General features: G+C 47.4%; 50 non-coding genes across 50 annotated transcripts; 23 read left to right on the plus strand and 27 right to left on the minus strand.

Annotated features, from left to right (window-relative positions):
* Positions 1 to 2,788: 2,788 nt before the first annotated feature.
* Positions 2,789 to 2,860, minus strand: TRNAV-AAC (transfer RNA valine (anticodon AAC)). Its single transcript has one exon. It is a non-coding gene; the product is annotated as a tRNA-Val (tRNA).
* Positions 2,861 to 3,259: 399 nt separating this feature from the next.
* On the plus strand, positions 3,260 to 3,346 carry TRNAY-GUA (transfer RNA tyrosine (anticodon GUA)). Its single transcript is given in 2 exon segments — positions 3,260 to 3,296; positions 3,311 to 3,346. It is a non-coding gene; the product is annotated as a tRNA-Tyr (tRNA).
* A 242-nt stretch (positions 3,347 to 3,588) lies between these two features.
* Positions 3,589 to 3,662, minus strand: TRNAN-GUU (transfer RNA asparagine (anticodon GUU)). Its single transcript has one exon. It is a non-coding gene; the product is annotated as a tRNA-Asn (tRNA).
* Positions 3,663 to 4,268: 606 nt separating this feature from the next.
* On the minus strand, positions 4,269 to 4,341 carry TRNAV-CAC (transfer RNA valine (anticodon CAC)). Its single transcript has one exon. It is a non-coding gene; the product is annotated as a tRNA-Val (tRNA).
* Positions 4,342 to 4,462: 121 nt separating this feature from the next.
* On the minus strand, positions 4,463 to 4,535 carry TRNAV-AAC (transfer RNA valine (anticodon AAC)). The gene has a single exon. It is a non-coding gene; the product is annotated as a tRNA-Val (tRNA).
* A 241-nt stretch (positions 4,536 to 4,776) lies between these two features.
* Positions 4,777 to 4,849, plus strand: TRNAA-AGC (transfer RNA alanine (anticodon AGC)). Its single transcript has one exon. It is a non-coding gene; the product is annotated as a tRNA-Ala (tRNA).
* Positions 4,850 to 4,931: 82 nt separating this feature from the next.
* TRNAY-GUA (transfer RNA tyrosine (anticodon GUA)) lies at positions 4,932 to 5,018 on the plus strand. The gene is given in 2 exon segments: positions 4,932 to 4,968; positions 4,983 to 5,018. It is a non-coding gene; the product is annotated as a tRNA-Tyr (tRNA).
* A 246-nt stretch (positions 5,019 to 5,264) lies between these two features.
* TRNAN-GUU (transfer RNA asparagine (anticodon GUU)) lies at positions 5,265 to 5,338 on the minus strand. Its single transcript has one exon. It is a non-coding gene; the product is annotated as a tRNA-Asn (tRNA).
* Positions 5,339 to 5,946: 608 nt separating this feature from the next.
* TRNAV-CAC (transfer RNA valine (anticodon CAC)) lies at positions 5,947 to 6,019 on the minus strand. The gene has a single exon. It is a non-coding gene; the product is annotated as a tRNA-Val (tRNA).
* Positions 6,020 to 6,140: 121 nt separating this feature from the next.
* TRNAV-AAC (transfer RNA valine (anticodon AAC)) lies at positions 6,141 to 6,213 on the minus strand. The gene has a single exon. It is a non-coding gene; the product is annotated as a tRNA-Val (tRNA).
* Positions 6,214 to 6,457: 244 nt separating this feature from the next.
* Positions 6,458 to 6,530, plus strand: TRNAA-AGC (transfer RNA alanine (anticodon AGC)). Its single transcript has one exon. It is a non-coding gene; the product is annotated as a tRNA-Ala (tRNA).
* An 82-nt stretch (positions 6,531 to 6,612) lies between these two features.
* TRNAY-GUA (transfer RNA tyrosine (anticodon GUA)) lies at positions 6,613 to 6,699 on the plus strand. The gene is given in 2 exon segments: positions 6,613 to 6,649; positions 6,664 to 6,699. It is a non-coding gene; the product is annotated as a tRNA-Tyr (tRNA).
* A 246-nt stretch (positions 6,700 to 6,945) lies between these two features.
* TRNAN-GUU (transfer RNA asparagine (anticodon GUU)) lies at positions 6,946 to 7,019 on the minus strand. The gene has a single exon. It is a non-coding gene; the product is annotated as a tRNA-Asn (tRNA).
* A 192-nt stretch (positions 7,020 to 7,211) lies between these two features.
* On the plus strand, positions 7,212 to 7,283 carry TRNAM-CAU (transfer RNA methionine (anticodon CAU)). The gene has a single exon. It is a non-coding gene; the product is annotated as a tRNA-Met (tRNA).
* A 345-nt stretch (positions 7,284 to 7,628) lies between these two features.
* Positions 7,629 to 7,701, minus strand: TRNAV-CAC (transfer RNA valine (anticodon CAC)). Its single transcript has one exon. It is a non-coding gene; the product is annotated as a tRNA-Val (tRNA).
* Positions 7,702 to 7,822: 121 nt separating this feature from the next.
* Positions 7,823 to 7,895, minus strand: TRNAV-AAC (transfer RNA valine (anticodon AAC)). The gene has a single exon. It is a non-coding gene; the product is annotated as a tRNA-Val (tRNA).
* Positions 7,896 to 8,137: 242 nt separating this feature from the next.
* Positions 8,138 to 8,210, plus strand: TRNAA-AGC (transfer RNA alanine (anticodon AGC)). The gene has a single exon. It is a non-coding gene; the product is annotated as a tRNA-Ala (tRNA).
* Positions 8,211 to 8,292: 82 nt separating this feature from the next.
* On the plus strand, positions 8,293 to 8,379 carry TRNAY-GUA (transfer RNA tyrosine (anticodon GUA)). The gene is given in 2 exon segments: positions 8,293 to 8,329; positions 8,344 to 8,379. It is a non-coding gene; the product is annotated as a tRNA-Tyr (tRNA).
* Positions 8,380 to 8,624: 245 nt separating this feature from the next.
* On the minus strand, positions 8,625 to 8,698 carry TRNAN-GUU (transfer RNA asparagine (anticodon GUU)). Its single transcript has one exon. It is a non-coding gene; the product is annotated as a tRNA-Asn (tRNA).
* Positions 8,699 to 8,890: 192 nt separating this feature from the next.
* TRNAM-CAU (transfer RNA methionine (anticodon CAU)) lies at positions 8,891 to 8,962 on the plus strand. Its single transcript has one exon. It is a non-coding gene; the product is annotated as a tRNA-Met (tRNA).
* Positions 8,963 to 9,307: 345 nt separating this feature from the next.
* Positions 9,308 to 9,380, minus strand: TRNAV-CAC (transfer RNA valine (anticodon CAC)). The gene has a single exon. It is a non-coding gene; the product is annotated as a tRNA-Val (tRNA).
* Positions 9,381 to 9,501: 121 nt separating this feature from the next.
* TRNAV-AAC (transfer RNA valine (anticodon AAC)) lies at positions 9,502 to 9,574 on the minus strand. The gene has a single exon. It is a non-coding gene; the product is annotated as a tRNA-Val (tRNA).
* Positions 9,575 to 9,970: 396 nt separating this feature from the next.
* On the plus strand, positions 9,971 to 10,057 carry TRNAY-GUA (transfer RNA tyrosine (anticodon GUA)). The gene is given in 2 exon segments: positions 9,971 to 10,007; positions 10,022 to 10,057. It is a non-coding gene; the product is annotated as a tRNA-Tyr (tRNA).
* Positions 10,058 to 10,302: 245 nt separating this feature from the next.
* On the minus strand, positions 10,303 to 10,376 carry TRNAN-GUU (transfer RNA asparagine (anticodon GUU)). Its single transcript has one exon. It is a non-coding gene; the product is annotated as a tRNA-Asn (tRNA).
* A 191-nt stretch (positions 10,377 to 10,567) lies between these two features.
* TRNAM-CAU (transfer RNA methionine (anticodon CAU)) lies at positions 10,568 to 10,639 on the plus strand. Its single transcript has one exon. It is a non-coding gene; the product is annotated as a tRNA-Met (tRNA).
* Positions 10,640 to 10,984: 345 nt separating this feature from the next.
* TRNAV-CAC (transfer RNA valine (anticodon CAC)) lies at positions 10,985 to 11,057 on the minus strand. The gene has a single exon. It is a non-coding gene; the product is annotated as a tRNA-Val (tRNA).
* Positions 11,058 to 11,178: 121 nt separating this feature from the next.
* TRNAV-AAC (transfer RNA valine (anticodon AAC)) lies at positions 11,179 to 11,251 on the minus strand. The gene has a single exon. It is a non-coding gene; the product is annotated as a tRNA-Val (tRNA).
* A 242-nt stretch (positions 11,252 to 11,493) lies between these two features.
* TRNAA-AGC (transfer RNA alanine (anticodon AGC)) lies at positions 11,494 to 11,566 on the plus strand. Its single transcript has one exon. It is a non-coding gene; the product is annotated as a tRNA-Ala (tRNA).
* Positions 11,567 to 11,648: 82 nt separating this feature from the next.
* On the plus strand, positions 11,649 to 11,735 carry TRNAY-GUA (transfer RNA tyrosine (anticodon GUA)). The gene is given in 2 exon segments: positions 11,649 to 11,685; positions 11,700 to 11,735. It is a non-coding gene; the product is annotated as a tRNA-Tyr (tRNA).
* A 246-nt stretch (positions 11,736 to 11,981) lies between these two features.
* TRNAN-GUU (transfer RNA asparagine (anticodon GUU)) lies at positions 11,982 to 12,055 on the minus strand. Its single transcript has one exon. It is a non-coding gene; the product is annotated as a tRNA-Asn (tRNA).
* Positions 12,056 to 12,246: 191 nt separating this feature from the next.
* Positions 12,247 to 12,318, plus strand: TRNAM-CAU (transfer RNA methionine (anticodon CAU)). Its single transcript has one exon. It is a non-coding gene; the product is annotated as a tRNA-Met (tRNA).
* A 345-nt stretch (positions 12,319 to 12,663) lies between these two features.
* Positions 12,664 to 12,736, minus strand: TRNAV-CAC (transfer RNA valine (anticodon CAC)). Its single transcript has one exon. It is a non-coding gene; the product is annotated as a tRNA-Val (tRNA).
* Positions 12,737 to 12,857: 121 nt separating this feature from the next.
* Positions 12,858 to 12,930, minus strand: TRNAV-AAC (transfer RNA valine (anticodon AAC)). Its single transcript has one exon. It is a non-coding gene; the product is annotated as a tRNA-Val (tRNA).
* A 242-nt stretch (positions 12,931 to 13,172) lies between these two features.
* TRNAA-AGC (transfer RNA alanine (anticodon AGC)) lies at positions 13,173 to 13,245 on the plus strand. Its single transcript has one exon. It is a non-coding gene; the product is annotated as a tRNA-Ala (tRNA).
* An 82-nt stretch (positions 13,246 to 13,327) lies between these two features.
* TRNAY-GUA (transfer RNA tyrosine (anticodon GUA)) lies at positions 13,328 to 13,414 on the plus strand. The gene is given in 2 exon segments: positions 13,328 to 13,364; positions 13,379 to 13,414. It is a non-coding gene; the product is annotated as a tRNA-Tyr (tRNA).
* A 245-nt stretch (positions 13,415 to 13,659) lies between these two features.
* TRNAN-GUU (transfer RNA asparagine (anticodon GUU)) lies at positions 13,660 to 13,733 on the minus strand. Its single transcript has one exon. It is a non-coding gene; the product is annotated as a tRNA-Asn (tRNA).
* Positions 13,734 to 13,924: 191 nt separating this feature from the next.
* TRNAM-CAU (transfer RNA methionine (anticodon CAU)) lies at positions 13,925 to 13,996 on the plus strand. The gene has a single exon. It is a non-coding gene; the product is annotated as a tRNA-Met (tRNA).
* Positions 13,997 to 14,341: 345 nt separating this feature from the next.
* TRNAV-CAC (transfer RNA valine (anticodon CAC)) lies at positions 14,342 to 14,414 on the minus strand. The gene has a single exon. It is a non-coding gene; the product is annotated as a tRNA-Val (tRNA).
* Positions 14,415 to 14,535: 121 nt separating this feature from the next.
* Positions 14,536 to 14,608, minus strand: TRNAV-AAC (transfer RNA valine (anticodon AAC)). The gene has a single exon. It is a non-coding gene; the product is annotated as a tRNA-Val (tRNA).
* A 241-nt stretch (positions 14,609 to 14,849) lies between these two features.
* TRNAA-AGC (transfer RNA alanine (anticodon AGC)) lies at positions 14,850 to 14,922 on the plus strand. Its single transcript has one exon. It is a non-coding gene; the product is annotated as a tRNA-Ala (tRNA).
* An 82-nt stretch (positions 14,923 to 15,004) lies between these two features.
* TRNAY-GUA (transfer RNA tyrosine (anticodon GUA)) lies at positions 15,005 to 15,091 on the plus strand. The gene is given in 2 exon segments: positions 15,005 to 15,041; positions 15,056 to 15,091. It is a non-coding gene; the product is annotated as a tRNA-Tyr (tRNA).
* Positions 15,092 to 15,336: 245 nt separating this feature from the next.
* TRNAN-GUU (transfer RNA asparagine (anticodon GUU)) lies at positions 15,337 to 15,410 on the minus strand. The gene has a single exon. It is a non-coding gene; the product is annotated as a tRNA-Asn (tRNA).
* Positions 15,411 to 15,601: 191 nt separating this feature from the next.
* Positions 15,602 to 15,673, plus strand: TRNAM-CAU (transfer RNA methionine (anticodon CAU)). Its single transcript has one exon. It is a non-coding gene; the product is annotated as a tRNA-Met (tRNA).
* A 345-nt stretch (positions 15,674 to 16,018) lies between these two features.
* On the minus strand, positions 16,019 to 16,091 carry TRNAV-CAC (transfer RNA valine (anticodon CAC)). Its single transcript has one exon. It is a non-coding gene; the product is annotated as a tRNA-Val (tRNA).
* Positions 16,092 to 16,212: 121 nt separating this feature from the next.
* Positions 16,213 to 16,285, minus strand: TRNAV-AAC (transfer RNA valine (anticodon AAC)). Its single transcript has one exon. It is a non-coding gene; the product is annotated as a tRNA-Val (tRNA).
* A 241-nt stretch (positions 16,286 to 16,526) lies between these two features.
* Positions 16,527 to 16,599, plus strand: TRNAA-AGC (transfer RNA alanine (anticodon AGC)). Its single transcript has one exon. It is a non-coding gene; the product is annotated as a tRNA-Ala (tRNA).
* Positions 16,600 to 16,681: 82 nt separating this feature from the next.
* TRNAY-GUA (transfer RNA tyrosine (anticodon GUA)) lies at positions 16,682 to 16,768 on the plus strand. The gene is given in 2 exon segments: positions 16,682 to 16,718; positions 16,733 to 16,768. It is a non-coding gene; the product is annotated as a tRNA-Tyr (tRNA).
* Positions 16,769 to 17,013: 245 nt separating this feature from the next.
* On the minus strand, positions 17,014 to 17,087 carry TRNAN-GUU (transfer RNA asparagine (anticodon GUU)). Its single transcript has one exon. It is a non-coding gene; the product is annotated as a tRNA-Asn (tRNA).
* A 191-nt stretch (positions 17,088 to 17,278) lies between these two features.
* On the plus strand, positions 17,279 to 17,350 carry TRNAM-CAU (transfer RNA methionine (anticodon CAU)). Its single transcript has one exon. It is a non-coding gene; the product is annotated as a tRNA-Met (tRNA).
* A 345-nt stretch (positions 17,351 to 17,695) lies between these two features.
* On the minus strand, positions 17,696 to 17,766 carry TRNAV-CAC (transfer RNA valine (anticodon CAC)). Its single transcript has one exon. It is a non-coding gene; the product is annotated as a tRNA-Val (tRNA).
* Positions 17,767 to 64,368: the final 46,602 nt, after the last annotated feature.

Genomic DNA, 64,368 nt, shown 5'->3' on the forward strand with positions numbered 1-64,368 from the left:
ATTCCGGCTCGAAGGACCTTTTTCTTTGGGGGGAGGGAGGCGGGTGCATCCTTTCGTGTTGGACCTTTCGAGCAGCGAAACACACATTCTGGCTGCGCTCTTCCTCTACTACCTTAAAACACCCTTTTAAAGAGCTGTGCTCCCAGTCTGAGGCAATTTAAAAACGACAACCACATCCAAGCTCTCAGTTGGAGTGCAGCTCAGGCCTGCCAAAGGAGGGCCTTTCGCTGTGCCCTGGAAAGCCAAAGAAAATTAGGCCATCGTCCCTGGGTGGACTCGACCCACCAACCTTTCGTTAACAGCGAACACGCTAACCGATTGCGCCACAGAGACACCGTTGCTGCACGCAATTGCTGCAAAGCCCCAGCCAGGTCACATGACCTTTGACTCAATAATATCGAAAAAGGAAAACAGCCTCAAGGGGGGCCCTGCCCTTTAACCAATGGCTATACTTGCTGGCGCATGGTAGCCTAGAGGCCACCGATTTTCGGCTTCTCTTCCCCGCCTTCCTAACCTCCTGAGCAGCAGCAGAGTGGCGCAGCGGAAGCGTGCTGGGCCCCTACCCAGAGGATCGATGGATCGAAACATCCTCTTCTAAGAGCTCCTTTTCCAAACCCCGCAAGTACAATTCCCCAGAATTTCTGCGTAAAATCTAGGAGAGTGGGGGCCGATTCATCAGCCGCCTCTTGCTCGTTGCCAAACACCTGTCTTCAATATCTCCAACAAGACCAACTGGACAAGTATGTGGCTGTGTCTAAAAAGCCTTGTTGCAAGCAAATATCACCGCTTGCGCAAAGAAGGTTTTGTGTTGCACTAGTGGGGGTAGCCAAAAATTTCTTCCAGAGCACCATGCTTCTGCCCGGTTTCGAAGCCGGAGTTTCACGTGTTGGTGCTTTTGGGCTACGTAGTGGGGTAGCCAAATGCGCAAAAAGAAACTGTGTTTCTGCCCGGTTCGAACCGGGGACCTTTCGCGTGTGAGGCGAACGTGATAACCGCTACACTAAAACCTGCCTGTTGAGACAGTGCACCCGCTATGGCGCCAGCCGCCAGTATTCAAACCGAGCGGAGGAAACTGGGGCTTCGAAGTAAAAAGGTTTGTCCCTGGATCAAAAGGGTACCCAAAACCAATGTTTCTTCGGCCGGTTTCGAACCGGGGCCCTTTCGCGTTTAGGCGAACGGTGATGACCACTACACTACAGAAACTCGGCGGAAGGCCAACGCAGCTTTCCTCGCAAGCGAACAACACCAGTTTTGAAAAAAGGAAGGACTACTTTCACCTGGGACCATCCCAGGCGGCCCCAAGTCCTTCATCTTCCCAATAGGTTCGTCTACTTGTGGCGATTGGGATGCACACTTAAAAAACAAAACCAAAAAAAAAACAAAAAAACTTGTATTTTAAGTCACACGGGGTGGGATGATGGCCAAGTGAACGGACGTGAGAGGGGATTAGCTCAAATGGTAAGCGCTCGCTTAGCATGCGAGAGGTAGCGGGATCGATGCCCGCATCCTCCATAACCTTTTGACTTTTTCAATGCCTTTTCTCAATCCCACTCTTTTGACAAGCCCTAGGAGGGATCGCGCAAAGGCCGGCCAAGCCTTCGTTGCTCAGCTGGTATAGCGGAGACTGTAGTAAAAACATTAGCAATCCTTAGGTCGCTGGTTCGATTCCGGCTCGAAGGACCTTTTTCTTTGGGGGGAGGAGGCGGTGCATCCTTTCGTGTTGGACCTTTCTAGCAGCTGAAACACACATTCTGGCTGGCTGCGCTCTTCCTCTACTAAACTTAAACACCCCTTTTAAGAAGCTGTGCTCCCAGTCTGAGGTTTAAAACAGACACCACATCCAAGCTCTCAGTTGGATGCAGCTCAGGCCTGCCAAAGGAGGGCCTTTCGCTGTGCCCTGAAAGCCCAAGAAATGAGGCCATCGTCCTGGGTGGACTCGAACCACCAACCTTTCGTTAACAGCCGAACACGCTAACCGATTGCGCCAGATACACCGTTGCTGCCGCCAATTGCTCAAAGCCCCAGCCAGGTCACATGACCTTTGACTCAATAATATCGAAAAAGGAAAACAGCCTCAAGGGGGGCCCTGGCCTTTAACAAATGCTATACTTGCTGGCGCATGGTATCCAGAGGCCACCTATTTCGCTTCTCTTCCCCGCCTTCCTACCTCCTGAGCAACAGCAGAGTGGCGCAGCGGAAAGCGTGCTGGGCCCATAACCCAGGTCGATGGATCGAACCATCCTCTGCTAAGAGCTCACTTTTACAAACCCCGCAATACAATTCCCCAGAAGTTTCTGCTTAAATCTAGGAGAGTGGGGGCCGATTCATCAGCCGCCTCTTGCTCGTTGCCAAACACCTGTCTTCAATATCTCCCACAAGACAAACTGACAAGTATGTGGCTGTTTCCTAAAAGCCTTGTTCAAGCAATATCACCTGCTTGCGCAAAGAAGGTTTTTGTGTTGCACTAGTGGGGAGCCAAAAATTCTTTCCAGAAGCACCATGCTTCTGCCCGGTTTCGAAGTCCGGAATATTTCACGTGTTGGTGCTTTTGGCTACGTAGTGGGGTAGCCAAAAGCTGCAAAGAACTGTGTTTCTGCCCGGTTTTCGAACCGGGGACCTTTCGCGGTGTGAGGCGAACGTGATAACCGCTACACTACAACGCGGTTGCCTGAGTGTTTAAAACAGGCACCGCTATGGCGAGCCAGCGCCAGTATCAAACCGCGCGGAGGAAAACTGGGGCTTCGACAGTAAAAAGGTTTGTCCCTGGATCAAAAGGGTACCCAAACCAAGTTTCTGCCCGGTTTCGAACCGGGGACCTTTCGCGTGTTAGGCGAACGTGTGACCACTACACTACAGAAACTCGGCGGAGGCCAACGCAGCTTTCCTCGCAAGCGAACACACAAGTTTGAAAAAAGGAAGGAAACGTACTTAAACTGGGGACCATCCAGGCTCCCCAAGTCCTGTCAGCTTCCCAATAGTTTCTACTTGTGGCGATTGGGATCACACTTAAAAAAACAAAACAAAAAAAAAAACAAAAAAAAACTGGCTTATTATAAGTCCAGCGTGTGGTGGGATGATGGCCAAAAGTGAACGGACTGAGAGGGGGATTAAGCTCAAATGGTAAAGAGCGCTCGCTTAGCATGCCGAGAGGTAGCGGGATCGATGCCCGCATCCTCCATAACCTTTTGACTTTTTCAAATGCCTTTTCTCATGCCACTCTTTGACAAGCCTAGGAGGTAGGCGAGCAAAGCCGGCCAAGCCTTCGATAGCTCAGCTGGTAGAGCGGAGGACTGTAGTAAAAACATTAGCAATCCTTAGGTCGCTGGTTCGATTCCGGCTCGAAGGACCTTTTTCTTTGGGGGAGGGAGGCGGGTGCATCCTTTCGTGTTGGACTTTCGAGCAGCTGAAACACACATTCTGGCTGCGCTCTTCCTCTACTACCTTAAAACACCCTTTTAAGAGAGCTGTGCTCCCAGTCTGAGGAATTAAAACAGACACCACATCCAAGCTCTCAGTTGGGAGTGCAGCTCAGGCCTGCCAAAGGAGGGCCTTTCGCTGTGCCCTGAAAGCCAAAGAAAATTAGGCCATCGTCCCTGGGTGGACTCGAACCACCAACCTTTCGGTTAACAGCCGAACACGCTAACCGATTGCGCCACAGAGACACCGTTGCTGCACGCAATTGCTCAAAGCCCCAGCCAGGTCACATGACCTTTGACTCAATAATATCGAAAAAGGAAACAGCCTCAAGGGGGGCCCTGGCCTTTAACAAATGGCTATACCTTGCTGGCGCATGGTAGCCAGAGGCCACCTATTTCGGCTTCTCTTCCCCGCCTTCCTAACCTCCTGAGCAGCAGCAGAGTGGCGCAGCGGAAGCGTGCTGGGCCCATAACCCAGAGGTCGATGGATCGAAACCATCCTCTGCTAAGAGCTCACTTTTACAAACCCCGCAAGTACAATTCCCCAGAAGTTTCTGCTTAAATCTAGGAGAGTGGGGGCCGATTCATCAGCCGCCTCTTGCTCGTTGCCAAACACCTGTCTTCAATATCTCCAACAAGACAAACTGGACAAGTATGTGGCTGTGTCTAAAAAGCCTTGTTGCAAGCAAATATCACCTGCTTGCGCAAAGAAGGTTTTGTGTTGCACTAGTGGGGTAGCCAAAAATTTCTTCCAGAAGCACCATGCTTCTGCCCGGTTTCGAAGCCGGAATATTTCACGTGTTGGTGCTTTTGGCTACGTAGTGGGGTAGCCAAAAGGCTGCAAAAGAACTGTGTTTCTGCCCGGTTTCGAACCGGGGACCTTTCGCGTGTGAGGCGAACGTGATAACCGCTACACTACAGAAACCAGCCTGTTGACACAGCAACCGCTATGGCGAGCCAGCCGCCAGTATTCAAACCGAGCGGAGGAAAACTGGGGCTTCGAAGTAAAAAGGTTTGTCCCTGGATCAAAAGGGTACCCAAACCAATGTTTCTGCCCGGTTTCGAACCGGGGACCTTTCGCGTGTTAGGCGAACGTGATGACCACTACACTACAGAAACTCGGCGGAGGCCAACGCAGCTTTCCTCGCAAGCGAACAACACAAGTTTGAAAAAAGGAAGGAACGTACTTTAAACTGGGGACCATCCCAGGCTGCCCCAAGTCCTGTCAGCTTCCCAATAGTTTCTTACTTGTGGCGATTGGGATGCACACTTAAAAAACAAAACAAAAAAAAACAAAAAAAAAACTGGTTATTTAAGTCACAGCGTGGTGGGATGATGGCCAAAGTGAACGGACGTGAGAGGGGGATTAGCTCAAATGGTAGAGCGCTCGCTTAGCATGCGAGAGGTAGCGGGATCGATGCCCGCATCCTCCATAACCTTTTGACTTTTTCAAATGCCTTTTCTCATGCCACTCTTTGACAAGCCTAGGAGGTAGGCGAGCAAAGGCCGGCCAAGCCTTCGATAGCTCAGCTGGTAGAGCGGAGGACTGTAGTAAAAACATTAGCAATCCTTAGGTCGCTGGTTCGATTCCGGCTCGAAGGACCTTTTTCTTTGGGGGGAGGGAGGCGGGTGCATCCTTTCGTGTTGGACCTTTCGAGCAGCTGAAACACACATTCTGGCTGCGCTCTTCCTCTACTACCTTAAAACACCCTTTTAAGAGAGCTGTGCTCCCAGTCTGAGGAATTTAAAACAGACACCACATCCAAGCTCTCAGTTGGGAGTGCAGCTCAGGGCCTGCCAAAGGAGGGCCTTTCGCTGTGCCCTGAAAGCCAAAGAAAATTAGGCCATCGTCCCTGGGTGGACTCGAACCACCAACCTTTCGGTTAACAGCCGAACACGCTAACCGATTGCGCCACAGAGACACCGTTGCTGCACGCAATTGCTCAAAGCCCCAGCCAGGTCACATGACCTTTGACTCAATAATATCGAAAAAGGAAAACAGCCTCAAGGGGGGGCCCTGGCCTTTAACAAATGGCTATACTTGCTGGCGCATGGTAGCCAGAGGCCACCTATTTCGGCTTCTCTTCCCCGCCTTCCTAACCTCCTGAGCAGCAGCAGAGTGGCGCAGCGGAAGCGTGCTGGGCCCATAACCCAGAGGTCGATGGATCGAAACCATCCTCTGCTAAGAGCTCACTTTTACAAACCCCGCAAGTACAATTCCCCAGAAGTTTCTGCTTAAAATCTAGGAGAGTGGGGGCCGATTCATCAGCCGCCTCTTGCTCGTTGCCAAACACCTGTCTTCAATATCTCCAACAAGACAAACTGGACAAGTATGTGGCTGTGTCTAAAAAGCCTTGTTGCAAGCAAATATCACCTGCTTGCGCAAAGAAGGTTTTGTGTTGCACTAGTGGGGTAGCCAAAAATTTCTTCCAGAAGCACCATGCTTCTGCCCGGTTTCGAAGCCGGAATATTTCACGTGTTGGTGCTTTTGGCTACGTAGTGGGGTAGCCAAAAGGCTGCAAAAGAACTGTGTTTCTGCCCGGTTTCGAACCGGGGACCTTTCGCGTGTGAGGCGAACGTGATAACCGCTACACTACAGAAACCTGCCTGTTGAGACAGGCACCGCTATGGCGAGCCAGCCGCCAGTATTCAAACCGAGCGGAGGAAAACTGGGGCTTCGAAGTAAAAAGGTTTGTCCCTGGATCAAAAGGGTACCCAAACCAATGTTTCTGCCCGGTTTCGAACCGGGGACCTTTCGCGTGTTAGGCGAACGTGATGACCACTACACTACAGAAACTCGGCGGAGGCCAACGCAGCTTTCCTCGCAAGCGAACAACACAAGTTTGAAAAAAAGGAAGGAACGTACTTTAAACTGGGGACCATCCCAGGCTGCCCCAAGTCCTGTCAGCTTCCCAATAGTTTCTTACTTGTGGCGATTGGGATGCACACTTAAAAAAACAAAACAAAAAAAAAACAAAAAAAAAACTGGTTATTTAAGTCACAGCGTGGTGGGATGATGGCCAAAGTGAACGGACGTGAGAGGGGGATTAGCTCAAATGGTAGAGCGCTCGCTTAGCATGCGAGAGGTAGCGGGATCGATGCCCGCATCCTCCATAACCTTTTGACTTTTTCAAATGCCTTTTCTCATGCCACTCTTTGACAAGCCTAGGAGGTAGGCGAGCAAAGGCCGGCCAAGCCTTCGATAGCTCAGCTGGTAGAGCGGAGGACTGTAGTAAAAACATTAGCAATCCTTAGGTCGCTGGTTCGATTCCGGCTCGAAGGACCTTTTTCTTTGGGGGGAGGGAGGCGGGTGCATCCTTTCGTGTTGGACCTTTCGAGCAGCTGAAACACACATTCTGGCTGCGCTCTTCCTCTACTACCTTAAAAACACCCTTTTAAGAGAGCTGTGCTCCCAGTCTGAGGAATTTAAAACAGACACCACATCCAAGCTCTCAGTTGGGAGTGCAGCTCAGGCCTGCCAAAGGAGGGCCTTTCGCTGTGCCCTGAAAGCCAAAGAAAATTAGGCCATCGTCCCTGGGTGGACTCGAACCACCAACCTTTCGGTTAACAGCCGAACACGCTAACCGATTGCGCCACAGAGACACCGTTGCTGCACGCAATTGCTCAAAGCCCCAGCCAGGTCACATGACCTTTGACTCAATAATATCGAAAAAGGAAAACAGCCTCAAGGGGGGGGCCCTGGCCTTTAACAAATGGCTATACTTGCTGGCGCATGGTAGCCAGAGGCCACCTATTTCGGCTTCTCTTCCCCGCCTTCCTAACCTCCTGAGCAGCAGCAGAGTGGCGCAGCGGAAGCGTGCTGGGCCCATAACCCAGAGGTCGATGGATCGAAACCATCCTCTGCTAAGAGCTCACTTTTACAAACCCCGCAAGTACAATTCCCCAGAAGTTTCTGCTTAAAATCTAGGAGAGTGGGGGCCGATTCATCAGCCGCCTCTTGCTCGTTGCCAAACACCTGTCTTCAATATCTCCAACAAGACAAACTGGACAAGTATGTGGCTGTGTCTAAAAAGCCTTGTTGCAAGCAAATATCACCTGCTTGCGCAAAGAAGGTTTTGTGTTGCACTAGTGGGGTAGCCAAAAATTTCTTCCAGAAGCACCATGCTTCTGCCCGGTTTCGAAGCCGGAATATTTCACGTGTTGGTGCTTTTGGCTACGTAGTGGGGTAGCCAAAAGGCTGCAAAAGAACTGTGTTTCTGCCCGGTTTCGAACCGGGGACCTTTCGCGTGTGAGGCGAACGTGATAACCGCTACACTACAGAAACCTGCCTGTTGAGACAGGCACCGCTATGGCGAGCCAGCCGCCAGTATTCAAACCGAGCGGAGGAAAACTGGGGCTTCGAAGTAAAAAGGTTTGTCCCTGGATCAAAAGGGTACCCAAACCAATGTTTCTGCCCGGTTTCGAACCGGGGACCTTTCGCGTGTTAGGCGAACGTGATGACCACTACACTACAGAAACTCGGCGGAGGCCAACGCAGCTTTCCTCGCAAGCGAACAACACAAGTTTGAAAAAAGGAAGGAACGTACTTTAAACTGGGGACCATCCCAGGCTGCCCCAAGTCCTGTCAGCTTCCCAATAGTTTCTTACTTGTGGCGATTGGGATGCACACTTAAAAAAACAAAACAAAAAAAAAACAAAAAAAAACTGGTTATTTAAGTCACAGCGTGGTGGGATGATGGCCAAAGTGAACGGACGTGAGAGGGGGATTAGCTCAAATGGTAGAGCGCTCGCTTAGCATGCGAGAGGTAGCGGGATCGATGCCCGCATCCTCCATAACCTTTTGACTTTTTCAAATGCCTTTTCTCATGCCACTCTTTGACAAGCCTAGGAGGTAGGCGAGCAAAGGCCGGCCAAGCCTTCGATAGCTCAGCTGGTAGAGCGGAGGACTGTAGTAAAAACATTAGCAATCCTTAGGTCGCTGGTTCGATTCCGGCTCGAAGGACCTTTTTCTTTGGGGGGAGGGAGGCGGGTGCATCCTTTCGTGTTGGACCTTTCGAGCAGCTGAAACACACATTCTGGCTGCGCTCTTCCTCTACTACCTTAAAACACCCTTTTAAGAGAGCTGTGCTCCCAGTCTGAGGAATTTAAAACAGACACCACATCCAAGCTCTCAGTTGGGAGTGCAGCTCAGGCCTGCCAAAGGAGGGCCTTTCGCTGTGCCCTGAAAGCCAAAGAAAATTAGGCCATCGTCCCTGGGTGGACTCGAACCACCAACCTTTCGGTTAACAGCCGAACACGCTAACCGATTGCGCCACAGAGACACCGTTGCTGCACGCAATTGCTCAAAGCCCCAGCCAGGTCACATGACCTTTGACTCAATAATATCGAAAAAGGAAAACAGCCTCAAGGGGGGGGCCCTGGCCTTTAACAAATGGCTATACTTGCTGGCGCATGGTAGCCAGAGGCCACCTATTTCGGCTTCTCTTCCCCGCCTTCCTAACCTCCTGAGCAGCAGCAGAGTGGCGCAGCGGAAGCGTGCTGGGCCCATAACCCAGAGGTCGATGGATCGAAACCATCCTCTGCTAAGAGCTCACTTTTACAAACCCCGCAAGTACAATTCCCCAGAAGTTTCTGCTTAAAATCTAGGAGAGTGGGGGCCGATTCATCAGCCGCCTCTTGCTCGTTGCCAAACACCTGTCTTCAATATCTCCAACAAGACAAACTGGACAAGTATGTGGCTGTGTCTAAAAAGCCTTGTTGCAAGCAAATATCACCTGCTTGCGCAAAGAAGGTTTTGTGTTGCACTAGTGGGGTAGCCAAAAATTTCTTCCAGAAGCACCATGCTTCTGCCCGGTTTCGAAGCCGGAATATTTCACGTGTTGGTGCTTTTGGCTACGTAGTGGGGTAGCCAAAAGGCTGCAAAAGAACTGTGTTTCTGCCCGGTTTCGAACCGGGGACCTTTCGCGTGTGAGGCGAACGTGATAACCGCTACACTACAGAAACCTGCCTGTTGAGACAGGCACCGCTATGGCGAGCCAGCCGCCAGTATTCAAACCGAGCGGAGGAAAACTGGGGCTTCGAAGTAAAAAGGTTTGTCCCTGGATCAAAAGGGTACCCAAACCAATGTTTCTGCCCGGTTTCGAACCGGGGACCTTTCGCGTGTTAGGCGAACGTGATGACCACTACACTACAGAAACTCGGCGGAGGCCAACGCAGCTTTCCTCGCAAGCGAACAACACAAGTTTGAAAAAAGGAAGGAACGTACTTTAAACTGGGGACCATCCCAGGCTGCCCCAAGTCCTGTCAGCTTCCCAATAGTTTCTTACTTGTGGCGATTGGGATGCACACTTAAAAAAACAAAACAAAAAAAAACAAAAAAAAAACTGGTTATTTAAGTCACAGCGTGGTGGGATGATGGCCAAAGTGAACGGACGTGAGAGGGGATTAGCTCAAATGGTAGAGCGCTCGCTTAGCATGCGAGAGGTAGCGGGATCGATGCCCGCATCCTCCATAACCTTTTGACTTTTTCAAATGCCTTTTCTCATGCCACTCTTTGACAAGCCTAGGAGGTAGGCGAGCAAAGGCCGGCCAAGCCTTCGATAGCTCAGCTGGTAGAGCGGAGGACTGTAGTAAAAACATTAGCAATCCTTAGGTCGCTGGTTCGATTCCGGCTCGAAGGACCTTTTTCTTTGGGGGGAGGGAGGCGGGTGCATCCTTTCGTGTTGGACCTTTCGAGCAGCTGAAACACACATTCTGGCTGCGCTCTTCCTCTACTACCTTAAAACACCCTTTTAAGAGAGCTGTGCTCCCAGTCTGAGGAATTTAAAACAGACACCACATCCAAGCTCTCAGTTGGGAGTGCAGCTCAGGCCTGCCAAAGGAGGGCCTTTCGCTGTGCCCTGAAAGCCAAAGAAAATTAGGCCATCGTCCCTGGGTGGACTCGAACCACCAACCTTTCGGTTAACAGCCGAACACGCTAACCGATTGCGCCACAGAGACACCGTTGCTGCACGCAATTGCTCAAAGCCCCAGCCAGGTCACATGACCTTTGACTCAATAATATCGAAAAAGGAAAACAGCCTCAAGGGGGGGCCCTGGCCTTTAACAAATGGCTATACTTGCTGGCGCATGGTAGCCAGAGGCCACCTATTTCGGCTTCTCTTCCCCGCCTTCCTAACCTCCTGAGCAGCAGCAGAGTGGCGCAGCGGAAGCGTGCTGGGCCCATAACCCAGAGGTCGATGGATCGAAACCATCCTCTGCTAAGAGCTCACTTTTACAAACCCCGCAAGTACAATTCCCCAGAAGTTTCTGCTTAAAATCTAGGAGAGTGGGGGCCGATTCATCAGCCGCCTCTTGCTCGTTGCCAAACACCTGTCTTCAATATCTCCAACAAGACAAACTGGACAAGTATGTGGCTGTGTCTAAAAAGCCTTGTTGCAAGCAAATATCACCTGCTTGCGCAAAGAAGGTTTTGTGTTGCACTAGTGGGGTAGCCAAAAATTTCTTCCAGAAGCACCATGCTTCTGCCCGGTTTCGAAGCCGGAATATTTCACGTGTTGGTGCTTTTGGCTACGTAGTGGGGTAGCCAAAAGGCTGCAAAAGAACTGTGTTTCTGCCCGGTTTCGAACCGGGGACCTTTCGCGTGTGAGGCGAACGTGATAACCGCTACACTACAGAAACCTGCCTGTTGAGACAGGCACCGCTATGGCGAGCCAGCCGCCAGTATTCAAACCGAGCGGAGGAAAACTGGGGCTTCGAAGTAAAAAGGTTTGTCCCTGGATCAAAAGGGTACCCAAACCAATGTTTCTGCCCGGTTTCGAACCGGGGACCTTTCGCGTGTTAGGCGAACGTGATGACCACTACACTACAGAAACTCGGCGGAGGCCAACGCAGCTTTCCTCGCAAGCGAACAACACAAGTTTGAAAAAAGGAAGGAACGTACTTTAAACTGGGGACCATCCCAGGCTGCCCCAAGTCCTGTCAGCTTCCCAATAGTTTCTTACTTGTGGCGATTGGGATGCACACTTAAAAAAACAAAACAAAAAAAAAACAAAAAAAAACTGGTTATTTAAGTCACAGCGTGGTGGGATGATGGCCAAAGTGAACGGACGTGAGAGGGGGATTAGCTCAAATGGTAGAGCGCTCGCTTAGCATGCGAGAGGTAGCGGGATCGATGCCCGCATCCTCCATAACCTTTTGACTTTTTCAAATGCCTTTTCTCATGCCACTCTTTGACAAGCCTAGGAGGTAGGCGAGCAAAGGCCGGCCAAGCCTTCGATAGCTCAGCTGGTAGAGCGGAGGACTGTAGTAAAAACATTAGCAATCCTTAGGTCGCTGGTTCGATTCCGGCTCGAAGGACCTTTTTCTTTGGGGGGAGGGAGGGCGGGTGCATCCTTTCGTGTTGGACCTTTCGAGCAGCTGAAACACACATTCTGGCTGCGCTCTTCCTCTACTACCTTAAAACACCCTTTTAAGAGAGCTGTGCTCCCAGTCTGAGGAATTTAAAACAGACACCACATCCAAGCTCTCAGTTGGGAGTGCAGCTCAGGCCTGCCAAAGGAGGGCCTTTCGCTGTGCCCTGAAAGCCAAAGAAAATTAGGCCATCGTCCCTGGGTGGACTCGAACCACCAACCTTTCGGTTAACAGCCGAACACGCTAACCGATTGCGCCACAGAGACACCGTTGCTGCACGCAATTGCTCAAAGCCCCAGCCAGGTCACATGACCTTTGACTCAATAATATCGAAAAAGGAAAACAGCCTCAAGGGGGGGCCCTGGCCTTTAACAAATGGCTATACTTGCTGGCGCATGGTAGCCAGAGGCCACCTATTTCGGCTTCTCTTCCCCGCCTTCCTAACCTCCTGAGCAGCAGCAGAGTGGCGCAGCGGAAGCGTGCTGGGCCCATAACCCAGAGGTCGATGGATCGAAACCATCCTCTGCTAAGAGCTCACTTTTACAAACCCCGCAAGTACAATTCCCCAGAAGTTTCTGCTTAAAATCTAGGAGAGTGGGGGCCGATTCATCAGCCGCCTCTTGCTCGTTGCCAAACACCTGTCTTCAATATCTCCAACAAGACAAACTGGACAAGTATGTGGCTGTGTCTAAAAAGCCTTGTTGCAAGCAAATATCACCTGCTTGCGCAAAGAAGGTTTTGTGTTGCACTAGTGGGGTAGCCAAAAATTTCTTCCAGAAGCACCATGCTTCTGCCCGGTTTCGAAGCCGGAATATTTCACGTGTTGGTGCTTTTGGCTACGTAGTGGGGTAGCCAAAAGGCTGCAAAAGAACTGTGTTTCTGCCCGGTTTCGAACCGGGGACCTTTCGCGTGTGAGGCGAACGTGATAACCGCTACACTACAGAAACCTGCCTGTTGAGACAGGCACCGCTATGGCGAGCCAGCCGCCAGTATTCAAACCGAGCGGAGGAAAACTGGGGCTTCGAAGTAAAAAGGTTTGTCCCTGGATCAAAAGGGTACCCAAACCAATGTTTCTGCCCGGTTTCGAACCGGGGACCTTTCGCGTGTTAGGCGAACGTGATGACCACTACACTACAGAAACTCGGCGGAGGCCAACGCAGCTTTCCTCGCAAGCGAACAACACAAGTTTGAAAAAAGGAAGGAACGTACTTTAAACTGGGGACCATCCCAGGCTGCCCCAAGTCCTGTCAGCTTCCCAATAGTTTCTTACTTGTGGCGATTGGGATGCACACTTAAAAAAACAAAACAAAAAAAAAACAAAAAAAAACTGGTTATTTAAGTCACAGCGTGGTGGGATGATGGCCAAAGTGAACGGACGTGAGAGGGGGATTAGCTCAAATGGTAGAGCGCTCGCTTAGCATGCGAGAGGTAGCGGGATCGATGCCCGCATCCTCCATAACCTTTTGACTTTTTCAAATGCCTTTTCTCATGCCACTCTTTGACAAGCCTAGGAGGTAGGCGAGCAAAGGCCGGCCAAGCCTTCGATAGCTCAGCTGGTAGAGCGGAGGACTGTAGTAAAAACATTAGCAATCCTTAGGTCGCTGGTTCGATTCCGGCTCGAAGGACCTTTTTCTTTGGGGGGAGGGAGGCGGGTGCATCCTTTCGTGTTGGACCTTTCGAGCAGCTGAAACACACATTCTGGCTGCGCTCTTCCTCTACTACCTTAAAACACCCTTTTAAGAGAGCTGTGCTCCCAGTCTGAGGAATTTAAAACAGACACCACATCCAAGCTCTCAGTTGGGAGTGCAGCTCAGGCCTGCCAAAGGAGGGCCTTTCGCTGTGCCCTGAAAGCCAAAGAAAATTAGGCCATCGTCCCTGGGTGGACTCGAACCACCAACCTTTCGGTTAACAGCCGAACACGCTAACCGATTGCGCCACAGAGACACCGTTGCTGCACGCAATTGCTCAAAGCCCCAGCCAGGTCACATGACCTTTGACTCAATAATATCGAAAAAGGAAAACAGCCTCAAGGGGGGGCCCTGGCCTTTAACAAATGGCTATACTTGCTGGCGCATGGTAGCCAGAGGCCACCTATTTCGGCTTCTCTTCCCCGCCTTCCTAACCTCCTGAGCAGCAGCAGAGTGGCGCAGCGGAAGCGTGCTGGGCCCATAACCCAGAGGTCGATGGATCGAAACCATCCTCTGCTAAGAGCTCACTTTTACAAACCCCGCAAGTACAATTCCCCAGAAGTTTCTGCTTAAAATCTAGGAGAGTGGGGGCCGATTCATCAGCCGCCTCTTGCTCGTTGCCAAACACCTGTCTTCAATATCTCCAACAAGACAAACTGGACAAGTATGTGGCTGTGTCTAAAAAGCCTTGTTGCAAGCAAATATCACCTGCTTGCGCAAAGAAGGTTTTGTGTTGCACTAGTGGGGTAGCCAAAAATTTCTTCCAGAAGCACCATGCTTCTGCCCGGTTTCGAAGCCGGAATATTTCACGTGTTGGTGCTTTTGGCTACGTAGTGGGGTAGCCAAAAGGCTGCAAAAGAACTGTGTTTCTGCCCGGTTTCGAACCGGGGACCTTTCGCGTGTGAGGCGAACGTGATAACCGCTACACTACAGAAACCTGCCTGTTGAGACAGGCACCGCTATGGCGAGCCAGCCGCCAGTATTCAAACCGAGCGGAGGAAAACTGGGGCTTCGAAGTAAAAAGGTTTGTCCCTGGATCAAAAGGGTACCCAAACCAATGTTTCTGCCCGGTTTCGAACCGGGGACCTTTCGCGTGTTAGGCGAACGTGATGACCACTACACTACAGAAACTCGGCGGAGGCCAACGCAGCTTTCCTCGCAAGCGAACAACACAAGTTTGAAAAAAGGAAGGAACGTACTTTAAACTGGGGACCATCCCAGGCTGCCCCAAGTCCTGTCAGCTTCCCAATAGTTTCTTACTTGTGGCGATTGGGATGCACACTTAAAAAAACAAAACAAAAAAAAACAAAAAAAAACTGGTTATTTAAGTCACAGCGTGGTGGGATGATGGCCAAAGTGAACGGACGTGAGAGGGGGATTAGCTCAAATGGTAGAGCGCTCGCTTAGCATGCGAGAGGTAGCGGGATCGATGCCCGCATCCTCCATAACCTTTTGACTTTTTCAAATGCCTTTTCTCATGCCACTCTTTGACAAGCCTAGGAGGTAGGCGAGCAAAGGCCGGCCAAGCCTTCGATAGCTCAGCTGGTAGAGCGGAGGACTGTAGTAAAAACATTAGCAATCCTTAGGTCGCTGGTTCGATTCCGGCTCGAAGGACCTTTTTCTTTGGGGGGAGGGAGGCGGGTGCATCCTTTCGTGTTGGACCTTTCGAGCAGCTGAAACACACATTCTGGCTGCGCTCTTCCTCTACTACCTTAAAACACCCTTTTAAGAGAGCTGTGCTCCCAGTCTGAGGAATTTAAAACAGACACCACATCCAAGCTCTCAGTTGGGAGTGCAGCTCAGGCCTGCCAAAGGAGGGCCTTTCGCTGTGCCCTGAAAGCCAAAGAAAATTAGGCCATCGTCCCTGGGTGGACTCGAACCACCAACCTTTCGGTTAACAGCCGAACACGCTAACCGATTGCGCCACAGAGACACCGTTGCTGCACGCAATTGCTCAAAGCCCCAGCCAGGTCACATGACCTTTGACTCAATAATATCGAAAAAGGAAAACAGCCTCAAGGGGGGGCCCTGGCCTTTAACAAATGGCTATACTTGCTGGCGCATGGTAGCCAGAGGCCACCTATTTCGGCTTCTCTTCCCCGCCTTCCTAACCTCCTGAGCAGCAGCAGAGTGGCGCAGCGGAAGCGTGCTGGGCCCATAACCCAGAGGTCGATGGATCGAAACCATCCTCTGCTAAGAGCTCACTTTTACAAACCCCGCAAGTACAATTCCCCAGAAGTTTCTGCTTAAAATCTAGGAGAGTGGGGGCCGATTCATCAGCCGCCTCTTGCTCGTTGCCAAACACCTGTCTTCAATATCTCCAACAAGACAAACTGGACAAGTATGTGGCTGTGTCTAAAAAGCCTTGTTGCAAGCAAATATCACCTGCTTGCGCAAAGAAGGTTTTGTGTTGCACTAGTGGGGTAGCCAAAAATTTCTTCCAGAAGCACCATGCTTCTGCCCGGTTTCGAAGCCGGAATATTTCACGTGTTGGTGCTTTTGGCTACGTAGTGGGGTAGCCAAAAGGCTGCAAAAGAACTGTGTTTCTGCCCGGTTTCGAACCGGGGACCTTTCGCGTGTGAGGCGAACGTGATAACCGCTACACTACAGAAACCTGCCTGTTGAGACAGGCACCGCTATGGCGAGCCAGCCGCCAGTATTCAAACCGAGCGGAGGAAAACTGGGGCTTCGAAGTAAAAAGGTTTGTCCCTGGATCAAAAGGGTACCCAAACCAATGTTTCTGCCCGGTTTCGAACCGGGGACCTTTCGCGTGTTAGGCGAACGTGATGACCACTACACTACAGAAACTCGGCGGAGGCCAACGCAGCTTTCCTCGCAAGCGAACAACACAAGTTTGAAAAAAGGAAGGAACGTACTTTAAACTGGGGACCATCCCAGGCTGCCCCAAGTCCTGTCAGCTTCCCAATAGTTTCTTACTTGTGGCGATTGGGATGCACACTTAAAAAAACAAAACAAAAAAAAACAAAAAAAAACTGGTTATTTAAGTCACAGCGTGGTGGGATGATGGCCAAAGTGAACGGACGTGAGAGGGGGATTAGCTCAAATGGTAGAGCGCTCGCTTAGCATGCGAGAGGTAGCGGGATCGATGCCCGCATCCTCCATAACCTTTTGACTTTTTCAAATGCCTTTTCTCATGCCACTCTTTGACAAGCCTAGGAGGTAGGCGAGCAAAGGCCGGCCAAGCCTTCGATAGCTCAGCTGGTAGAGCGGAGGACTGTAGTAAAAACATTAGCAATCCTTAGGTCGCTGGTTCGATTCCGGCTCGAAGGACCTTTTTCTTTGGGGGGAGGGAGGCGGGTGCATCCTTTCGTGTTGGACCTTTCGAGCAGCTGAAACACACATTCTGGCTGCGCTCTTCCTCTACTACCTTAAAACACCCTTTTAAGAGAGCTGTGCTCCCAGTCTGAGGAATTTAAAACAGACACCACATCCAAGCTCTCAGTTGGGAGTGCAGCTCAGGCCTGCCAAAGGAGGGCCTTTCGCTGTGCCCTGAAAGCCAAAGAAAATTAGGCCATCGTCCCTGGGTGGACTCGAACCACCAACCTTTCGGTTAACAGCCGAACACGCTAACCGATTGCGCCACAGAGACACCGTTGCTGCACGCAATTGCTCAAAGCCCCAGCCAGGTCACATGACCTTTGACTCAATAATATCGAAAAAGGAAAACAGCCTCAAGGGGGGGCCCTGGCCTTTAACAAATGGCTATACTTGCTGGCGCATGGTAGCCAGAGGCCACCTATTTCGGCTTCTCTTCCCCGCCTTCCTAACCTCCTGAGCAGCAGCAGAGTGGCGCAGCGGAAGCGTGCTGGGCCCATAACCCAGAGGTCGATGGATCGAAACCATCCTCTGCTAAGAGCTCACTTTTACAAACCCCGCAAGTACAATTCCCCAGAAGTTTCTGCTTAAAATCTAGGAGAGTGGGGGCCGATTCATCAGCCGCCTCTTGCTCGTTGCCAAACACCTGTCTTCAATATCTCCAACAAGACAAACTGGACAAGTATGTGGCTGTGTCTAAAAAGCCTTGTTGCAAGCAAATATCACCTGCTTGCGCAAAGAAGGTTTTGTGTTGCACTAGTGGGGTAGCCAAAAATTTCTTCCAGAAGCACCATGCTTCTGCCCGGTTTCGAAGCCGGAATATTTCACGTGTTGGTGCTTTTGGCTACGTAGTGGGGTAGCCAAAAGGCTGCAAAAGAACTGTGTTTCTGCCCGGTTTCGAACCGGGGACCTTTCGCGTGTGAGGCGAACGTGATAACCGCTACACTACAGACTGGAGGGGGCCACATTTTTATATAAAATTATTCATCACCTTTACTTGAAAAAAAAAAAAAAAAAAAAAAAAAGATCTATAGAAAAGTAATTAGCCACTTAAAGCACATTCTATTGCTGACTACATAACACAAAAGGCTGATATGACTGTGTAAGTCTATAAATCAGAAGCTTCTTATATAAGAGACCGCAGCACTGCACTGTCTGGGCTTGATAACTAAATAGCACAAACAAAATTTACTGGCTTAAAGAAAAGATTAAAGCATCCATTTTTTAGTTCCCTTTTTAAACCACAGATAGAAACAATTCTTGGTACACTGCTGACATCTAGTGGCCATTTGAAATAACTATGCTTTAATGCTTTGTACTTTTATTTTTGCTACACAAGTCTTTGAACTCATCTTTTTACTAATGTCTCTTTTCCAGTGTTTACGCATTTAAAATTTCCTCTGTGAGTGACTCTCCTTGCCAGCTGTCACCATAGGCAGTTAACTAAGCCATTGTTTTACTCTTCTTTGTACACAGGCATGGGAAAAAAGTCAAAATAGCATCTCTAGCTCCAGCGAAATGTAAAATTAAACAATCTATACAATACATAGACTGTAGTTGAATAGATGACCCTGATATGGAAAATTTACCCGATCACATGTCGTCTGCCATTGACTACGAAAGTGCACCGATTTTCAAATCTTTCTTAACGAAAGTAGTAGCACAAATAGTCACACAAACAAAGTCTTCAGGGTTAAGGGAGCTTCTAGACATTAAATCTGGAATCTCACACTTGGGGCACAAAGTAGAGCAAATAAAGTCTTCTCAGATCTCACTAAATACCCACACTAATTCCCTAAGATTGTAACTTTTGCAACATAAACAGTATCTTAACTCTTTATACTCTGTCTTTTAAGACAAAGAATATAGAAGTCAAAGGAAGAATCTAAGACTCCAAGGTCTCCACAAAATATATCTCATGAAGACCTCCCTTCTGCTCTGAAATCAGTGGCACTATCCAACATTCAAAAAAAATGTATTTTGCTCCTTCTACTAACCAGGGAGGGATTGCTGACTGGATCCTTCAAAACTCCAGCTTCACATCAGGCGATAGTTAATCCCAGAAGCAGCAATCAACAGAAGGGTCAACCCAGAGTAGTGCCATCACTATTCCATGGCAAGGTCAGGATGTTTCCTCTGCCCCATTTCCTGTGGTGTCTCAGACCCAATTATGCTTTACAGCAGTGCTTCTCAATTCCAGTCCACAAGCCTCCCCAACAGGTCATGTTTTGAGGATTTCCTTAGTATTTCACAGGTGATATAATTATAGTCAGTGCATCAGGTATTATCACAGGTGTTCTTTGTATGGGAAATCCTAAAAACATGACCTGTTGGTGAGGCCTGAGGACTGGAATTCAGAAGCACTGTTTTACAGGGCAGTTAGCAAAAGAGCTCCTGGTGAGCCTAGCACTCCCCCTAGACTATCAGCCCCTGTACTAAGTAGATCTTTTGGCGCAATGTCCTGACAGTTAGGAATTGGAAGCCAGTGTTGAGACTGCAGGAGTTCAGAGGCCACAAAGAAGTCAAAAGAGCAGTATAGTCTCGTACTGCATATCTATGGAGGATGACAGCGTAGGAGAGGAAATGCTTGTCCCAGACTATAATGATGAGGTCACAGACCCCATGTGGAATCTCGATGCACTGATATTATCCTCAACATCATCATCAGATGAGTCTTTGTTTTTGTCACTGACCAACTGTTAGTTCCCAACTACAGCCCAAGGGTCCTGAGGAAAAAGTGGTAGAAACATAAAAACATAGAAGGTTGTCGGCAGAACAGTGTCAGCCAGTAGAGGTCAGCAAGGCCCAGGCACTCAACGGATACCCCAAGGCACAAGCAGCACTCCTCATCAGGATACCAGTGTACCTGCTTCGAAGAACCGTCCACTGAGATCAGCGGTCTGGTAGTTCTTCCTTGTTGGGGACAGAAAAGACAATTCAGCCATTTGCAGCATTTGTAACCTTAACCCTTTGAGGACCAGGCCCAAAATGACCCAGTGGACCGCGCAAATTTTGATCTTAGTGTTTTCGTTTTACCCTCCTCCCCTTCTAAGAGCTCCAGCACTTTCAGTTTTCTATCTACAAGCCATGTAAGTGCTTGTTTTTTACAGGAATAGTTGTACTTTGTAATGGCGTCATTCATTTTACCATAACATGTATGATGGAATTCCAAAATTATTATTTATGAAGATATAAATAGGTGAAATCGTAAAAAAGAATGCAATATGGTAACGTTTGGGGGGGCTCCTGTGTCTACGTAATACACTATATGGTAAAAGCGACATGATACCATTACTCTATAGGTCAGTCCGAACACAACCATATGCAGGTTTACGCAGATTCTGTAATGTTATATATTTTTTTTAAATGAAATCCTTTTTTTTGGCAATTAATTATAAATAAAATAGCCCTATTGTGATGCTTATAACGGTTTTATTTTTTCACCTACGGGGCTGTATGTGGTGTCATTTTTTCCGCCATGATCTCTAGTTTTTATAAATACCATATTTGTGAAGATCGGACGTTTTGCTAATTTTTTTTTTTTTTATATATATAATGTAACATTAAATCGGTAATCCGCGCACTTTTTTCCCTCTTTTCGTGTACGCCGTTTACCGTTCGCAATGACGCTTGTTATATTTTAATATATCGGACAATTACGCACACTACGGTATATTATATGTTTATTTATTTTATGTCGCTCTATTAGTTATGTGTATTTGGATGCTGCACAGCTGAAGAAAGTACCCCTCTAAAACCTGTTTCTAAAGTGATGCTACACAACACTATGCAGTGCTTAACCCCTTTAAGAGAGGGCAAGTCAGAGACAACCTCAACCCACGCCGTGGACAAGGAGAGTAATAGAGCAGGACAATATCCACAGAAACTAGGAACTCATCTGGATAGAGCAAAGTTGTGATAAGCCTAGGGACTCTATCTTGCAGCGCGTGTGTCAGCAGAGAACTCTCAGCATTCCGCTTATCCCAGGTAACAAGGTCTGGGGCCTGTGTCACCCTCTAGGAAGGTTCAGCTGAGTCTAGTGGGCATAAGGTGGTGTGAAGACTAATCAAAGGTCAATACACAGGCACAGGTGTTCTCTTCTTCTTCTTCTTCGTATTCTACCTCATCCTCCAACATTCCAGCAGAGCACAGTTCTACTTGGGTTGGGACTCTCACAATATCCTCCTCTCTGCTACTCTGCTTCTTTGTATCACTCAGCACACTACTTAGTCGGCACGAATGTATCCTACACTGCATTCCTACTAGAGATTCAGTTGCTGTATTGTCAAGTATTTGGAACTATTGTCAGTGTATCTTCAGTGTATCTTCTGAGTAAAACAAGCTTAAGTTCAAGAGACTCTGCGATCTTTTGACTTTTACCAACACAATGCATTACCTAACCTTGGGACACTTCCCCTTTCTGTGGGTGGCAGTTCCGATAGTCCGGGAGGGTCACTACACCACTCTGACCATCCGTGACCACACTAACCCAAGGGAGCCCGTAGCAACCTAAAAGCAGGCGTGCCATAACACCTGTGTGCCTACTTGGCACTGGTGCCACAAAGTACCACTCCAAAGTCCGGCTGTATCTCTGCCGACCACGTCTGGCGTGGTGTCACACTTTCCCATCTGGCAAGTGACTGGCCGCTCCTCAGATGTAACATCACCCCGGGGGTACACCACAGCAGCATTATTTCTACAACCCCCCGATGACACAGAAGGTAAACCTGGCTAAGCTTATTGCCTTGCAGTCTCTCCCATTCAAGTGCTCCCAGGCGGTTCTTCACCTGCGCAGCCTGGGTGAAAGAAGCCACACTGGCAACAAAGTGCTTTTGGTCACAGAGGACAACATTTTAATATTGTGACCCATCAGAATTTTCAGGTGGCCGACGCATGTATAGTGGCACTGCAGTCTTCTTAAGCCATTATGGCACTCTGTTTTCTTATTGTTGAAAAAGGTACTCCCACTTCCTCCCCCCTGGGGGCCTGATGTGGTATTATTACACTTACTTCTGGTTAATATCTCTATACCAGATGCAACAATTCTTGTTCATACCCTTAGGGTCCTATTCCACGGGCCGAGGAGGGCCCGATTAACGATGTAAACCATTGTTTACTGGGCCTATTCCACGGCCCGATGATCGTTGAGCGAGGGCTGCAAGGACATTGTTACCGATGTCCTTGCAGCCCTTGCAGCATCATACATTACCTGTCCAGGCTTCTTCTCCGCGCTGTCTTCATCCCCTGTCTTCAGAATGGCCGGTCAGCTGACAGGCCACACTCAGCCAATCACAGGCCGCGGCGGTACCGGCCTGTGATTGGCTGAGCGCTCCGTCAGCTGACCGGCCATTCTGAAGATAGAGTGCGCGGGACCCGGGGAGGAAGACAGAGCGGAGAAGAAGCCTGACATATAAAACTCGGCGTCGGCAGTGCTCACTTCAGACGCATACTGTGAGAGATCAGGGACAGAGCTGCTGCTGGTCAGGGAGAGAGCCAGTGTAGGATATAGCGTTCCAGTAGGCAGGGTATATACTAGCAATACAAACAAACAGCCCTTTTTTTTAGGGCTTAAAAGCTTTTATTAATACTATTACTACAGACTGCTGGCTGGCAGTTGCAGTGCTGCTACCCCAATTTAACCAGCACACTGTGGTGACCGGCTGCTGGCAGAAAGAGGGCATAAGGTGTTGCATATACACCCCTAAGAAGTGCTCAGTGTACTCCTTTTCGATTTTGGGGCTGGTGGTCCTGGTGTACTACACTGTATTGCTGGGATTTGTAGTGCATCCTGCACAGAACTTCACTACTCATTGTATTGGGGTGACAGAAAGTGTGTACAGTTGGAGCCCATACCAGATAGCACCCCCTAAACTAGTGTGTACTAAACTGTATTGCTGGGATTTATAGTGCATCCTGCATAGAAATTCACTGCTCATTGTATTGGGGTGACAGAAAGTGTGTACAGTTGGTGCCCATACCAGATAGCACCCCCTAAACTAGTGTGTACTAAACTGTATTGCTGGGATTTATAGTGCATCCTGCATAGAACTTCACTGCTCATTGTATTGGGGTGACAGAAAGTGTGTACAGTTGGTGCCCATACCAGATAGCACCCCCTAAACTAGTGTGTACTACACCAGTGTTTCTCAACCTTTTTAAGCCAAGTACCCCCATGTGATGAGATGCTCCAGCCGAGTACCCCCAAGGATGGGATTGACTATAAACTTTGCCATAACAATGCTGAGATCACACTGCGGCCATAGGCTCTATATAAAGTCTCTGTCAGCAACTGATCAGATCTCCCATAAAAATGTGATTAATCTGTAGGACCCAGTAATAATGCCCCCTTCCCCAATAATAAATCCTCCTTTCCTAGTAATAATGCCCCCCCTCCCGTAGTCAGTAATAATGCCACCTTCCTCACAATAATAAATCCTTCTCCTGTAACCATTATTAGTGCCCCCTTCCCAACAATAATAGTAATAGTGCCCAGGGCCGGCCTTAGGGTAGATGGCGCCCTGTGCGAAACTTTCTTTTTGCGCCCCCCTGCCCCTGTTGATACCCCCTAATGGTGACATAGACTAAATCTCACAGCCGCCCATCCCTCCAGACAACCCCCCACAACAAAACCACAAACGTGACAGAAGGCTGTAGTATTTAGATACAATATACTAAATCCTACTACAACAAGCTCCACCCCTAAACCCCAGCCCCCCCCAAACCACCCGACCCCCGATAGAAGTACCATCTATGTATGTATCTACCAATCATCTACCCCCCCCCCCCCCCCCCCCCGTTCTATATGTGACCTTTTAATCACTTTTTGAATTTTTCTCTGAGATGTGACTTCACTAAAAAACAGCAAATTTGGACTTGGCCTATTTGGCAATTACACTGTTTACCGTGCTGGGGGCAGTAGTTATGTAGTGTTTAGCTGTTGGGTATATGCTGGGGGCAGTAGTTATGCACTGTTTAGCTGTTGGGGTATGCTGGGGGCAGTAGTTATGTACTGTTTAGCTGTTGGGGTATGCTGGGGGCAGTAGTTATGTACTGTTTAGCTGTTGGGGTATGCTGGGGGCAGTAGTTATGCACTGTTTAGCTGTTGGGTATGCTGGGGGCAGTAGTTATGTACTGTTTAGCTGTTGGGTATGCTGGGGGCAGTAGTTATGTAGTGTTTAGCTGTTGGGTATGCTGGGGGCAGTAGTTATGCACTGTTTAGCTGTTGGGGTATGCTGGGGGCAGTAGTTATGTAGTGTTTAGCTGTTGGGTATGCTGGGGGCAGTAGTTATGTAGTGTTTAGCTGTTGGGTATGCTGGGGGCAGTAGTTATGTAGTGTTTAGCTGTTGGGTATGCTGGGGGTAGTAGTTATGCACTGTTTAGCTGTTGGGGTATGCTGGGGGCAGTAGTTATGCACTGTTTAGCTGTTGGTGTATGCTGGGGCAGTAGTTATGTACTGTTCAGCTGTTGGGTATGCTGGGGGAAGTAGTTATGCACTGTTTAGCTGTTGGTGTATGCTGGGGGCAGTAGTTATGTACTGTTTAGCTGTTGGGTATGCTGGGGGCAGTAGTTATGTAGTGTTTAGCTGTTGGGTATGCTGGGGGCAGTAGTTATGTAGTGTTTAGCTGTTGGGGTATGCTGGGGGCAGTAGTTATGTACTGTTTAGCTGTTGGGTATGCTGGGGACAGTAGTTATGTACTGTTTAGCTGTTGGGGTATGCTGGGGGCAGTAGTTATGCACTGTTTAGCTGTTGGGGTATGATGGGGGCAGTAGTTATGTACTGTTTAGCTGTTGGCTATGCTGGGGGCAGTAGTTATGTAGTGTTTAGCTGTTGGGTATGCTGGGGGCAGTAGTTATGCACTGTTTAGCTGTTGGGTATGCTGGGGGCAGTAGTTATGTACTGTTTAGCTGTTGGGGTATGCTGGGGGCAGTAGTTGTGCACTGTTTAGCTGTTGGGGTATGCTGGGGCAGTAGTTATGTACTGTTTAGCTGTTGGGTATGCTGGGGGCAGTAGTTATGCACTGTTTAGCTGTTGGGGTATGCTGGGGGCAGTAGTTGTGCACTGTGTAGCTGTTGGGGTATGCTGGGGGCAGTAGTTATGCACTGTTTAGCTGTTGGGGTATGCTGGGGGTAGTAGTTATGCACTGTTTAGCTGTTGGGGTATGCTGGGGGCAGTAGTTATGCACTGTTTAGCTGTTGGGGTATGCTGGGGGCAGTAGTTATGCACTGTTTAGCTGTTGGGGTATGCTGGGGGCAGTAGTTATGCACTGTTTCAGCTGATATATAGATAGATAGAGATAGAAAGATAGAAGGGAAAGAGGTAGAGAGACAGAGGAGAGAAAAGCATCAGACTTACAGCAGGGGCACAGGATCCTGGAGGCTGCAGCATTGCTGAGGAGGAGGAGGGAGGAGGCACATGGCCGGGCAGAGGTCACAGGTCACCGCACTGATGGGACCTGAGCACACTGCAGGCTGCAATGTGGCAAGAAAAAAGTCAGCATCCCACCCGTGGTGTGTACCGGGGGCGGGGCTTGTCGGTGGGGGCGGAGCTTACCGGGATCAACCCGGAACATTACTTTGCCAGGTTTCTAGCCCGTCTACTGTCTGGAGCGCCCAAACCAACTACTATGTAAGGAGGGCAGGCGGCCAGCTAGAGGGGCGCTCTGGCAGACAGACAGAACGTCTGTCTGCCAGGCCAGTTAAGTGTGCAGCTGACTGTCTGCCAGAGCGCCCCCCCAGCTGGCCAGGAGTGATGCGCCCTGTGCAACCGCACAGCTCGCACACCCCAAAGGCCGGCCCTGATAGTGCCCACCCTGTAGCTAGAGGCAATGCTTCCTGTAGCCAGATATGCACCTACAGACAGAAAAGCCTGTATGCCCCCAGTAGCTAGGTATGGCTATTGTAGCCAGCTATGCCTCTTGCAGCCAGGTATAACACATACAAACAAGTATGCCCACTGCAGACAAATATGCCCCTTGTTGCCCCTAGCCAGGTATGTCCCCTGCAGTCACATGCCCCTTTCTGATAGATATGACCCTTGCAGTAGGATATATCTCTTGATACAAGGCATGCCCCCTGTAACAGGATGTACCATTAGCCAGGTAGCCCCCTGCAGCTGAATATGCCTCTTGCAGACAGGTATGCCCGCATATAGCCACATATTTCCCCCTGCAGCCAGATACATGTCCCCTTGTAGGCTGAAAAGTTGCCCTGGCACACAAACCCCACTAGCTCTCTCTCATACACACATTATGATCATATTGTATATATATATATATATATATATATATATATATATATCCCCAGCAATTGAGCAGAATTTTTAGCTCTACTATGTCACACCATTCTCTTACATATATAAATCCCAGAACTATCACAGAACAAAAATAAGTGTACACTACCAATAAAGTCAATACTACCCCCATATACTGACCATATAGCCACCAGATTCCAGGTGTACACAGATGCTGCAGAGTATTACACCCGCAGACTACAGAAGAGAATACAGCAGTGGTTAGATGCAGTCACAGATAGAATACAGAACAATTACAGGATGATCTGTCTTCTCTCCTGTTACTGAGTGTTACAATCTTATTACACGGAAAGATTATTGGCCAAATCTGGCAGATATCTCCCCATGTAATAGAGACAGCGATCAGCCGAGGAGGAGGAGCTCATCTGCTGATCGGTGTCTAACACAAAAATCATCAGCTGCCGATCTTGAATGATCACAGCAAGGGCTGCACAAACAATTCTGCAGATCCCTAAATACATTCATATCCCAGACCCCTGATTAAATGGAATTCACATAACCTAATTGTCCCCCCACTTTCCTCTCCTATGTAAGTGATTACACTGCAGTTACATCCAGGGACTTAAAATGTGACATCTTTTCTGATAGGTCGGTCACTTTTTTTCCCCTTCTATATTTGGCTCGGCCATCATGAAGACGTCTCCTGATCACAACTGGTCTCCACAGAATCTGCCAGACAAACATTTTAGGCTCCTGTCTTCAGCACCATCCCCCCCTCTATACAAAGTCCCCATCTATTGCTGCACGCTGTAATAGTGCCCAATCTGTGCCCATATAATATACCCTCTCTGTATACTATATACCCGCCCTATATAGTATACATAGCCCCTTTTGTGACTTCATATACTAAATATACCCCCTCTGTGGCTGCATATACTGTCCATATACCCCCTCTGTGCCCTACGTAGTTTATATAGGCCTCTTCTGTGACTCCATATAGTGTTTATATGCCCCCTATATGCACCAATTTCATATATGCCCCCTCCAGGAGCTGACATAGACTGCAGAGGGCCCCTGTGTAAAAAAATGTGCCCCTATGGGTTTAGATGCCTCCTATCCTATGATGTATATTTGCAGGATGACAGTGTGACTGGGTTGGCCTGTCTCAACCCCGGAGCGATTTAACGCGCTACGCTCCACTAGCTAGCCCCCCCGTATTGTCAGTAGCAGTGTCTTCCAAAGCGGCAGTGTGAAAAGTATTAAAACAGCCCTGCGAGTTGTAGTGTTTGCAGCTGTTGTAGTTGGAATACATAAGGGGGGGGGGGGGGGGGGGGCATTTATCCATTATGCCCCTGACATAAAGCAGGGAGAAAGTGTAGGTTTTGCCAGATTTACTAAGAGGTATACACATCTTACTGAATCAGCAGTGTGCATAGGGACAGGGGATTTATTTAGGTGTTCACACCTGTACTGATCAGGAGAACGAGCCCGGAGAGGACAGCACTCTGCGCAGTTAGCTTCCCACTCTGTGTCACATGATCTCAGTCAGGCTCTATAGACTTACATAGGCAATAAGTCAGAGCCTGACTCATCACGTGACCCAGAGCTGTGAGAGGACCGTGCTAAGTGTGTACTTCTCCTTGCTTGTTCTCACAGTTGGTACAGGTCAGAACACTCAGACCTGGACTGACCAAAACTTTTGACATGTCTCCATGACATGTCCAAAAAATTTTTTTTATGATGACAGTGACACTTTTATTACACAGCCCGATATAGTTAGTGATATCCGTGCAATAAAGGTTGCAATAAATGTTATACATACCTGTCTGTGCTCCCTGGTGTTCTTCTCACTTCTGTCCGGTCCCTGCAGCCACCGCTGGAACTTCAGAAACCATCTCTAAAGTTACAGATGGTCTCTGAAGTTCCAGCGGTGGCTGCAGGGACCGGACAGAAGTGAGAAGAACACCAGGGAGCACAGACAGGTATGTATAACATTTATTATTTTTTCTACACAATCATCAGCCTGATTTTTAGACTGGAATAAATGACATTAATCACCTGATGATCATTGTCTGTATTACAAGGAGCGATGATCTGCCAAATCGTCCTGATAACCAGCAGATTATCGCTCAGTGTAATAGGGTCCTTATATACTGTGAATATTTATCACATCCTCTTATGAATTCTTTATTGCAGCAGACAGGTTTAACCCTTACAATGCCTGCACAGATAACTAGTTCATGAGCTGCAGGAAGGCAGTAAAAGGGTTAAACTGCTGTCAGCAATAAATAAATAGGAGTTACTGATAAGGGAAAACTAGTGAATCCAGATAAAGATAAAGGATGCAGATTCAGAATCAACTTTGTTAAATCTATCCACTGGTAACTTAAGTTTAAGAAGCATTTTGGAGGTGAAAGAGCCCCTTTAAGCAGGGGTAACTAATGTGCCCTATGTGGCTACACAGGACACAGCACCGGGTGCTGCTGCTGCCTGTGTGTGCAGGGGGAGAGGATTATCAGAGCAGCCAGGGACATTGGGAAGTTCCTCTTTCTCTGTGCTCTCCCCTGCAGCCACAGGATAACACCTCTAGCCTGGGGCTCACAGAAGTCTGAGTCTGATGAGCCTCCAGCCGCTCTGGGCCCGTGCAGCTTATATGTCCGCCACTGCCCCTGTCAGGGCCCCATATAGTTGTTTTATCACCCCTCTGTGCCCCATGTGGCTGGTATATGCCCCTCTGTGTACAATTTCATTTTTCTATGGCCCCAGTGCCCCCACTAGACAAAAAAAAAAAAAAAAAACATCAACTCACCTGTCACCGGCAGCTCCTCTCTTGCAGTGTTCTCCCAGCAGCTCCCTCATCCCTGATGTGTTCTCCTCGGTCTCCTGATATGTTCCGGTGCGGGCTGCCTGGTACAGAGGCTCTGCCTGCACCGGATGTGCCCCGCAGCCTCAGTCATTAATCCGTGTGTGTGAGTCTTACACGGGGTGTACATCTGGTGCAGGCAGAGCCTCTGTACCAGGCAGCCCACACCGGAACATGTCAGGAGACCGAGGAGGACACATCAGGGATGAGGGAGTAATGACACCTCCCTCCCTCCTCGCTGTGAAGTAGGACGTCCTCAGCGGCCCCTCAGCTGTCAGCAGCGGATGGCCGCAGCCGCGCTGTGCGTATCCCAGGTTTCGTTTTTTTTTCACTCTTCCGGCGTACCCCCTCAACCTGCGCCGCGTACCCCAGGGGGTAACGCAGGTTGAAAAACCCTGTACTACACTGTATCGCTGGGATTTGTAGTGCATCCTGCATAGAACTTCACTGCTCATTGTATTGGGGTGACAGAAAGTGTGTACAGTTGGTGCCCATACCAGATAGCACCCCTTAAACTAGTGTGTACTAAACTGTATCGCTGGGATTTATAGTGCATCCTGCATAGAACTTCACTGCTCATTGTATTGGGGTGACAGAAAGTGTGTACAGTTGGTGCCCATACCAGATAGCACCCCTTAAACCAGTGTGTACTACACTGTATCGCTGGGATTTGTAGTGCATCCTGCATAGAACTTCACTGCTCATTGTATTGGGGTGACAGAAAGTGTGTACAGTTGGTGCCCATACCAGATAGCACCCCCTAAACTAGTGTGTACTAAATTGTATCGCTGGGATTTATAGTACATCCTGCATAGAACTTCCCTGCTCATTGTATTGGGGTGACAGAAAGTGTGTACAGTTGGTGCTCATACCAGATAGCACCCCATAAAATAGTGTGTCCTAAACTGTATCGCTGGGATTTGTAGTGTATCCTGCATAGAACTTCACTGCTCATTGTATTGGGGTGACAGAAAGTGTGTACAGGTTGGTGCCCATACCAGAGAGTGAGGAACTGGTGGATGAGGACGAGGTGACCGGCCCACGAACTGGGTGGATAAGCCTAGTGAAGACCGTGCTTCTGAGGGGGGGCAAGTTCACCTGCAGGACCAGTTGGAAGAGGAAGAGGGGTGGGCAGAGGGAGAAACAGGGTCAGAGCGAGTAGATCAGCAACTGTTTCATGGAGTCAAACTCCCGTGGCCAGGGCTAGATGTTCCCAAGTCTGGAGGTTTTTTAAAGAAATTGCAGATGACCGACGGACTGTAGTGTGTAACGTGTGCCATGCCAGGATCAGCAGGGGAGCCACCACTACCAGCCTAACCACTACCAGCATGCGCAGGCATATGAGTGCTAAACACCCCACTCAGTGGAACCAAGGCCGTTCAGTGACTGCAAGTCGCACTCCTGCTCCCTCCCCTGTGTCACGTGCTGGCTCTGTCAGTCCCCCCGCCCAGGCCCCAGGCACGAGCGCCTCCCATGCTACACACACCCCTTCACCTCCACTATGCTCCACACCCTACAGCAAGGTGTCCAAGCGCAGCGTTCAACTGTCCCTGCAGCAACTGTCCCTTGCCTTCATGTTGGCTACTGCTGGGCCTTTACTGGTATCCATGTTGACTACTGGTGTGCCTGCCCTTGCCTCGTTGTTGAAGGGCCTTAACTGGCATCCATGTAGACTATTGGTGTGCCTGTCCTTGCCTCGTTGTTGCTGTGCCTTAACTGGCATCCATGTAGACTACTGGTGTGCTTGCCCTTGCCTCGTTGTTGCTGGGCCTTAACTGGCATCCATGTAGACTACTGGTGTGCCTGCCCTTGCCTCGTTGTTGCTGGGGTTTAATTAGCATCCATGTAGACTACTGATGTGCCTGCCCTTGCCTCGTTGTTGCTGGGCCTTAACTGGCATGCATGTAGACTACTGGTGTGCCTGCCCTTGCCTCGTTGTTGCTGGGCCTTAACTGGCATCCATGTAGACTACTGGTGTGCCTACCCTTGCCTCGTTGTTCTCTGTGTCCTCACTGCCATACTCTGATGTCACACTACGTCTGCGGACGAACGGCACTGGTTGCCGGAGGCCTGCCGATCGCGCCCCCGCCAACCAGCCAGCTATTTTTTTTTTTATTTTTTTTTTTTACTCTTACGCTACTGTGTCAGGCCTAATTTTTGTGAGGATCCGCGCCTGCCTAATCTAAAGGCCGGTAATGGCCACTTTATGTTTTTTTATTTTCTAACCTTCAATTTAAATTTTAAAATCAAATCGACTTCAATTCAAGTGCAATTTTGCAGGGCTGTCTGGTCATCTATTGTATCTATTGTATACACGCCACTGTTCAAAAGAACAGACAGTGATAATGGTGGATCCTAATTTAGCATCCTTGTGTTATCCATTTCGATACATTTAATCTGTGGATGTCAACTTGCGGGGGTTCTCTGCCGTCCTTTCATTTTTTAGCTCGGGCCTCTTAAGAAGACTGTATTGTTATTCTTAGTCCCTACCTTCAAAGAGATGCCTATCACGCACAACTGCATGAGGGTGTGAGGCTAAGGGCCCTATTCCACAGTAACGATAATCGTCCGGATCGGCCCATTTGGCCCGATTCGGCCGATTATAGTTCGGTGAAATAGAGAGAACGATCAGCCGATGATCGTGTCATCGGCTGATCGTTCATTTATGGCCAGACCTAAAATCATCCTTCCCCCACCGCGCATCGCTACGGTTGAATAGCGGTGCACGGCGGGCGACCAACGATTTCACAGCAGCAGCAGCAGTAATACATTACCTGCAGGTCTTCTCCGCGCTGTCTTAATCCCCGGGTCCCGTGCTCTCTTCAGAAAAGGCCCCGGTCAGCTGACGTAGTGCTCAGCCAATCACAGGCCGGGACCACCGCGGCCTGTGATTGGCTGAGTGTGGCCTATCAGCTGACCGGCCATTCAGAAGATAGAGAGCGTGGGACCCTGGGATGAAGACAGCGCGGAGAAGCCTGGACAGGTAATGTATTACTGCTGCAAGGACTGCAAGGACATCGGTAACGATGTCCCTGCAGCCCTCGCTCAACGATCATCGGGCCGTGGAATAGGCCCAGTAAACGAGTTGAGATCTAGCAGATCGCCGCTCGTTTACATCGTTGATCGGGCCCTCCTCAGCCCGTGGAATAGGACCCTAAATCTAGCCATAATCCGGCTATTTTATTCTTAGGCGCAGCAGCGCTGCCGTGGGTAAGCGCCAACAGGTGGTGCTCAAACTGCTGAACAGCACCTTCTACCTTCCTTGGATGTTTTAGCCGCTTTGAAAGCAGGATTGACCTGGCCTTTTACTAGTAGCTTTTTTCCTTCCTTGGATGTTGTAGTAGCCTTTTTGAAGGCAGAATTGACCAGGTCTTTTCAATAGACAGGCTACCGCACTTGCCATCTCTTAGAGACTCTTTAAAGGATTGAAAGTGTATTCGATCAAATTCCGTGGCCTCTTAAGCAGACTATATTATTTTCACTTGATTATTTGCTGATATGTTTCGTGTGTAGTTGGCCGAGCCTTGTTCTGTTTTTAATGGCTCGACAGCCTGCTATATGTAGCCGATGTTGGTCACCCTTCTCTTGGATGTAAGAATTTCCTAATTTGTGTGTGCACTTGTTGTTCTGTACACATTCTCCCTGTGTCGTATTTTGTTCTTTCTATGCAAAATTGTAAAATCAATAAAATCTGATTTACCAAAAAAAAAAAAAAAAAAAAAGCAGACTATATTGTTCTCTGTGTCCTCACTGCCATGCTCTGAAGTCACACTACGTCTGCGGAGAAGCAGGACTGGTTGCAGGGGGCCTGCCGATCGCGCCCTTTCCAACCAGTCAGCTGTTTTTTTTTGTTTTTTTTTTTGGTCTAGCCATGGTCGGGGCCTCACCACCCCCGGTCGAGAGGCATCAGGTGTACCCTTGATGATGACTGACAGCTGGCCTAGCCAGTTAGCTGTCAGCACCCGGGTTCGTGTGTAATTAGCAGTGATCTTAGTTGAGTGTGACAAGGGGCGGAACCTGGTGGCGGCTCTGCAACTCGGCAGCCTCACACATGTACCATGCCTGGACCACGTCTTCAACCTAATGTTGCTGTGGTTCCTTAAAACTTACCCCAATGTGGCTGACTTGCTCAACAAGGTGCACCGCATCTGTGCGCATTTCCGCAAGTCAACTGGCATCCATGTTGACTACTGCTGACTACTGGTGTGCCTGCCCTTGTCTCCATGTTGGCCACTGCTTGGCCTTAACTGGCATTCATGTTGACTACTGGTGTGCCTGCCCTTGCCTCAATGTTGGCTACTGCTGGGCCTTAACTGGCATCCATGTTGACTACTGCTGAGCCTTAACTGGCATCCATGTTGACTATTGCTGGGCCTTAACTGGCATCCATGTTGACTACTGATTTTGGACAACACAGATTACTGGGTGTTCACTCTCCTGGACTCTTGGTAGAAACCGAACTTTTTCACTGTCATTCCTGCCGAGGAACGCAGTATGAGTGTGAATCAACATCAACAGGCCCTGGTGCAGAAGCTGAAAATGTACTTCCCATCTGACACCACTAGCGCCAGAGGACGTAGTTCTGTGGCCAAAGAGCAGGGGAGAGGAGCGGTGGAGCAGGCAGCTTGTAAAGGGGCAGGGGAACACTCTCCAAGGCCTTTGACAGTTTCATGGCACCCCAGCAAGACTATGTCAACCGTCCCCAGTCTAGACAGAGTAGGAGGGAAGCCTTCAGGAAGATGGTGATCACTCTGCTACCTACAACTACTGGGTTTCAAAGCTGGATACGTGGCCCCAACTGGCGCTTTACGCCTTGGAGGTGCTGGCCTGCCCTGCTGCTAGCGTGTTGTCAGAGCGGGTCTTCAGTGCAGCTTGGTGCCATCATCACTGATAAGAGCACCCGCCTGTCCACTGACAGCGCTGACAGGCTGACGTTTATAAAAATGAACAAAGCCTGGATTTTACCTGAATTCAACTGTCCACCCTGGGAAAGCTGCTGAACATGAAGATTTTTGGTATCTCCTCTCCTCCTCCTCCTCTTCCTCCTCTTCCTACAATTATCAGCCAACTGCCAAGTCTTCTTCCGCCATGCAGGGTCTGACCTAATTATTGGGAGGCTCAATTGCTTCCTCACTCCTAATGGTTCTCTATGTCCTCACTGCCATGCTCTGACGTCACACTACATCTGCGGAGGAGCGGGACTGGTTGCCGGGGGCCCGCCGATCGCGCCCCCACCAACCGGCCAGCTGTTTTATTTTATTTTTTTGTCTAGCCGTGGCCGTGGCCTCACCACCCCCGGACGAGAGGCATCAAGTATACTCTTGATGGTGAGTGGTGACTGACAGCAGGCCTAGCCAGTTAGCTGTCATCACCCGGGTTCATGCACACTACATATCCCAGCCCCCTGGACTCACTCCAATTTTTGGGTGGGCTCACTTGATTCCTCACTGACTTGTAATGGTTCTCTGGGTGCTCAATGCCATGCTGCTTCTGCCCTAATTTTTGGGAGTCTCACGTGCTTCCTCACTCACTTTTAAGGATTCTCTGTGTGCTTAATGCCATGCTAGGTCTGGTATAATTTTTGGAAGGCTAACTGGCTACCGCTTCTACCTTGTTCGCTCTGTTCTCACCGCTATGCTGTGTCAGGCTGAATTTTTGGGTGGTTCATGATATGCTACCTCTGTTTTAATGGTTCCCCGTGTTCTCAAATTCCAGGGCCTCTTAAGAAGACTGTATTGTTCTATGTGTCCTAACTGTCTGATGTCACACTACATCTGCAGAGGAGCGGGACTGGTTGCCGGGGGCCTGCCGATCGCGCCCTTGCCAACCAGCCAGCTGTTTTATTTTACTTTTTTTGTCTAGCCGTGGCCTCACCACCCCCGGTCGAGAGGCATCAAGTGTACTCTTGATGGTGAGTGGTGAGTGAGAGCAGGCCTAGCCTGTTAGCTGTCAGCACCCGGGTTCATGTCCACTACATATCCCAGCCCCTGGACTCACTCCAATTTTTGGGTGGGCTCACTTGATTTCTCACTCACTTGTAATGGCTCTCTGTGTGCTGAATGCCATGCAGTGCCTGGCCTAATTTTTGGGAGGCTCACTAGCTTCCTCACTCACTTGTAATGGTTCTCTGTGTGTTCAAGGCCCTGCACTGTCTGAAATAGTTTTGGGGAGCCTCCCTAGCTTACTCACTTACTTGTAATGGCTCCCTGTGTGCTGAATGCCATGCTATGTCTGGCCTAGTTTTGGGGAGCCTCACTAGCTTCCTCACTCACTTGTAATGGCTCTCTGTGTGTTCAAGGCCCTGCAGTGTCTGGCCTAGTTTTGGGAAGCCTCACTAGGTGTGCCTGCCCTTGCCTCCTTTTTGCTGGGCCTTAACTGGCATCCATGTTGACTACTGCCTGGCCTGCTCTTGCCTCCTTTGTGCTGGGCCTTAACTGGCATCCATGTTTACTATTGCTGGGCCTTTACTGGCATCCATGTTGACTACTGGTGGGCCTTTACTGGCATCCATGTTGACTACTGCTGGGCCTTTACTGGCATCCATGTTGACTACTGCTGGGCCTTTACTGGCATCCATGTTGACCACTGCTGGGCCTTAACTGGCATCCATGTTGACTACTGCTGGGCCTTAACTGGCATCCATGTTGACTACTGCTGTGTCTGCCCTTGCCTCCATGTTGGCAACTGCTGGGCCTTAACTGGCATCCATGTTGACTACTGCTGTGTCTGCCCTTGCCTCCATGTTGGCAACTGCTGGGCCTTAACTGGCATCCATGTTGACTACTGCTGGGCCTTTACTTGCATCCATGTTGACTACGGATGACTACTGTAGTGCCTGCCCGTGCCTCCATATTGGCTACTGCTGGGCCTTAACTGGCATCCATGTTGACTACTGCTGACTACTGGTGTGCCTGCCCTTGCCTCCATGTTGGCTACTGCTGATCCTGCCTGGCCTCCATGTTAACTACTGTTGCTCCTGCCTGGCCTCCATATTAACTACTGTTGCTCCTGCCTGGCCTCCATGTTGGTTACTGTTGCTCCTGCCTGGCCTCCATGTTGGCTACTGCTGATCCCGGCAGTTCTCTGTGTGCTCAATGCCATGCAGTGTTTGGCCTAATTTTGGGGAGGCTCACTTTCTTCCTCACTCACTTTTAATGGTTCTCTGTGAGCTCACTGCCATGCTAGGTCTGGTATAATTTTTGGAAGGCTGACTGGCTACCGCTTCTACCTTGTTCACTCTATCCTCACCGCTATGCTGTGTCAGGCTGAATTTTTGGGTGGTTTACGATAAGCTACCTCTGTTTTAATGATTCCTTGTGTTCTCACTGCCATGCTGTGTCAGGCTGAGTTTTTGGGTGGTCTCTATGCCTACCTCTGTTTTAACAAGGCTGTTGCACAGAATTAGGCATAATGCTGCCATTAGGCAGCCTCAGAGGTATGCATACATGCTGCCCCTGCTGTTTCCTGTCCATTTCCGTTGTGTTTCCATCAATTTCTGAGGTTGACAGGTTTTCACACAACCTTCCCTCTACCGAACATGAGTCCCCTCAAAAAATGCTCGAGTCTCCCATTGACTTCAGTGGGGTTCGTTACTCGAAACGAGCACTCAAGTATCGGGAGATATTCGGTTCGAGTAACGAGCACCTGAGCATTTTAGTACTCGCTCATCACTAATAAGGTACAATTTCGCACTAATTGGGATAAATGGTTTCTATTTGATAAGCATCCGCCATTGGTATTCCATACCAGTAAACCGTGATTTGATGTGAAGTCATGCTCATATTACTTTGACCATTCACATGCCCTGGACTGTTCTATGATCTGTTGGAATTGATGTTTGATCTGAGGTTCTCTTGTTCTTTGGGAACCCTCTTTGTTGATTGTTGGACTGTTTGATTATTTTGTTGACTTTGTTTGTCCATAATCCTCATTAAGGATTGCTTTTATCCCCCCGAGGATTTACTCCCTGGAATGTACAATACAAGTTTAGACTATGTTCACACTGCGTATATGTCCGGCCGCATATTTTTACGGCCAGACATATACGCGATAAACTCCGGCCGGGGATTTACGCTATTTGCGGCCGGCTACGTACGGTCCCCGAACTTACGCCCGAAGTCTACTTACGCTTCACGAGCGCCCTACGTAGCGATCTGACAGCAGCCTTTTACTTGGAAATCTTCGCCTTGCCCCGGATACCCCACAGAACCTTTTGGATCAGCACAAAAAGCTAGAAAAATGAAGAAATCACCACTACGTACGGGACCGCATGTTACGCCATGGGCGTGGTCTGGTTCATTTTTTACGGCGCCGCGTACGATCCTCGCGTAAGTTCTTACGTAGTGTGAACTGTGCCACCGTATATCATAACATATTAGATGCTTTCCCTGCTGTCCCAGTTGCATTCCAGTGGTGTTGGCATCATTTCCTGAGGTGTCATTGTGGACTTGGTGAACCTCCAAGTGGTCAAATGACCTGGAGAAGTCACCTGATGTCACCTGAAGTCCTATGTAACACCACAGATAACACTGTGATATCCCTCCGAGTACAGATAATGTAGTAGTCACCTGCAGTCCTATGTAACACCACAGATAACACAGTGGTATCTCTGAGTACAGATAATGTAGTAAATGTCCCCTGCAGTCCTATATAACAGCACAGATAACACAGTGATATCTCTGAGTACAGATAATGTAGTAGCTGTTACCTGCAGTCCTATGTAACACCACAGATAACACAGTGATATCTCTGAGTACAGATAATGTAGTAATCACCTGCAGTCCACTTCTCTCCTCCGTGGTGGAAGTGGCTCCCACAGGGTTGAGGCTCCTCCCCCCACCGGTTCACAACATTGCTGTATTCTCTGATGTTACTTGCCGGCTGTACAGTGATGTCATCTGACCTGGGGGAGGGGCCTCAACGCTGAGGAGAGGTGGATTGCAGCACAAGCTGGAGCTCAACGCTGTAAAGGTACGGCCATAGGACACAGCTTGGGCCCCCAACGCAGATGTCTGGAGGAGGGGGCGCTGGTACTTGCTGTCATCTGATTAGGTAAGAAGGTAAATGCCAATCATTTGACAGCATGTGCCAGTGGGCGCAGCGGAACAGATTAGTGCAGTGCTTCCCAACATTTTCCACCTCGGGGCACCCCTTGGAGGTAAAAATTAGCTCGGAGCACCCCTACTAAATGATGTTGTACAAAATAAGAAAACCGTCATACAGTGACTCACAGGTGACGTCTTCTTTGATCTGAGGCGTCACTTTCCCTTTTCCTCTCCATCCAGTCCAGTCCTCCATGATGATTTCTTCCAGATACGTTTCATCTTTTCAGAACCTGCGAGACAAACAATTTAGGCTCGGCACATTTCTAGCAGCTTCCTTTCCTTTCTCCCTCCCTCCTTCCTTTCTCCCTCCCAAAGTAACTGCGCTGTTGGTTGTTATGTGCAGTAAAGCGAGTAGGAATGTGGGATGCCCCTTGTATGTAGGATACCCTGCTGTGCCCCCATGAGCTAATAATGCCCCCAGAGGTGCCCCCATGAGCTGATAATGCCCCCAGAAGTGCCCCCATGAGCTAATAATGCCCCCAGAGGTGCCCCCTGTATGTAGGATCCCCTGCTGTGCCCCATGAGGTAATAATGCCCCCAGAGGTGCCCCCATGAGCTAATAATGCCCCCAGAGGTGCCCCCATGAGCTAATAATGCCCCCAGAGGTTCCCCATGAGCTAATAATGCCCCCAGAGGTGGCCCCCATGAGCTAATAATGCCCCCAGAGGTTCCCCCATGAACTAATAATGCCCCAAGAGGTGCCCCCATGAACTAATAATGCCCCCAGAGGTGCCCCCATGTGCTAATAATACCCCCAGAGGTGCCCCATGAGCTAATAATGCCCCAGAGGTGCCCCCATGAACTAATAATGCCCTCAGAGGTGCCCCCCATGAGCTAATAATGCCCCCAGAGAAGCCCCCATGAACTAATAATGCCTGAGGTGCCCCCATGAACTAATAATGCCCCCAGAGGGGCCCCCATGAACTAATAATGCCCCCAGAGGTGCCCCCATGAGCTCATAATGCCCCCAGAGGTGCCCCCATGAGCTCATAATGCCCCCAGAAGTGCCCCCATGAACTAATAATGCCCCCAGAGGTGCCCCCATGAGCTAATAATGCCCCCAGAGGTGCCCCCATGAACCATTAATAATCCCAGAGGTGCCCCCAGGAACTAATAATGCCCCCAGAGGTGCCCCCATATACTAATAATGCCCCCAGAGGTGCCCCTATAAGCTAATAATACCCCCAGAGGTTCCCCTATGAACTAATAATGCCCCAGAGGTGCCCCCATGAGCTAATAATGCCCCCAGAGGTGCCCCCATGAGCTAATAATGCCCCCAGAGGTGCCCCCATTAACTAATAATGCCCCCAGAGGTGCCGCCATGAGCTAATAATGCCCCCAGAGGTGCCCCCATGATCTAATAATGCTCCCAGAGGTGCCCCTAAAAAAAACAAACAACATACTCACCTAATCGGCACTGTGTGGCTGTAGGCAGCAGCTCTCCTCCTCTTCTGGCTTCATGTTGAGAGCCACAGGGACGGGACTTCCGGCAGGCGTGATGACGTCAGATCATCACGCCTGCCGAAGAGGTCACGTGCCGGCGTCCCATAGGCTGCTAGTATGAAGTGCCGGCAGCCTATGGGAGGGAATGCAGGAGCAGGACGCTGACAGGTCCTGCTCCTGCACGCTTTAATGTACAGCTCACTCACTGTGCGGGCGGAACATCAAAGCAATATGTGCATCCCGAGAAGCTGCGCGGCCACAGCTTCTCGGGATGCTTAAAGAGACAAGTGGCAAGGGGGGCCGTGCGGGCCCCCCTTGCGTAGGGGCCCGGTCGCCATGGTGACCGCTGCGACCCCTATAGCTACGCCACTGCGTTTACACCATCTTCTATTCCAGCTACACCACTGCTTCTGAATGACCCCTTTGACAGCCTCTGCATCCCTGACTCCCAGCTCACTACCACCTTGCTGAGAGAGATGCTGCTGGCCTTCCGGGACTCTATACAAATTAGACTGGACCATACAATTGAAGCTCTCCGTGACTCTGTAATAAAGATTGAACAAGATGTGGAGGACAAGATTGTAGAAATTGTACGTGAATACAATGTCCTGATTGACTCCCATTGGCAACTTAACGAGGAGGTGGCTCAGCTACGAGAGACTTTGACCGCAGTCGATGATAGGTCTCGTGCCTATAACCTGAAACTAAGGGGAGTCCCTGAATCCGTTCCTACTGCTGAATTGGCCACCTATACCCGTGAGTTCATGAAAGCGGCGCTGCCTGACTACCACTTGAACAAACTTGCTGTAGATTGGGCGTGCCGACTGACGCGACTGGCCTACCTGCCTCCGGACACCCCGAGGGATGCTTTGGTGCGCATCAGGCATCTTCATGTCAAATCAGCGTTCCTTGCTGCAACCCAACAGCGTACCTCGATGCCTGCTCCTTACACGAAAATGGCCGTCTTTCTGGACCTATCTGCGGCCACTTTGTGTTTCCAAAGGACTTTTGCACCGGTGACAGCCGCATTACAAGCTCACGGAATCCCATACCGCTGGAGAGGCTCCTCTGGCCTCGTTGCTACTAAAGGCTCTGACTGTGTTATGATCCGAGATCCTGAGGAGGGTTTACAGCAGCTGCAGTCTTGGGATTTCCCCTACCTTCCAATAAGTCACTCTCCACGGCGACTCTCAATGTCATCATTACCCTCTTCATGCCCGGCTCCTGTTTGAGCAACTCCGCAATGCGGGTTTCTGTGTTCTAGGCAGCCACTACTGTGCTGTATGATGAACCTGCCAGTTGCATATTCTCTTCCTCCTCAGCTGAATTAAACTGGACTATGCGCCCCACACCAAGACCGCAACCATGGGTCAATCTCATTTGACTTATGTGCATTTGCGGTCCCTGTGTCCTAGTACCCGTGTCCTTGTACCCATGTCTTGTCTGCGTATCTTCGTTGTTTTGTGTGAGTCCTGTCTTCCCCTTCTATGTTTATTGGTTAGCAACCCTATTACGCTCTATAACGGTGATTCCTGTTCCGAGTAGACCCACCCACGTTTGCATCTCTGCCCTCTTACACTGTGTGGACATTTGTTGTACTTATTGCATTTGAGAGGACGTTATGCGATTTCCGTCGCATCTATTTTGTTTGTTTCATGACATTTGTATGCATATTTTGTTGCTCCTGTTTACATCTAAGGCTACTTGAAAGCTACTAGTTTTGCGCCTAGGTACAGATGTAATATTGCTACTGGAATATTGTCACAGTTTTATTTTTTTTGCTACTTTCACTTAGGATCGTTTTACTACAGTTATACTATCTGTTACATGCATCTCCCACCTTCCCGTTCCCCCTCCCCCCTCATGCACGCTCCTGTTTGTTCCCCCTCCCTCCCTTCCTCACCCTTTTTCCCTCCTTTCCTCCCCCCCCCTCCTTCCTTACTCTACCCTCTCCTCCCCTCCCCCCTTCTACCTGAACCAGTCTCGCTCCTCCGCAGACGTAAAGTGACGTCAGAGCATAGCAGTGAGGACACAGAGAACTGCTAAAAGTAAGGTAGCAAGTGAGCCTCCCAAAAATTAGGCCAGACACAGCATGGCGGTGAGGACACAGAGTATCAATAAAAAAGAGTTAGCATTTGAACCTAACCAAAAATTAAGCCTGACACAGCATGGCGGTGAGAACACATGGAACCATTCAAACACTGGAAGCATATGGACCACTCAAAAACTTAGCCTGACACCACAGACCCAGACCAAGATGGACAATACAATTATGGCTAGATTTAGCCTCACACCCACATGCAGTTGTGCGTGAGAGGCATATCTTTGGAGGTAGGGGCGAAGAATAACAATACAGTCTCTTAGGAGGCCGCAGAATTTGATTTGAATAAATGAATACACTTTCAATCCTTAAAGGAGTCTCTAGGAAAGGGCAAGTGTCTATTAACCCCTTAAGGTCAAAGCCTATTTTCGTTTTTGCGCTTTTGCTTATTCCATTTTAAGTTTAAAAGTCCATAGCGCTTGCATTTTTTCACCTAGAGACGTATATGAGCACTTATTTTTTGCGAAACCAAATGTACTTTGCAACGACAGGCATTATTTTTCCATAACATATGCTGCGAAACCGGAAAAAAATCATTTGCGCTGTCAAATTGAAAAAAAAAACAAATTTGTTTTGATTTCGGGGAGTTTTGCATTTACGCCGTCCATCCTATGGTAAAACTGACTTGTTATTCATGTTCCTCAAATCGTTACGATTATTATGATATATAACATGTATAACTTATATTGTATCGGATGGCCTGTAAAAAATTCAAACCATTGTTAACAAATATACGTTCCTTAAAATCGCTCCATTCCCAGGCTTATAGCGCTTTTATCCTTTAGTCTATGGGGCTGTGTGAGGTGTCAGTTTTTGCGCCATGATGTGTTCTTTCTATCCGTACCTTGATTGCGCATATACGTCTTTTTGATCGTTTTTTATTACATTTTTTCTGGATTTGATGCGACCAAAAATGCGCAATTTTGCACTTTGGAATTTTTTTGCGCTGACGCCATTTACCGTGCGAGATCAGGAATGTGATTAATTAATAGTTCGGGCGATTACGCGCGCGGCGATACTAAATATGTTTATTTATTTATTTATTTATTAATTTATATTTATAAAATGGGAAAAGGTGGGTGATTTGGACTTTTATTAGGGGAGGGGATTTTTTATTAATAAAAACACTTTTTTACTTTTTTTTTTACTGTAACTTGAAGCCCCCCTGGGGGACTTGTATATAGACAGCACTGATCTCTCATAGAGATCAATGCTGTGTATATACACAGCAAAGATCGATTAGATCGGTCATAGATTACTATGGCCTGCTGCAGGCCATAGCAATCTATTGCCGAGCCGGGATCAGCGTCATTCCGACGCTGAGGCCCGGCACGGGCAGAAGAACGGATCTCCCCCCCGCGATCGCATCGCGGGGGGGGAGATCCGTCCCACTAGACACCAGGGATGTGTTTACCTGAGCCTCTAAGTGCAGCTGTAAGGTTTGACAGCTGCACTTAGAGGCTTAATTAGCCGGCGCGGCAACGGGACCCGCGCCGGCTAATAGAGGCACTGCCCGGCTGCACGTGTCAGCCGGGATCAGCGCCGTTCAGAGCAGGGTCCCGGCGGGACCCCGCTCTGAACACCCCGAGCGGCACCATGACGTATCAGATACGTCATGGGTCGCTAAGGGGTTAAAAAGGCCTAGTCAATGCTGCCTTCGAAAAGGCTACAACATCCAAGGAAGGATAGAAGCTACTGGTGAAAGGATGGCAGAGGACACCCCTAAGATAAGATGACATCCACAGATAATATGGTTCGAAATGGACAAGACAAGGAAGGTAAATTGAATTTGACTATGAATTTGTTGGGGTAACATTCCCTGCATCATGTGACTCCCAACTTCTCCCCCCACCGTTGTTTTGACTTTGAATTTGACTTTGAATTTGACTTTAGCAGTGGGGGTTAGTTTAACTGGTTGACTTGCGGAAATGCGCACAGATGCGGTGCTCCTTGGTGAGAAAGTCAGCCACATTGGGGTAAGTTTTAAGGAACCGCAGCAACATTAGGTTGAAGACGTGGGCCAGGCATGGTACATGTGTGAGGCTGCCCAGTTGCAGAGCCACCACCAGGTTCCGCCCCTTGTTACACGCAACAAAGCTCACTGCTAATTACACACAAACTGTGCCAGTTAAGGCCCAGCAGTAGCTAACAAGGAGGCAAGGGCAGGCACACCAGTAGTCTACATGGATGCCAGTTAAGGCCCAGCAACAACGAGGCAAGGGCAGGCACACCAGTAGTCTACATGGATGCCAGTTAAGGCCCAGCAATAACGAGGCAAGGGCAGGCACACCAGTAGTCTACATGGATGCCAGTTAAGGCCCAGCAACAACGAGGCAAGAGCAGGCACACCAGTAGTCTACATGGATGCCCGTTAAGGCCCAGGAACAACGAGGCAAGGGCAGGCACACCAGTAGTCTACATGCATGCCAGTTAAGGTCCAGCAACAATGAGGCAAGGGCAGGCACACCAGTAGTCTACATGGATGCCAGTTAAGGCCCAGCAACAACGAGGCAAGGGCAGGCACACCAGTAGTCTATATGGATGCCAGTTAAGGTCCAGCAACAACGAGGCAAGGGCAGGCACACCAGTAGTCTACATGGATGCCAGTTAAGGTCCAGCAACAACGAGGCAAGGGCAGGCACACCAGTAGTCTACATGGATGCCAGTTAAGACCCTGCAACAACGAGGCAAGGGCAGGCACACCAGTAGTCTACATGGATGAGAGTTAAGGCCCTGCAACAACGAGGCAACGGCAGGCACACCAGTAGTCTACATGGATGCCAGTTAAGACCCAGCAACAACGAGGCAAGAGCAGGCAGGGGTGCGATTTGCAGTCATTGAACGGCCTTGGTTCCACTGAGTGGGGTGTTTAGCACTCATATGCCTGCGCATGCTGGTAGGGGTTAGGCTGGTAGTGGTGGCTCCCCTGCTGATCCTGGCATGGCACACATTGCACACTACAGTCCATCGGTCATCCGCAGTTTCTTTAAAAAACCTCCAGACTTGGGAACATCTAGCCCTGGCCACGGGAGTTTGACTCCGTGAAACAGTTGCTGATCTACTCACTCTGCCCCTGCCTCTCCCTCTGCCCACCCCTCTTCCTCTTCCAACCGGTCCCTCAGGTGAACTTGCCTCCCCCTCAGAAGCATGGTCTTTACTAGGCTTATCCATCCAGCTCGGGTCAGTCACCTCGTCCTCATCCACCAGCTCCTCACTCTCCTCCTCACTTTGAGTTACATGTTCCATGACAACAACCTCACTGTCTGACAAACGGGTCTCATCGTCATTATCAGACACCTCTTCCAACCCCGCTTGCAAGTCCCCACTCTCATCCCCCACTGACTGCGTGAGCTGCATAGTTTGGGCATCAGGACAGATCGACTGCTCCGGTTGCTCTGACTCAGGGAAGGGTCCAAAAAGGGTTCCTAGGAGGGGTCAGGCTGTGGGGAAGGAGGCTGAGCTAATGGAGCAAGGGTTCCACTTCCTTGGGTAGCGTGGGTGGACTGTGCTGAAGACTGGATGGTGGATAAGTTACACTGCTGCTGTTTCAATAACGGTCTACCCTGAGACCCCGTAAGTTGGTCAAAGGATCTAGGGAGTGGAGGTCTGCGGTGTGCCACTTCTACCTCCTCAACAGGTGCTGCTGAGTTACCCTGCCCTGAACCATGGCCTCCAGCAACCACATCACTTGGAACCCCACACCCTCGACCCTTACTCCTGGGGTTCACCATTTTATGGACACTGCACAGTATGGAACTAAGATAGGCCTTGAGTATGAAATACAGATACATACCTCCCAACTGTCCCGGATCTAGCGGGACAGTCCCGATTTCGGGGCCAAGTCCCGCTGTCCCGGAACGGGCCCCAAGTGTCCCGCTTCCCAAAATGTACCTGGCCCTTTAATGTTTCAATAGTTTTTATTAAAGTTTTCAAATTTTTATATATACATCACAAGCAAGACAATGCAATACAAAATAGTGCTGGATATAAGCATAAAGAGAAGGGTACAAATTCCACAAAGACTGTTCAAGTATGATAGCAGCCACAAGCCCCATTCCTTGACCAAAAGAGTCCATGGCGTGTTATGATGTGAACCAGGTCTGCAAGGGGCAGGGAGCAGAAAATTACAATACACTGAAAAAGTGGAATGTGCAAAAATTACAAACAAACATTACAAATTGCAGACTCAAAAAGGGGTAAAACACAAACAACTGTGGAACAACAAAACAGTATCTGCAGAAAGAGCTAATCATAAAGGAAGAACAGGTAAGCAGTACAGAATGTATGACATTAAAATAACTGGTCTTGTTGGTCACGATGGGAGAGTATCACACCTGAAGCAGAGTACAATAGAGATGTGTCAAAGGCATTATTTCTTACAGTAAGAACTGAGATGCCATTTCCCCCAGATGTTCTGGAAGGCGACTGTGGTTGATCTAGAAAAGGAGATTAGGCGCTCCATAGCATAACAATGCTGTATACTATCCACTACTTCATTCATCGTAGGTATATTACTGGATTTCCAATGTCGTGTTATTACCAGTCTAGCAATATTAATCATCTTACAAAATAGCATTCTATCTACTACTGGTATTACATGGAGGTCCAATAAAACCATAGCTTGTGCGGGGGTAAGGTCAAGATGCAAGCCTAAGACAGTGTCTACCAGGTTATTAACCGACGACCAGTATAATCGGAGGCAAGGGCATTCCCACAGCACATGTATTAATGTTCCAATGTTACCACAACCGCGCCAACAAAGTGGGGAGGAGGTAGGGTAAAGTTGGTGAATCTTTTGTGGGGTGAAATACCAATGCAATCTCGTCTTGAGGGTGTTTTCCCTTTGTGGAATGGCCATGGTCGATCTGCTAGCCCATTTATCCATTTATATGCTCTCAACCACTCCTCTTCTGAATAGGACTTATGTAATGCATTTTCCCACTTTAAGATTGCGGAAGGTTTCACAAATGTGTGAAAATCTCCCAACGCATTATATATAGGTCTCAGACCTTTCAAACGGCCTAAAAGAATATTATGAATCATGTTGTTCCACTGAATCTCAGAGTGGGGCAAATGCTGCAGGCAGTGTCTGATCTGGAGAAACAAGAAAAAATCTTTGGTAGGAATGTCAAATTTCCTTTGGAGATAGCGAAAATCATATAGGGCAGAGCCCTCACATAAGTCTCTTATGCTACTTATACCTTTAGCCATCCATTGTAAGAGAGTTCCCCTGGAGGAAGCAGGTAAAACTCCAGACAAGGCAGACAATGGTACTGCGAGGGAGAGGGCCCCCTGCGAGGAACCCCGAGTTCTATGAACTTGGCGCCAGTACCTAACAGCAGCTACCATAGAAGGAGATAGAAATGGCTGTCCGCGCTTAGATGTCCATATGTGTGCATATAAAAGACTGGGTAGATCATTATCGCAGAGAGCCCTCTCAGCCCGTACCCACGGCTTGCATGGTGTAGATGTAGCCCACCAGTCTTTGATTTGTGACAGTATCGTTGCTTGGTAATATTGATGTATGTCAGGCACACCAAGTCCTCCTAACAATGGAGGTTTAACAAGTATATGGTAAGCGACACGTGGTTTCTTCCCATTCCACACAAACCTCATGATCATGGAGCGGACTTTTTGAAAGAATCCCCCTGGTATAAAGATAGGAAGGACTCTAAATAAATACATTAAACGGGGAAGGAGTAGCATTTTAAAGGAAGCCACTCTTCCAATCCAGGATATCTCTAAAGTAGTCATTCTATCTGCTTCCAATTGTAGGTCGTTTAGAAGGGGAAGGTAGTTGGTGCGGTAAAGTAGTGCCAGGTTGGCGGTCATGTGTGCTCCTAAATACTTGATAGACTGTTGTTGCCAATCTAAAGAATGATCCTTTTTCAATTTGTTTACTAAGGAATCTGGGAGATGAAAGGGCAGGGCCTCAGATTTCGATTGATTCAATTTATAATAAGAAACTTTTGCGAATACATCTAATATAGCAAGGGCGCTAGGAAGGGAGCGCCTAGGGTTGCTCAGAGTAAGGATAACGTCATCCGCATAGAGTGAAACCTTGTGGATGTCATTACCTATGCTAATGCCCTGCACTGCCGCCGATGCTCTAAATGCATGAGCCAAAGGTTCAATGGAGATCACAAATACTAAGGGAGACAGGGGGCACCCTTGTCTGGTTCCATTGGATATATGGAATGGTTCAGACAAAACTCCATTATTGTACACTCTGGCGGACGGGGACGAATACAGGGCTTTAATACTATTGAGAATTAGGCCAGAGAAGCCGAATCTGTAAAGGACCGAGAAGGCGTACGACCAGAAAATTCGGTCGAACGCCTTCTCGGCGTCCAACGAAATCGCCACAGCGGGAAGTCTGACGGTATTAATGTGGTGGAATATATTAAGTACTCGGCGCGAGTTTTCGATAGCTTGACGCCCCTTCATAAAGCCAGTCTGATCGGGGCCAATTAAAGAGGGGAGTATCTCAGCCAGCCTTGAAGCTATAATCTTTGCATATAGTTTAATGTCGGAGTTTAACAGAGAAATCGGCCTAAAATTGGCCGGTTTGTCTGGGGGTTTTCCAGGTTTAGGAAGGGTGACGATCAGGGCTAGTTGATTTTCTTCGGGGAAGGATCCAGTCACCTGGGCCTCGCCGAAGAATCTCAGTAGATATGGGTTCAAGATGTCAGAGAACATTTTATAATATTGGTTGGTCAATCCATCTGGGCCTGGCGATTTTCCTAGGGGAAGGGATTTAATTTGAGTGTCTATCTCCTGGATTGTGAAGGGAGCATTAAGAGTGTCCAATTGGTCAGTAGTCAGAGACGGAAGATTTAATTTATTAAGGAAACAATCTATATCTGCCGCTTTTGGTTGATGTGTTGAGGTATCATCTTTTAAATTATAAAGTTTAAAATAAAATTGTTGTAAGGCATTAACTATGTCACGGGGGTCTAAGAGTTTCCCATTGGTAGTCTCATCTAGAATATAAGGGATGCGGGATTTCACATGTAGGGCTTTAAGTTTAGCAGCGAGGAGTTTGCCAGCTCTGTCTCCTTCCGCATAGAAGAGAGATTTCGTTTTGCTTAGCTTACGTTCGTACTCATGTAGCATAAGCAGGCGAAGGTCATTTCTAAGGGAATTTATTTCCCGAAGGAGGATATGAGAGTTGGAAGATTTATGTTGAGTTTCTAGTTTTTGAATTTTGGCCAATAATTCTTTGATGTCTTTAGTTCTAGCCTTTTTCACTTGGTAGCCTACCTTCATGCATATGCCCCTAATAACTGCCTTATGGGCATTCCACAACGTGTTGATATTAACATCCTCCATATCATTTTCCTTGAAATATTGGAGCATGGCCGTTTTTATGACTTCCCTGTGCTCTGTATGAGACAGAAGGTGGGAGTTACAACGCCAAAGATAAGTAGGGGACACATTGTGGGATTCCCTAAGGCAAATGGTGATCGGGCAATGATCCGACCAGGTCTTAGTCTCTATGGACGTGGAATCTACCAACAAGAGGAGAGGAAACTCTACTATAATCAGGTCGATTCTAGAATACGAGTTAGCTGCGTTGGAAAAAAAAGTGTAGTCGGCCTCAGTGCTGTGCTGAACCCGCCAAGTGTCGTACAATTCATTGTCCCAGAGAAATTGGTCCAATGAGGGGCGAGATCTATTACTCCTATGTGTTGAGTCTCTGAGCAGGTCCGGGACTAAATTAAAATCACCGCAATATAGGACATAGCCCCTTTTGTACTTGGTGACCAATCTGTTGACTTTATACATAAATGAAAGCTGGCCTTCATTGGGTGCATACAGAGAGCAGATCGTATATTCTACGTTATTAATGGTACATGCAATAATAATAAACCTGCCCCCAGGGTCGGAGTACTGTGCGTGTATTTGTACCGCCAGCGAGTTCTTAAAGGCGATAAAAACTCCCCTGTGTTTTATAGAAAAGTGGGAATGGCAGATAATCGGAAAGGAGGGGGTTCTTAATTCTATGAGCGTCCGATTGAATGACATGTGACTCCTTGACGCATACTATGTCACAATGTTGTCGTTTAACCTCTGCCCAAAAGTGTGATCGACGTTGGGGAGAGTTTAAGCCTCTGACATTGTAAGACAGTATTTTAATCACCATGTTAACAAGCAGATACTTAGCGTATGCCGGTGGCTCACACAACAATTAGTAAAGGTGAACGTCTGGTGGCGGCTCCCATCGTGACCGAAAGACTGCTCCCCATTAAAATATGTAATAAATCCTGCAGATAAAAAAGAGAAAAACAAGAAAAACAGGTGAAACACAAACACAACAGAAGGCCGCAAGGCCAACAACTTCACCATCTCACATATAGTGCCAGTCATGGCACAAAACAAAAGACTCTTCGGGTATGGAAAAAACAAAAAGCCCCGAAGTTTGGGTGGGCTAGAGTCTGTGTAGAGCCGGAACGGATCGACTCGTGCAGACGGTCAGAAAAAAAAAACTTCTCATATTATTGTGTCCTCAACGATTGCGGCCCCGACCACGCCTGCTAGTGGGTGCATATTTCCAATCGGACTGAGCTCTCTGTGATTCCTTTGGTAGTGGTATCTCTGCAACAGGAATATTCCAAGACAGGAGAAATTTTGTTCCTTCTTCCAGCGTCCGAACGATCGACATCTCTCCATCTTTAACAATCAAAAGCTTATTGGGATAACCCCATCTGTAAGACACTTGCGCGTTTCTTAAGGCAGTAGTGAGTGGTAATAGAGAGCGTCGCCATTGTAACGTCGCCGCTGAGAGGTCAGCGAAGACAGAGAGTTCCTTATACTTATCAGGAATCTTCGCGTTCTGTCTAGTAGCTTGCATAAGTGCCTCTTTCACGTGGAAGAAGTGTATACGAGCCAATGTGTCTCTGGTTGTGTCAGGTGGAAGATGGCGAGGACGTGGAACTCTGTGAGCTCTGTCAACCGTTATTTCTCGATTAGGGCAATCAGGCAGAACATCCTTTATAAATCTCTGGACAAAATGGAGCAGTTCGTCAGATGGGACTGTTTCCGGTATCCCCCTTATTTTAATATTATTTCGCCGTGATCGGTCTTCTAGATCTACTATTTTGTCTTTTAAGTATTTCACTTCTTCCACCAAGCTGTCATGTGAGTCGACAAGGGAGTTATGAGCATTAGAAAATTCCCCCATTTTAACTTCTGTGTGGTCCACTCTGTCTTCTAGTTGTTTAACAGCAGTGGACAGGGGGTAGATAGCCTCGTTAATGTCCTGCTTTATTGAGCCTCTCTGTGCTGAAAACATCAGCTTTATATTGGCCATTGTAACTGGTGCATCATCAGGAGGAAAATTTATAGCGTTGTCAGAGCTCTGCAGGACAGGGGATGTTTCAGATCTCTTGTCACTATCTTTGCAGCCAGGCTCCAGTACTGTGGGATCTATAGGAGAGGGAGATGGGGAGCCCAGTGAGGTGCTATTACAATCCTCCTTGTCACTGGACTCAGATGCTGTCCCCCCTAAATGTTTAGCTGATGTGTGTGAAAGCCCCTCATTCTCCTCTTCCAGAGTGGCCAGCAGGGAGAAGCGATTCTCCGTAGTCAGCAGCTCACCTCCGTGCGAGCGCTCTGCACCTGCAGTGTCGGCAGCGCTCCTTCTCCGACTCGGGCCGGCGCCATCTTGGAATCCGGCCCGAGGAAAGAACGCCATCAGTTTTAGTGGATTCTGCCCACCTTTCCCCCGTCCAGCCATAGTAGCAGGGTCCAGGGGTGATGAGAAGTCCGATCGGGTCTGTGGCTGAGCGGCTGCGGTCTTGTCGCTGGTGATTAGTGCTTGCGAGGACGGAGCTCTCTCACAGCACGGCCATCCGGTCCGACGGCTAGACACGCCCCCCCCTACCTGGCCCTTTAATTGCGAGCACGCCTGATGAGCAGATGCGGGGCTGTGCACAGCTTCTTCTAGTAGAAGCTGCATTCTGCCTCCGGTCACTAGAGGTCTCTCTCATCCCTTGTGTTCCCGCGCGGAGCAGGAGAGTGACGTCACCAACAGAGCCGAGAGAAGAAGGAGACACTGGAGCAGGCAGAAGCACAGAACCTGAGGAGTATGTGCTTATTCTTATTTTTAATCAAACAAGGGATGGTGGGGGGAGGTGTTCATCATGGGAGTGCTGGGGGAGGGGAGTCTTTATCTCTCTGCTGTCTGACTGCTCTGCATTCCGGCCGGGGACGGAGGGGGGAGGCGGTGCAGTCAGACAGCAGAGTGATCAGCAGTGACCAGGGGTAGGGGGCCGCAGTTACAAGCAGGAGAGGGGGTGAGGGGGGGGGTGCCGCTGCTGCCACACACTGACCACTGACTGACACTGAAGGCCATCTGACACTCAGCAGCTGCGGCCTTCAGTATCAGTCAGTGGCCGCTGACAGGTCACATGCTCTGTCCCTTTCAAAGCCCTGAGCAGGCAGCTCACATACCTCCCAGCCAGTAGCGAAAATAGGCGGGGGCAAAGTAGGCGGTCGCCCCCAGGCCCACTCAGACAGGGGCCCACTGAGGTCTCAGACAGTTAACGCTGTCTGCAAAAGCTATTGCTTTTGCAGACAGCCTTAACACATGTCTGTAGTGGCCCCCAAGAGGGCAACTGCACCTGGGAATAGCGGTCCCCTGCTCCTGAGGGGCCCGCTCAGCTGTCGGATGCCGAGCCCGGCCAGGGCTGGATCTTCTTCCTGCTTCTTCCTCCTACACGCAGCTGCTGCTGGCCCCTCCCCCTCCTCTCCCTCACTGGCTGCAAAACGTATGAGGAGGGAGGACAGCAGCTGGAGGTGAAAGGGTGATTTGGGTGATTTGTATCACCCCTCTTCGAATGACCATCCCTGTCCAAATTATAACACTGAGGCCGGCAGTGAGAAAATAACACCAAACACGTGCGTTGGTATCGCTCCTCTCTCAGCAGGGTGCACCACTTTATTGCAAATACAGTGGGGTCTTATACAGTTTAGGGTGGGCTCAAAATGGACAAGAATATACATGTTAAGTTCTCATTGGCTACAGTCCAGAGACAGGGCACAGTTCTTTGCATAATTATAACTTCACAGCAATGGTCTGGTACTTCCATTTAGAGCCAGGGCTCCTCTCAATACATCCAGGATGGAATAGCTTGATTGACAAGAGGGTCTGTTGTCCAGCAGCATGGCAGAAACAGAAAACCTTCACACGCAGATTCCATATGCTAAATATATATTGGGCTAAGACTGAAGTTAAGGAATAGCAATGGTTTTTTATATATATGTATATTATTATATACCTTCACAGTCCCTCCTAAAAACAATTGCAATTCATAAACTTTCCCTAATATCCCTTGGGGCCTTTGAGTCCGTCTGGTCCCAGGCGGGTAGGGTAAAGAAGGTTTCACCAATTTGAGACGAGAGACCCCTAATGGGTCACCCCCCTTTGTACTTGGACTTCCCAGGACCAGGGGACTCCCACTAAATTATCCCTGAATCCTATTTTATACTATTACAACCTTGATAATATATGGTCGTCTTAAGAGAGGGAATATCATCTGAATCATAATCATTTCCCATTTACTTTAATGTTACAACTCCCCAATATCTAGAGTCATCACATTAAAATTATCTTTCACCCAAAATCTTATATCATTATTAAACAAAACCCCTCATCTTCCTCTCCTAAATCTGTCTGTTGCTATTGACAGAAACCGGTGCGGTCATAACTGGACTTAAAAACAAATCAAAAGACTTATAGAAAAATTTTAAAAAGAGTTCAATTACACAAAATACACTGTCTGTGAATGTCATGTTTGGGTGTGTTTATTATAATTATGTGTATGCGTCTACACATATGTGACCATGACAAATATACCTCTATATGTCTGCATAACCTGTTTACAGTTATATATGTATAGATATCGTACTATATACTATGTTCTTATTTATAACTAGCAACACTACCCTCCATATGATATGTAACCATGAATAGTGCTGTACTAAAATGGTATCAGTAGTTTATAAACGTGCACTCCAATACAATACAATCCAATTGTTCATTGTAAAATCAACCCATCATATTTAACATTTCCCCCCTCATGAGGGTGAGATACATTGTATCGATCCTTCAAAGCATTAAGATTTTTCAATGAACAATAACCTTAGAAGCAAACCATTACTGAATCTCCTTTCTTCATCTCCTCTCATGGATACACATGGTAATGTCCATAATAACCTGTCTATATAAGGACCATAAATATAAGCATACTATGACTTATAATATTTGTGTTATGATAAACTGTGATTGGTTTCATAAAACAATAGAATACTAGCTAAACCTAATCTAAAAATGCTCCTTCTTGTCTTCATTGTGAGCCATGATAAATTTAGTAGTTCAGATGACTTCATTCTTCTTGGTATAACAAACTTATAGATCTCCCTCATTATTAATTAAATATCCGATTGCTAAAGTTCTTAAAAGTTCATAATAAAAAAAAAGTAAACAACAAGCTAATGTCCATAGATTATTCCTCATGCAGTCATACACTTCACTTTCTTTGCATGGAAAGCATTCTTTGTTTCTTTGTCTCTCTGGAGTTGAAACTGTGAGGTAACATCTGATAGGCCTCTGAAAGAGCAAACCAAGGGTTAAAAATCCTTGAAACCCCCCTTGATGAACAGCAGCTTTCACATTTCATCTGACTTCTCATAGGAAACCTCTGCAAGGGTCGTCTTTAATTCTTATTCAGCTTATATAGATATAGGCTTTCCTCTCTCATCGTGACCACTTGAGGAGATTCAATTAAATGAACAAAATCTTTAAAAGTCCATTGTAAACTTGTTGTAGACTGTAAAAAACCATACACAACTTCCCTCATAGGCCGCATACTTGGTCTCAGGTCATGGCATCTGTAGTTAGCTTGATAAGGTTACAGAAAATGTCGCTCATGAAGATGGCATAGTCCCAGCATAGATAGCCTGAAGAAAGTTCAATGATAATATAGCGATGTAGATGTAGTACTAGAGATCTCAGCATGTCTGTTGACTAAACAAAACAATAGAAAAAACTGTCCATGGTTCATGTTCTCATATCAAGTGCTTCGCTTGGATAAAGTTACAGGCCAGTCTCTTTCTCTTGCTTCTGGTCATCTGCTGGAGTTTGGAAACATCAGATATCAAGAATCTTTGCAAAGAATTGTAGGCTTTGATGTCTTGATTGAAGATTTTCTTTTCCTTCCCTATCCTATACCAAAAACTTGGTAATCATTGCTATCCTATGATAATCACAGTGTATCATAACATAGAATTCTATTTGCCTCTATATAATAGAACAATATGCTTATTATAGACCTTGTTTTGTTAATGTTTGTGCTCATGTGTTATTCCAATGTATATACTAATTCTTTTATTTACCTAAACAATGTCACAACATAAAATGTCATTTTTATTAATATTCCCACATTATATTGTTTTTAACATTATTACCCACAAATTGGTATCAGTGAGTGGTGTTTAAACCCAGATTGATCTATGTGAAACATTCGCTGAACTTGGCAGCTGTCTTACTGTAATCTGAGACATCAGTGATGGTAAGTATACTAACAAGGACCCACTAACAATAATCAGATATTCCCAATGACCATACAGCTGTGTGTATATGTATACATGCACTTATCCATACACCTATCCAATAATTATACACCTGTAGGTATATACACTGCATCTGTGTCATTATATGTAAACTCTTTTGAAATCCCACCATAAAGAGTCCTGTAGAAATAAAAACAAAATTTAGTTAACAATTCAACTCCAAATTCTGATTATGACATCATTATAACCACATGATTAAAATTACTCCCTTGTATCTAAAGCATCATGTACCTCTGAAATGTATCTTTATGTATATCCGGATAAATGTCAATGTTTTTACTATAATGTCACAGAATAAAACATTGTGCACTTAATATTTTTTCCCCTATGTTTCCTCCTGGAAACAACTAAGACACTTTTTCCTTAGTCATATGGTTTGTTTCAATTATTTTGTCACATCACACACACACATACACACATACATTCCCCTTACTGAGCAGCTGCTACAACACGTCACTCATTCATCATCGATAACTTTTACATTTACTTCCACCATCTAAAAATGCGCATTGCAACTTTTTAGTATTTTCATAGGAAAGTCCCAAAAAATAGATGTTTAATGGATCCAACAAGTCTCGGTGTATTGGTTGTTCTTCAATATTCTGATCCTTCCATGGTGAACACAAATATATATAGGCCTTTCCAAAAAAATTCTTCTAAAGACAAAATAGACATAAAAGAGAAAACATGGACACAAATGTATGCATCTGTCTCAGGACATTCCAGGCCGTCCTGTTCCCATCAATCACCTCCTAAGCCCATGCTTTTATGCTCACACTAAATGGGAATTAAAATATCATGCAACAAGACTTGGTAGATACAATACATTGTTTAATCAAATGCATTCTGTTATATTAGTACAACATATTAGCAACATATTAGCAACATATTATAAAACAGTGCATGCTAACACAAAGCCACTATTTACAATCCACCATTATATACAAAGATGCACATATTCTTTTACATGGAGACTCTGTAACGAGAAAGAATAACATTAGAATCACATATTATAAAATTTAGCCATTGGGAGTGATTCCGGAAATAATCTAATAATGCTATATTATGTGGAAAAGTAATAGATACAATAGAGAAACATTGTACATACAAATTCTTCCTGACATCTGAGGAATGACTCCAATACTTATTAATAACTTTCAAATTTTCCACAGGAAATTTTAGGGGAAGAAAAATATAACCCTAAACCATACATTTGTTATACTAACAACTAATAACTAATAATTCTCTTCTCTCAGGGTCAAATTATAATTGCAATGTATTAATTAGCATATTCTTCTATATTACTGCTAACAATAGGATAACTACTTTTTACTCCAGGTCATTTGCCAATAAATCATTACTCTTCCCGTACTGGGCTACTTCTAGCCAATACCTATACCAGGCCTGATAACTTCCTGTTTCATTACATCATTGAATGCATACCTACTCAAATATTCAGATTCACCTAATTTATACATTTTCCTGATCTTCTCCTTAATAAATGTAATGCTGCTTCGGTCTTCTATCACCTGTCAGTCTGTTATGGAGAAATTCTCTGTGTATTCTAACATTCTTTTTCTCATGTTTCCTAGCCATATGAATTACAGAGGCAGCTTCAAAAATAACTCCCTAGCCAGAAACCAATACAAAGGTCACAGGATCTAAAAATGGAGCCAAAAACACAGATCCTCTAAACAGTCTCTCTTTAACCCTAAAAATCCCTTCACAGATAACAACTTACTTGCTCTAAGGGCCCTACAACAAAATTGTCCCCACAATACAACTCTGGTCTTTCCCATTAATTTATCTCACTTTTTATTTTTATCTCAAATAAACAAAACTTTTCAATTACTGAGATAAAGCAGCAGTCACTATTTGTTAGTTTAGTTTTCAAACATTCTAAACCTGAGACAAGAATTGTACACAAATCTTACACAATCTGATTGCAACTCTCAGAAATAACACACAACTCCAGTACCTCCAAAAAATCATTATAAACTCCAGACCTCAAAGATATTACTGAGCAGGGGGATTTGTCTGACTCTGTAGAATGACATACTACTCACAACATAAAATACACACATTTGCTATGCAATAGCACTACCCCCACCAACTCCATGTAACAGACATAGGCAATAAATCAGCCTCAGACCCTGCACTGAGAACACAAAACACAGAGGAAAGATATTACCTCATCCAGCAACCCAGCTTTCTAAGGAGCTAAGCTTTTCTAACATTCAGATTCACAACTCCATACAGGCTTCCATTTTCCACTATACTACCTCAAATAGACAGTTCAGACACCTTTCTACTTTCTCCCTTGATATTAACTAGGGACTTCCCCACTTTCCCCTAAAACAAGAGGATATGTAGATTGTGGCCTAGTGGGTGTACCCTAAGGGGTGTCCCTTCCTACAAGAAACACAATACTCAGCTGTGGGTGGGTTTTGCTGGCCACAATAGAGACACTCTCAGCACTGGGGATTGCTACCATTATAAGGTGGGGGCAGATTGTTTTCAACATGATATAAATATCCACTAACCTTTCCATTACAATATTCCAATTACATATATCCCACACAAATCCATCAGCTTTTTATCTCTACAAACCACCAAATCCACTGGAGTCTTGTATCCCTCAAGACACACTTTTGGCTTAAACAAAAATCGTAAGCCTTTCATTATGTATGTTGGTTTCTGTTCCCCACAGGGGACTATGACTGGTTCCCCTACATCGCCTTCCAGGTGTCAGCTTGTTTCTTCCCCCGTGATTCAATCAGGGCTAATCCCAAATTGTTTCACAAGGTGAATATCGGATTACACCGAATGCTATCCTGTGTACAAAAATATCCTGCGTGTGAGACCAAAAGGTCACACACACTGTCCAGGATGCTCGCTGACCCCCGTAAAAATACAAAAAACAGCAAAAAAGAAAAATCACAACCTTCCTCAGACAGAGTATTCAATGCAGTCATAATCTTCCCTTTGGAGTTCAGTAACCCCCAAAAACTGAGCAACTGAGTGAATTTCCTACTTCCGCGTCACACCGCGCCCAGTCTCCCTGCGTCAGCCTACTCCTCGTGTTGTTACCGTAGCTAATCTATCGGTCTCAACAGGAGGCGGTTACCTGTAGAGATTACCTGTAGAGATCCCGCGTCATCCACAATGTAGGGTCCAATTTATACACAACAAGGGTCCCACGTCCCCCGCAGTGTGGAGCACGACTTAATAATCCCCAGAGGTCCCTCACAGTTCCTGGACATATAAAATGTCACTGACACAGTAAAAATGAACAACCGATAACTGTAACTATTCCTCTAACCAAGAGTCCTCTAACCAAGAGTCTTCACCTCAAAAGAGTCCTCCAACAATGAGTCCTCAGTCACACAGTTCCTAAGGGAAACCACTTCCACCAACCCAGGGTATGGTCATATGCACATATATATATACATATACACAATAAGGGTTCTTGGGTCAGTACAACAGGGACAATAAAACTGGCCGTTCAGTCCTGATCTAAAGGATCGATATAGCCACACCCAGTTTCCCAAGGACCGTCTAATACACGCATAAGCCACAGATTTATAAAAAATCAGCAGACTTACCGTGTTTTAGTGGAGGTGATCAGCCTCCTAATTTAGGCGGGTCCTGGGGTCATCCAGTATGTAGCAAGTTGTCGGTCCTCGCGATCAATTGTCCCATGAAGACCTCAGGCCCCACGTTGGAAATGCCACTGAAAGGGTGATTTGGGTGATTTGTATCACCCCTCTTCGAATGACCATCCCTGTCCAAATTATAACACTGAGGCCGGCAGTGAGAAAATAACACCAAACACGTGCGTTGGTATCGCTCCTCTCTCAGCAGGGTGCACCACTTTATTGCAAATACAGTGGGGTCTTATACAGTTTAGGGTGGGCTCAAAATGGACAAGAATATACATGTTAAGTTCTCATTGGCTACAGTCCAGAGACAGGGCACAGTTCTTTGCATAATTATAACTTCACAGCAATGGTCTGGTACTTCCATTTAGAGCCAGGGCTCCTCTCAATACATCCAGGATGGAATAGCTTGATTGACAAGAGGGTCTGTTGTCCAGCAGCATGGCAAAAACAGAAAACCTTCACACGCAGATTCCATATGCTAAATATATATTGGGCTAAGACTGAAGTTAAGGAATAGCAATGGTTTTTGATATATATTTATATTATTATATACCTTCACAGTGGGATCCTTACCGTCTATGGCTGCCAGGGGGGGGATGTGAAGACGTCCAGCAGCAGCTCTGGAAGTTTTCAGGTACAGAATGAGGACTGTGTGAGGGGAGTGAGGACTGTGAGAGGAGTGATAACTGTGTGAGGACTGAGAGGAGTGATGACTGTGTGATAACTGTGAGAGGGGAGTGATGACTGTGTGAGGGGAGTGAGGACTGTGAGAGGGGAGTGAGGACTGTGAGAGGGGAGTGAGGACTGTGAGAGGGGAGTGAGGACTGTGTGAGGGGAGTGAGGACTGTGTGAGGGGAGTGAGGACTGTGTGAGGGGAGTGAGGACTGTGAGAGGAGTGAGGACTCTGAGAGGAGTGAGGACTGTGAGGACTGTGAGGGGAGTGAGGACTGTGAGAGGAGTGAGGACTGTGAGAGGAGTGAGGACTGTGAGAGGAGTGAGGACTGTGAGAGGAGTGAGGGGAGTGAGGACTGTGAGAGGAGTGAGGGGAGTGAGGACTGAGAGGGGTGAGGGGAGTGAGGACTGTGAGAGGAGTGAGGACTGTGAGAGGAGTGAGGACTGTGAGAGGAGTGAGGACTGTGAGAGGAGTGAGGACTGAGAGGAGTGAGGACTGAGAGGAGTGAGGACTGAGAGGAGTGAGGACTGAGAGGAGTGAGGACTGTGTGAGGAGTGAGGGGAGTGAGGACTGAGAGGGGTGAGGACTGTGGAAGGAGTGACAACACACACACAACCACCCACACCACTGACCAGACACAGCAGCCAGATAGATATATATATATATATATATATATATATATATATATATATATATATATATATCTATATATATATATAGAGGAATGGTCTGTATAGAGTGGTGGTCATCTATGAAGAGGTGGTCTATATAGATATAAAAAATAGATAGATAGGAGATAGATAGATAGATAGATAGATAGGAGATAGATAGATAGATAGATAGGAGATAGATAGATAGATAGATAGATAGATAGGAGATAGATAAATAGATAGATAGGAGATAGATAGATAGATAGATAGATAGATAGATAGATAGATAGATAGATAGGAGATAGATAAATAGATAGATAGGAGATAGATAGATAGATAGATAGATAGATAGATAGGAGATAGATAGATAGATAGATAGATAGATAGATAGATAGATAGATAGATAATAGATAGATAGATAGATAGATAGATAATAGATAGATAGATAGATAGATAGATAGATAGATAGATAGATAGGAGATAGATAGATAGATAGATAGATAGATAGGAGATAGATAGATAGATAGATAGATAGATAGATAGGAGATAGATAGATAGATAGATAGATAGATAATAGATAGATAGATAGATAGATAGATAGATAGATAGGAGATAGATAAATAGATAGATAGGAGATAGATAGATAGATAGATAGATAGATAGATAGATAGATAGATAGGAGATAGATAGATAGATAGATAGATAGATAGATAGATAGGAGATAGATAAATAGATAGATAGGAGATAGATAGATAGATAGATAGATAGATAGGAGATAGATAAATAGATAGATAGATAGATAATAGATAGATAGATAGATAGATAATAGATAGATAGATAGATAGATAGATAGATAGATAGATAGATAGGAGATAGATAGATAGATAGATAGGAGATAGATAGATAGATAGATAGATAGATAGATAGGAGATAGATAGATAGATAGATAGATAGATAGATAGATAGATAGATAATAGATAGATAGATAGATAGATAGATAATAGATAGTTAGATAGATAGATAGATAGATAGGAGATGGATATCTAGCAGCTCATCACATATCTTGGATTGTACATACCAGCTCACCCCTTTTAATGTCTAAAAGCCTATTACCTATACCACTATTATTTTTAGGCAAAGATAATCTGGTTAAAAGGGTTCTCCAGAATTTAAAAAAAACATAATTGTTTTGTTCCAAAACAGCACCACCCGTGGTCTTAGGTTGTGTGTGGTATCACAACTTGGCTCTATTCACTTTAGTCGAATACCACACACAAACTGAGGACAAGAGTGGTGCTGTCTGTGGAAGAAGGCAGCTATATTTTTCTAATGTTAAGCCCTTTTACTTTTTTTGTGGTTCTATATTCCAGATGTAGAAGCCTCTTACACGGCTCTGTATCCTTATTCACTATAAGAAATGTAAAAGAATATTCCCTATATTATTATTATTATTATTATTATTATTATTCAGAAATCCTTGTCACTTGCTGAGGTTTCCTATGGGTAACAATGGTTGGGGGCCCACTCAGACTCACTCGCCCCCCCCTAGGCTGAACCCCTAGCTACGCCCCTGCTCCCAGCCCCCGAAACTCTTATCTCCAGCCCAGCGGCACTTGTATTCATCTTCCCCACTGCTGCTGATGACTTCACATGTCTGGGACAGACAGGAGTGAAGAGAGTGCAGGGGCTGCGGGACTGGAGATAGGAGCTGTGGGGGCTGGGAGCTGTGTGTGCGGCTGTGCACATAGCCACTACTGGGGAGAAAGCCACTGCTGTGCTGCCATGTGAGTATCCTTTTTTATTTTTCTGGTACACATCTATCTATCTATCTATCTATCTATCTATCTATCTATCTATCTATCTATCTATCTATCAGATAGATAAATGATTGATAGATACATAAATGGTTGATAGATAAATGATTGATAGATAAATGATTGATAGATAGATAGATAGATAGACAGACAGACAGACAGACAGACAGATAGATAGATAGATAGATAAATGATTGATAGATAGATGATTGATAGGGAGATAGAGATAGATAGATAGATAGATAGATAGATAGATAGATAGGAGGGAGATAGATAGATAGATAGATAGATAGATAGATAGATAGATAGATAGATAAAATACAAATAGTGTACACGTCACTCAAGGAAGAAGATCGGGTGCCGGCAAGCATGCCGGGGGTCCACCAGGCAATGGTGAATATATCTTTCAAAAAGGCTGCAGCACTCCGGAGTGCTGCAGCCTTTTTGATAGATAGATAGATAGATAGATAGATAGATAGATAGATAGATAGATAGATAGATAGATCTACAGACAACAAATGTCAGCAGCACAAGCCATGATGTTGGTGCCAGCAAATTAAATATTGACCAGACATAGATGTCTATACCATACGGATACTTCACGGCACTCCAACTTCTATATTGCAAAAGAAGTGTTTATTCCATCAACGCGCAAAGCATTAACAAATAGTGCAGCACAGCAAACAGTCACAAACGCGAGGTTTCGGTGAGTCAATCACCATTTTGAAGCGTGACTCGCTAAAACGTCGCGTTTATGACTGATTTAGGGGCGTGTCTTGGGGTTTAGGGGCATGTCTTTGTGTGGGGTTAGGGGCGTGTCCATGTCCCTCTTTCCTCTCAGCCAAAGTTGGGAGGTATGCAGATATGTGGAAAAAAAGTTGTAGTAACCAATGGTTTGGTGGGGCTGTACGGTGCAATCTGGTATGGGCAGTGGCGGTCTTTGGCACCAAGCATCCCAAGCGCTCACTTGGGGCCCCCAACATCCAAGGGGGCCCCCACGCCCCGCTCTTGTGCTCAAGAGGGCTGGACAGGGCCGCTGCCCCGCTCGCTGCTGCCATCTGAACTGTAACTATGAGCACTCGTAATGAGTGCTCATAGTTACATGCAGCAGCACTGACAGGGCGGGAGCCATTGGCTCCCTTCCTGTCAGTCACTCTTGTGGCTGCAGAAAGTGTTTTCCCTGCGGTCACAAGTGGCCGCTTTGTCCTTCTGGTGCCGGCGCTCCAGTGACATCACTGGAGCATCGGCGCCAGGACAAGGGGAGTGCGGCCTCTTGTGATCGCAGGGAAAACCCTTCCTGCGGCCACAAGAGTGAAGAGAAGAGGAGACGCCCGGACCCAGGTGAGTATAAGTGTGTTTTATTGTGTCATATACTATATGGGAGGGGGAGCACACAGGGGTCTGTTTAACTGGGGGAGCGCACATCGGGGGTCTATATAAATGGGGGGAGCACACAGGGGGCTATATAACAGGTGGAGCACACAGGGGGGCTATATATAACTGGGGGAGCACACAGGGGGGCAATAGACTACTGGGGCTTCACAGAGGGGTCTATATACTACTGGGTGCAGCACATAGGGGGTCTATATACTACTTGGGGCAGTAGAATGGGGTCTATATACAACTTGGAGAGCACACAGGAGGTCTATATCCAAGTGGGGGAGCACACGGGGGGCTATTTACCACTGGGGGAGCACACAGGGGGTCTATATACTACTGGTGGAGCACACAGTGGTCTATATACTACTTGTGGGGCACACAGGGGGTCTCTATACTACTCGGGGAACATACAGGGGGTCTATAAACTACTGGTGAGGCACACAGGTGGTCTATATACTGCTGGGGGCAGCACACAGGGGGTCTATATATAACTGGGGGAGCACACAGGGGTCTGTATACTACTGGGGCAGCACACAAGGGGTCTATATAATACTGGTGGGGCACACAGGGGGTCTATATACTACTGGGAGAACCACACAGAGGGTTTATATACAACTGGAGGAGCACACAGGGGTCTATATCCAAGTGGGGCAGCACACAGGAGGTCTATATCCAAGTGGGGGAGCACACACGGGGGCTAAATACCCCTGAGGGAGCACACAGGGGGTATATACAACTGGGGGTAGCATACAGTGGGTATATACGACTGGGGGCAGCACACAGGGGGTCTATATACAACTGGGGCAGCACACAGGAGGTCTATATACTTCTTGGGGAGCACACCGGGGGCTATATACAACTGGGGGAACACACAGGGGTCTATATACTACTGGGGGAAGCACACAAGGGGTATATACTACTGGGGGGCACGACACAAGGGGTATATACTATTGGGGGCAGCACTCGAGGAGTATATATTA

This window comes from Dendropsophus ebraccatus, unplaced genomic scaffold (genome assembly GCF_027789765.1).
Source record: "Dendropsophus ebraccatus isolate aDenEbr1 unplaced genomic scaffold, aDenEbr1.pat pat_scaffold_582_ctg1, whole genome shotgun sequence".
Lineage (NCBI taxonomy): Eukaryota > Metazoa > Chordata > Amphibia > Anura > Hylidae > Dendropsophus > Dendropsophus ebraccatus.